General features: G+C 39.9%; 1 protein-coding gene across 2 annotated transcripts; it reads right to left on the bottom strand.

Moving 5' to 3' along the window:
- Nucleotides 1-18,104: 18,104 nt before the first annotated feature.
- On the bottom strand, nucleotides 18,105-65,591 carry LOC110490016 (cadherin-10). Of its 2 annotated transcripts, XM_021563092.3 has the most exons (12): nucleotides 65,269-65,591; nucleotides 56,393-56,744; nucleotides 35,385-35,679; nucleotides 33,216-33,335; nucleotides 32,411-32,578; nucleotides 31,606-31,793; nucleotides 28,673-28,932; nucleotides 27,367-27,503; nucleotides 26,886-27,007; nucleotides 26,685-26,793; nucleotides 21,287-21,535; nucleotides 18,105-19,224 (listed from the first exon to the last, which is right to left on the bottom strand). In XM_021563092.3, the coding sequence occupies exons 2-12, from the start codon at nucleotides 56,606-56,608 to the stop codon at nucleotides 18,731-18,733; spliced, it is 2,358 nt and encodes a 785-aa protein (XP_021418767.3). In that variant the 5' UTR covers nucleotides 56,609-56,744; nucleotides 65,269-65,591; the 3' UTR covers nucleotides 18,105-18,730. The 2 variants fall into 2 exon arrangements, with proteins under 2 accessions (XP_021418767.3, XP_090056057.1); XM_090199931.1 differs by lacking the exons at nucleotides 56,393-56,744; nucleotides 65,269-65,591 and adding an exon at nucleotides 50,287-50,427.
- Nucleotides 65,592-72,089: the final 6,498 nt, after the last annotated feature.

The following is a 72,089-nucleotide window of genomic DNA, read 5'->3' as shown; positions in this document are numbered from 1 at the left end:
AATGGTCCAATTTGGAAACGTTGAGGAGAATGAAGCTTAACAGAGATGGAATCAGAGCTGACCTCTGGAACACACTATGCTAGAACCGGCCAGGTGTAGTTACAGGGATTATCTGTAGAGGGCGCTGGTAACACTTTTTCATTAATAATATATGTAATATATGACACTGGTGTTTTGAAAAAGAACCTCAAAATTGAGTATGTGAAGATGAATTGTTTTGATTGAGTAAGGTGAAAGTCAGAAATATGTTTTTCATCCCTGTGTGAAGTTAAGATTCAACCACCGATTCAACCACCTTGTTTCCACCTATGCATGCATGATCTCAGTCACTCACTCACTCACTCACTCACTCACTCACTCACACTACACTACAGTCAGTATTTTGTGGACCACTGGCAATTCGTTTTCAGGACGCAGGATAGATGTTGACATTTTTGCTAAGGCTGTGAGCACTCGTACTCTGACATAAGTATTCTCTCAGGTCTTTTGTTTGGAAAGGGCTCTCTTTTATGTGCCCAGTGAATGGGGTGATCGCAAGGCCATGTCTGAAACAGGAACTATAATTCCAGTTTACAGTAGTAGGAACTGTGTCCAAGTAAGTAGTTATGCTACGGTTAGCTCTTGGACAGGTGAACTATTGACACTGAACACCTAGGAGTAATAAAGTTGTTGTGAAGATGGGGAAAGGTATGTGTTGTGGAATTATTCTAATCAAAGGAGAAACTTTTTTAGATTTCTTCAAAACAATTTAACTTAATTAATTACTGCAGTAATGGAGTTGGTCGGTAACCACCCTGGAGGTGATCGCTGAGAACTCAGAAGAGCATAACTAAGTTACAGCTCCTTATAGCAAAGACATCCTTCTGAATACATGACAAACAGAAGATGTGTGGAATGGGACAAAAGGTTAGAATTTGTATGAAAGAAATGAATAATTCACAGCAGATAGTATCTGCTGTGAAGACTGTTCTCATTGTAAGGAAACCAGGGTCTGGCCCCCAAAACGAGGTTCCTCTCAACCTGAGCTATCTCTCCTTGGTACCTTCCATTACACAAACACCAATTCAGTCTATGAACTGCAAGCTCAGTCAGACCAGAGCCATCTCCCTCACATCAATGGAATGTGGCTTGTTAGGTTTATCACCTAAGGCATCGTAAATCTGCTGCCAGCGTTAACAAAGACAGATGAGAGTTCTAAGAACCCTATTCTGTAGCCTCTAAGAAAAACAGACAGTGTGAATGGACTTATATAGGAATACATTTTAACATGGAAGTAATGTGATTAACATAGTGCTGTAATTCTACGACATTTGTCTGTTTTGACACAAAGATTAACTGTATTAGTTGTCCAGGCTTTGATTTTGTCCTATCTTGATTACTGTATGGTCAGCTGCAGCAAAGAAAGACTTAGCAAAGCTGCATCTGGCTCAAAACAATGCAGCACGCCTTGCCTTTATCTGCACAAACAGAACTAGCATCAATAACATGCATGATAGTCTTTCATGGTTGATATCTTAAGAAAAATGTGTGTGTTGAAAATGCCTAACCACGTGTATAATCTATTTGCATACACTTCAAACGGACATACATACCCCACCAGACAAGCTACTACTGTATGGGTTTCTTCACAGTAGCCAAACTGAAAACATATTTCATGCATTGCTCAGTTGTGTATATTTATTTTACCTTTATTTAACAAATCAAGTCAGTTAAGAACAAATTCTTATTTTCAATGACAGCCTAGGAGCAGTGGGTTAACTGCCTGTTCAGGGGCAGAACGACAGATTTGTACCTTGTCAGCTCAGGGGTTTGACCTTGCAACCTTCTGGTTACTAGTCCAATGCTCTAACCACTAAGCTACCCTAGAGTCTTGTCATTCTGAAATGCTCTGCCACCAGAGGTTACTCAGGCCAAAAGCAAGTTTAGCTTTTAGATTAAAAAATAACATATTGTATCACAGCGCCTCTCCTAATAAACTAAACTGGATTGATGGAATCAAATTCATGAATTTATTCATAATCCTGACGAAAGCATTCATTCAAATTGGATCAATGGTCATTGTCATTTTCTCCTACAGAGTCAAACCTAAAGACTTTAGTTGCGTGGATATGGTAGTCCTAATCTAACGACAAACCTGCTTGAAAAGTGCAATTATTTTGCCATTACTTTGCTGCCCTCTAAAGGGGATACAGTACTATGCTTCTACTTTCCGCCATAGTGTCTTTGTCTTTGAATGTGTGTTCCTAGCAATCTTTGCTGACGTTAAACATCTGTAAATGCAGTCATTCAAAGCCTATGCCTATTGAGCACATTAAGGTCCGCTCTGCAGGATTTATGCTGATTGGATGACCTTACTTACTGGCCCAATCGTGATTTCCCATTCTTCTCCAGGACCCTTTTACAAAACGAAAAACAGCCAATAAATTTGCTTGGGTAAATATTGAACAGCCTCACCACACGTTTTATTTCAATATTTCCCTGAATCTAATTCCACATTAAATAATAAGGATATGACATTATTGGTCAGGTCTTAGATATCTTTATTTGTTTCCATTGGTCAGGTACCCAGGTTAATGGTTCCATATCAACATGTTTGGAATTTAAAATTGTTAGCCGTTATTAGAAATACTCATAGATTATATTACTTTATATGGTTTACCAGCATTTTAAAAGCAATAGCATGTCCTTTCCAGAAGATGGTGACACATACTAGGTAATGCTTCCTTATAGGTCCATTTTTATAGCCACACTGTAAACTTTGTATATGTACTATAATAAATACCTAATATTACTATAAATACATTACTGAGATTAGTACAGTATAACTGCCTTACCTGGTCATAAGGAAAAAACAGTGTAGGCTGTCAGTGTGCTGTAAGGCCTATCTTCTCACTTAAAAACCTAAAGTAACATCACATTTAGGATGTTGATTTATCTGCAACAAAATGGCAATTATCAACATTGGTTATTGGATCAGCTAGTGATATCTGCAGCTGTGGGACTGGATATGGTGGCTGCATGGTAATTTCAGCACAGCAAGGTTTTGGCTATTTAAACAGCAATTACATAAATCATCCCTTAATGTCTCCCTTCTCAGTCATCTTCTCTTCCCTTTCTTTCCTTGTTCCCTCTCCTTATTTAACTATACCGTCAGCATGGCATCCTCCCTGTCAAAATAATGTCCTACCAGTATTTGTTGGGAATGGCATGATTGGCATGTAACTGCCTCCATAATCATCTGAAATGTGATGAATACATATTACTCCACCGTGGAGAGCAGCACACACTACAAAGACAGCATTGAAATCATTCAAAACAGCAATTACAATCTTCCCCCTAAGAAAATAGCCCGGATGGAGTTGAAATATGCAACAATTTGTTTGGTCATTAAGATGCCTATTCAGAAGTTTCCCCTGCCTGTAATTATAACAAACCAGGCAGTGTGCCTCACCATTGATGCACTCCCTCTGGATTTGGGAGTAATTTCCAGTTCCTGAGGGAAACCTATGTCTTCTATTTTAACATTCTCGTCACGTCCCTCTTTCCACTCGCACATCCCAGAACAGAGCTTTACTTGTTTACATGAAAGGATCAGGTTATTTCACTGTTAGTGATGTTTGCGGATGACATAACATATGTGCATCCCAAATGGCACCCTATTCCCTATATGGGTGCTAGTCAAAAGTAGTCCACTATATATATGAAAAATTGTGTCATTTGGGACAAATACAATAGTGTACTCTATTGGCTATATGATTCTTACAGTTACTTCAGATGGATTTATCTCAGTGCCAAATGCAGGGGATTTATAATATAATATATCCATGTTCATAATTGGGTTAATGTGTGGGAAATTATCGCTTTCAATTAGACTCTGAACGAGGACTTGAAATTTGGAGGGTTATCACAATGTTAGCAGAATCTGTTAAATTGCTTGGTAATTGTTTTAATTTAACATGCAAGAATTATAATGAGGTATGACTAGTTCTCAGTTTGAGCAAATGTTTGGCTCCAGACATCAATGGGATGTTGAGATGGATATGATGAGTTCATTGATGCCAGCATATGCCAGTTTATGGGCCTACAGTTTGTGATTTACAGTAGGCAACAAAGCACTACTACAGTTAAACATACTTATGTTCAAGAATGTACCATTTTGATAACAAGGCCTATAACTATAGTGCATTCGGAAGGTATTCAGACCCTTTGACCTTTCCCACATGTTATGTTTCCTCATCAATACCTCATAATGACAAAGCAAAAATTGTTTTTTATAATAAAAAAAAACATCATGAGTAAAAAACAGAAACTTTATTTACGTAATTATTCAGACCCTTTACTCAGTACTTTGATGTACCTTTGGCAATGATTACAGCCTCGAGTCTTCTTGGGTATGACTCTACAATCTTGGCACACCTGTATTTGGGGAGTTTCTTCTCTGCAGATCGTCTCAAGCTTTGTCAGGTTGGATGGGGAGTGTTGCTCCAAAGCTATTTTCAGGTCTCTCCTGAGATGTTCAAATCTGGGCTCTGGCTGGGTCACTCAAGAACATTCAGAGACTTGTTCCAAAGCCACTCCTGCTTTGTCTTGGCTGTGTGCTTAGGATTGTTGCCTGTTATAATGTTAACCTTCACCCCAGCCTTCACCCCAGCCCTCTGGAGCAGGTTTTCATCAAGGATCTCTGTGTACTTTGCTCCATTCATCTTTCACTTGACCCGGACTAGTCTCCCAGTCCCTGCCTCTGAAAAACATCACCACTGCATGATGCTGCCACCAGCATGCTTCACCGTAGAGATGAAGCCAGGTTTCCTCCAGACGTGACGCTTGGCATTCAGGCCAAAGAGTCCAATCTTGGTTTCATCAGACCAGAAAGTCTTGTTTCACATTGTCTTAAAGTCCTTTAGGTGCCTTTTGGCAAACTCCAAGGGGGTTGTCATGTGCCTTTTTACTGAGGAGTGGCTTCCGTCTGGCCAGTCTACCATAAATGCCTGATTGGTGGAGTGCTGCAGAGATGTTTGTCCTTCTGGAAGGTTTTCCCATCCCCTCCAGCTACTCTGGAGCTATGTTAGATTGACCATTGGGATCTTGGTCACCTCCCTCACCAAGGTCCTTTTCCCCCGATTGCTTAGTTTGGCCAGACGGCCAGCTCTATGAAGAGTCTTGGTGGTTCCAAACTTCTTCCATTTAAGAAAGATGAAGGCCGCTGTGTTCTTGGGGACCTTCAGTGCTGCAGACATTTGTTCCCCAGATCTGTGCCTCAACACAATCTTGTCTTGGAGCTTGACAGACAATTCCTTCCACCTCATTGCTTGGTTGTTGCTCTGACATGCACTATTAAACGTGGGACCTTTGTGTGTGCCTTTCCAAATCATGTCTAATCAATTGTATTTACCACAGGTGAACTCCAATCAAGTTATAGAAACATCTCAGGGATGATCAATGGAAACAGGATGCATCTGAGCTCAATTTCGATTCTCATAGCAAGGGGTCTGAATACTTATGTAAATAAGGTACTTCTGTTTTTATTTTTAATACATTTGCACAAAAAAGATGCTAAAAATCATTATGGGGTATTGTGTGGAAATGTATTAGGAAAGAACATAATTTTAGAATGAGGCTGTAACTTAACAAAATGTCACTCACCAACTGGATTCGGTCTTATGTAGCAAAATGTGAAATTGTGTTTTTTACATTGGATAAAAGTAGTGTCTACACCCATTCACCACGTTCACACCCTCTTAAGCTTTAGCCCCATCCATCTCGTTTCGCTCTCAGAGCGCACACTTGATGCTCTGGGCAATGATTTGTTTACCTCTGTATAAAATGAAAACAACCTAACCAGCTCTGCTGGCAACAACTTCATTATGCTTTTTTGCAGATGTTTACTGACACCGGCCATATTCAACGGGTGTTGTACACAAGTCACGTAACGTTAGCTAACGAGCCAGCCAGCTAACGTTAGCTAACGAGCCAGCCAGCTAACGTTAGCTAACGAGCCAGCCAGCTAACGTTAGCTAACGAGCCAGCCAGCTAACGTTAGCTAACAAGCCAGCCAGCTAACGTTAGCTAACGAGCCAGCCAGCTAACGTTAGCTAGTTAAACAACAATGAACAAAGTGACAATAATGTCTAACATTAGGAGCTAACAAGAAGAGCAAACAGCTCTGGGAAACAAATAATAAGGTCTGCTAGGGAGCCAGACAGCTAAGGTTAGCTAGCTAACAGTAAACTTTAGTTTAAGACATATACACTACCGGTCAAAAGTTTTAGAACACCTACTCATTGAAGAGTTTTTACTTTTTTTATTTTTTAAACTATTTTCTACATTGCAGAATAATATTGAAGACATCAAAAATGTGAAATAACGCATATGGAATCATGTTGTAACCAAAAAAGTGTAAAAATGTTTATATATTTGAGATTTGCCTTGATGACAGCTTTGCACACTCTTGGCATTCTCTCAACCAGCTTCATGGGGTAGTCACCATGGAATGCATTTAAATTAACCGGTGTGACTTGTTAAATGTGAATTTCTTGAATGTCTTTCCTTCTTATGCATTTGAGCCAAACAGTTGTGGTGTGACAAGGTTGGGGGTAAAAGACCAAGTCCATATTATGGCAAGAACAGCTCAAATAAGCAAAGAAAAACAACAGTCCATCATTATTTAAAACATGAAGGTCAGCCAACATGGACCATTTCAAGAACTTTGAATGTTTCTTCAAGTGCAGTTGCTAGTGCTACCGTCTGGGATTAATTTAGAATTCAAGGCAAACTTAACCAGCAAGGCTACCACAGCATTCTGCAGCGTTACACCATCCCATCTGGTATGGGCTGAGTGGGACTATAATTTGTTTTTCAACAGGACAATGACACAACACACCTCCAGGCTGTGTAAGGGCTATTTTACCAAGAAGGAGAGTGATGGAGTGCTGCATCAGCTGACCTGGCCTCTACAATCCCCCAACCTCAACCAAATTGAGATGGTTTGGGATGTTTCGGACTGCAAAGTGAAGGGAAAGCAGCCAACAAGTGCTTAGCATATGTGGGAACTCCTTCAAGACTTTTGGAAAAGCATTCCAGTTGAAGCTGGTTGAGAGAATGTCAAAAGTGTGCAAAGCTGTTTGTTAACACTTTTTAAGTTACTACATGATTCCATACGTGTTATTTCATAGTTTTGATGTCTTCACTATTATTCTACAATGTAGAAAATAGTAAAAACAAAGAAAAACCCTGGAATTAGTAGGTGTTCTAAAACTTTTGACCAGTTGTGTAGCTAGCTAGATAAACATTGATCCTAGCTAGGTAAACAATGTTTAAAATCACACATGTCACGTAAAGTTAGCTAACGAGCCAGCAAGCTAACATTAGTTAGTTGAACAACAATGAACAACGTTCCAACAACGCCACAGTGCTTTCAGCTAACCAATCATGTCCGATGTTAGCTAGCTAACATTTAGCTCTAACTAGAAAATCTAATGGCTCAGGGAAACAACTAATAATGTCATCTAGGGAGCCAGCCAGTTAACGTTAAATAGCTAGCTTTCTTTCAAAATGAATAACGTGTATTATCTGAAAATGTAGCTAGCTATCTTACCTGTGTACATCTTATGCATGATGGACGCGTCTCCATCTCTTTAGCTATCATACTTGAATTCCACTGATATCAAAACTTGATCCTCCAGAAAGTAGAGAGCAACAATTACGCAGCTCCACTACACAATACATAAAAAAGCAGCGTTTGACAGGATTACCAACACAGACTGACGAGCTCAAATAGACAGAAGCCTTGAATATGGCAGACCAATCCTAACTCCTCTCTCGGCATGTCCAGCCCACTCATTATCTCATCCAATCATGGCTAGTGAGAAGGTTGCCAACTTTTTCTGTGGTTTAACCAACAAGGCTCATAATTTAACCATTTTATTCGTATTTACAGATGGCATACAAGTTTGTTACTAAGGCACATGAAAGATAGCATGTTTGAGAAGGCTGTTCTGCCAAAAAAAACGCATTTTGATTTAAAAAAAAATAAGTTCAAACGGCTCTCCTGTGAAGTCGTGATTTGCGACATACGCCTGGTTTCCTGAATCGATACATTCATCTTCATGGTATTTTGAAATTTTATTTTGTAAATTTTTGCCTATCCCTGGGTACAGTAGTGGTTGATGCGTGATAACTTCTCCCCTGTATGTATGTATACTGTTTCTGATTTAGATATTTTTATTTTTACATATTACAAAGCACCATACAGCTGAACATACTGTAAATGCATGCAATTAATTACCCTTGAGAGCTAGGCCTTCAGTCTCGATGATAATAATATTACTATTAATAATAATAATAACTTTATTTGTATAGTACTTTTCAGTAAACAAAGTGCTTCAAATCCTAAAATAATGTATGTATTCTTAATCCAGTTGTGCAGTATATGGTTGTAATCCTATCTCTGTGTTTTTTTTTGGGGGGGGGGGGGATTAAGGAAACAAAGCGATATTAGAGTTTAACCTACTTACATTTGCAAGAACCTATAACTGGGCCTATGGTGCTCCATAGAGAGACAGATTAGAGTTCAAGTTGATGATGCTCATTATGTTCTCCATGATGTATCCTGGCACAGAATCAGTCTTCAGCTTTTTCACACCATAAAATCCAGAAGGTGACAGGTGGATCGCCGGGGCTGTTTTTCATCAAGACACTTTGAGTATCTTCATCCTGACTGTGCAAGCCTGGGTCTTAGAAAATTGGCTTAGCTGTGTCATGGGCTTGCTTTTATGAAGTGAAAAAGACTGAAGGCACTGTCAAATTTAGAGGGGGAGCTGTAGGCCTAGCCAATATATACAGTATGTGCTATTGTAGTCTGCTATATCCTAGTCTTAGCAGAGTTGCCAACAACCGGATGTATATGGTTTTCAGGGATTTAGCTAATTCAACCTACAGTAGATTCCTTTTCCGCTGAAAAACTCAGGTGTTTTTTTTTACTCCTGCTATGTTAGGTTAGCCATATCCCTAAAATGTGACAGTTTACAAATGGAAAGAATTGAGGACCAACATCCGAGCTGCAAATAGACGAGTCAAGTTGTCTATTCACAGAAAATTGAAAACCATAGGCAATGTAAAATGCTATTAGGAGAGAATGGACTATGCACCAATCTGATAGCTGATGCCTGTGCCCCATGCTTGCAACAATGTCCCCTTCTTTGTAAACCAAACATTAACTCTTGCAGTGATGGGTTCTTCTAAAAATCAACCATAGTCAGAAACATCCATTACTTAACATTTCTAATGACTAGACTCCCAGCCCCTTTAGGAAATGTATTTTCTTTATTAAAAGATGAGTATTGTGTCTTCTGGGGCCACCGGCTTCCATGATGACTCACTTGATTAATCGTTACCGTCCTCCGCCCAGACGCATCGCCGGACGCACCGCTTAGCTCCACTCAAGTGTGAGTTCAACCTCTAAACAGGGGACACAGAACTGCCTCCCAAATTACATCATATTCCCTATATAGTGCACTACTTTCTACCAGGGCCCTGGTCAAATGTAGTGCACTAAATAAGGAATAGGGTGTCATTTGGGACGCATACACTGTGACAGGGAGAGCCATTCCCACTCCTCCAGGACCCCACCATGTCTCAGGTGGTCTGGATTCCCTGCCCCAGCCTGTCACATCCCATCCACATGCCAATACTTCACCTGAATTATTGATCACTATGGCCTAGCGGTCCATGCCTGACTCAGAAAAATGATTCCCTTCTGCGATTTTCAAACCTGATCCATCATAAAAAATATAATGTATTATACAACTTGACATGCAACCCATTTCTTGCTTCTTCTCGTCTGCTTCACAGGGGGTACAATAACATCCCAAATAAAGAAAGTTTTGGATGTAGTTGCTTCAACGTGCTTGCAGGCAATTATTTACGCTGCATAGAGCAGTGTATGTTCAAACTATGAGAATAACACAGGGGAGGATCCCATGTGAGGAAGACAGTACTAAGTTATCTTCTATCATATCTGAGAGACCTTTTCTCAGAGTTGCTGATGTGACTATTTCAAGACATGAGAGATATCAAAGTCATAGAGAGTCAATCGATGGGGTGGTACAAAACCGATGTTGTGAAACTATACTCCTAACACACACACACACACACACACACACTAGTGGCACAAAATAATGCTAACATTAGAGACACAATTCTGAACCATTCTGAAGATGGTGACTTGACAAGACATCAGAAGCCACAATGGCCTCGGGCTAGAAAGCAATTTGTTACATCCAAATGCTTGTCACATCTGAGGAAGTTAAAGTGTGGGAAAAAAAGATCAGTGATTGTCATCTGCCGCTTTGCACTTAAAGTGCACTGTGAGCACTAGAGCATTTGCTTACCCTGGGAATCCTCACCATAATAAGGTATCTGCCATGTATTATTCCATATGACATGCAAACAGGATATGCATAACATAAGTACTCACAAGCTGCCACATGTGAGGGAGGGAGGTGGAACATGTAAGTTCTAGATGTGAGTTATTCCCCTCTGTGGTGTTTTAATTTGCGTCTGAAACAGCACCCTATCCCCTATGCAGTGGTTAAATCCCCTATGGGCCCTGTTAATAAAAAGTAGTGCATTATATGAAGAGTTTATATCCAATACGCTATATCCACAGTTTTTTCACATTTGTGTTTTTCATCAGAAATTATTGCTTATGGGTACCTTCATGTGTGTGTAAAATATTACTGTTCTCAGATTTTTATTTCATAGGTTTTAGCTGTATGATTTTTCTTTTAGCAAAACGCTATTATATCCATTGTTTGTATCCTGTATATTTGACTGATATGTGGTTCTACTGTATAAGATGAATGTATGAGTCGCTCTTGATAAGAGCATCTGCTAAATGACTAAAATGTCAAATGTAAATGTTTTACATGCAGATCTCATACTACTGTATTGAATAATATTGATGTCACAAATGTATCATTTGTACAGATCTTTATAAAACATGTAGTTGTTTATTACATTTTGGGCGGCAGGGTAGCCCAGTGGTTAGAGCGTTGGACTAGTAACCGGAAGGTTGCAAGTTCAAACCCCCGAGCTGACAAGGTACAAATCTGTCGTTCCTAGGCCGTCATTGAAAATAAGAATTTGTTCTTAACTGACTTGCCTAGTTAAATAAAGGAACAACCCCATGCCATGATTGGGATAGACTAAAGGTTGCTAGATCAAATCCCCGAGCTGACAAGGTAAAAATCTGTCTTTCTGGCCATGAACAAGTCAGTTCCACAGTAGAACTTCATTGAAATAAGAATTTGTTATTAACTAGTAAAATAAAGGTTACATTTAAAACATTTGATAGCGAAAAATACACCAATATCATTAATAATTTATTTAAACAATTAAGGCTAATTTACCAATAATTCTGAAATTATTTTGGAATTAAACTCTTCATATAGGGAATAGGGATCCGTTTGGGACACAGACTTAGCGACTCTAACGTTTCCCACAGTTCAGTGCACCACATGGGTTATTGCTCTCGAATGAGCAAGCCATGTGAACCCAACGCCTGATGCACCTCTGATTAAGACTGCATCAAGATTGTTTTGACCAACACACTTTTGGGAGGCAGATTCAATTATTACAACCTCTCCTTGAGGACATGCTTCTCTTTTTTACTGTGAAAGGTACATTTTAATAATAAGCTATGGTAATTCAAGGTGACAGCCTGTTGTGTATTTAGTCACTTATCATCCCTATTATCTAGCATAGACATGTCATCAAATAGTGTTGTGTCCTTCGGTGTACCACAATAGTAAAAATGAACATGGACAAATGCAAGCATTACCTACTCTAAGGCTGGAAATCAATCAAAGACACATTATAGACAAGGACATTGCACTTTACTTGAAGGTAGCTTAATTTACGTGCATTTTGATTGAATCCCTATTATTTAAAAATAAAATGTTTGTTCACGCTGTTTGCGAAACATATTTATGAAACCTTATGGCTTATTACAGTACATACAGTACCTTTAGAAAGTTATTGAATTGTGGTGGCATTTGGGTACGGCAAAAAATAAAGAAAAAATGTTTAGCACATTTTTCCTAGATTTTGTCAAATTTAAAGGCATCTTACACATTCGAAGTGAACTAATATGGTAGCTTAATGACCTTTTTACCATTATGATAACATTGTGTCACCAGTAGGAGCGGTAACACCAATGATAGCCACACCAATGATACATTTGAGGTAAATTTCGATTTTTGGAAATAGAATCCACATATTCTCAAAGCTAAGGTCATTAACCCATTGAAAATATATGATTAATCATTTTTCTCACAATGTAATTTCCCTTTATTAACATTGAGCAATACCAAGTGACACTTGGATTCAGAAACCCCAAATGATAAATGGAATCCTAAAATGTATGACAAACTAAAAGGGTGCAATTAGGCAAGAATTGTATTTAATATAGACCCCTCCCCCGGTAACAGTTTGCCACTGGAGGAAATGCTCAAGGTCCTTGTGTATCTTTGTAATGATTTTCAAGGTGATAACACCAATGACATAAAACTGAGATACACATTTTATATTTGTAAAGAAAAAGTAGGTATTTTAAAAGCCGCCTTTGTTTTTTATTGATCTATACTATATATGAAATACTCTTGTTTACTTTCTAGTGTTCAAAATAATAGATATCTCTAAATCCCCAAAACGTGTCACTGCAACTCTACTTGGTCACTACTGGGACAAGCCCATTTTAAACAATGCTTAACGTTTTGCACTATAAATTACTGGATTATGTTGTATCAATGATAAACAGTTGAATATAAGCAAAAACATGTATGATGTGTAACTATTTTTCATTTTAAAGTGTCTTTCATGGTTCCAAAGGTGAAGGACTGAAAATGCCTCCGCCATTCAAGAAACACCCCATAGGCCTCTATTACATCAGCATCCAAACGTCATAGACTGGTAAAGTGTGACTTCACTGTGCTGACTAGGCTAGCTGCTACACATACAACTTATAATCAGACTACCTCACTAAATATAATGGAAGATACATTGACCTTAGATATAGGTCTCTCCCACTTCACAGCACTGATATCACACCATAACTAATGCTGCATAGTACTGATGTGGTGCTTGGAATATTAATGCATACTTTTTGGCCACAAACGACATGGATGATTCATAGTGCGCCATATTACCGCCTTTGTGTCCAAAATGGCAACTTATTCCTTTTATAGTACACTACTTTTGACCAGATATAATACATTATATAGGGAATAGGGTGCCATTTGGGATGTAGGCCAAGTCTAAAGGTAATGGCCAGTGACAGTGGCACGTCTTTGCAGTCACCTTGGCGTGTCTCTCTGCCCGAATGCATTATTCAGAAAGGCATACTGTAGTATTGGTCGGGTCTCTCAGTAGTCCCCCTCTTTGTTCTGAATCTACAGCTCCAATTGTGCTTGTAATCAAATGTCTTGGGTGGCTCCAATAATGACACGATGTTGTTCTACAGATGTAGTATATTCCTGGATAAGGCATCAATTCAATTAAAAAGGAAAGGTAGAATGTTACTTGATTTTTACTCACTGTCAAAAGGGGTGTGATATTTACAGTGAGTCAGTTTGGATAAAATCATCTGGTAAATGACTGTGTACTATTACTGCCATAGACTCCCACATTGTCAATAGCAGTCAGTGTGTCTATCATAAATCAAGGCACCATCTTGCTGGAGGAATAGTAATACTATTACTGCTAATACTATTAGTTTTAGCATGAGATGAGAATGTTAGCTAACCATGGAGACTTCATGAGTAACCATGTTGTGTCGCCATAAGGAATGGCACTTCAAAGAGATAAAACATTATTATATTGTAAAGCTAATCATGACCAACCCCACATGTATACTTCAAAGTTTGGACTCTGGCTTGGACTACTGTGGCTTGGACTGCTGCTTGGACTGTGGCTTGTGCGGTAAGTAGATTATTTATTTAGTTAAACTCCTGATTTATGTTTGTAAATCTGAGTACTCTGCATTGTCTGTGTCCTCTTGGAAAAATTTTGCTTTCTAGAACCTAAAAGGGTTATTTGGCTGTCCCCATAGGGGAACAGTTTGAAGAACCCTTTTTGGTTCCATGTAAAACCCTTTCCACAGAGGGTTCTACATGGAACCCAAAAGGGTTCTACCATGAACCAAAAAGGGTTCTCCTATGGGGACAGCCAAATAACCCTTTTGGAACCCTTTTTTCAAAGAGTTTACCCACCATGAGGGAATAAGGTGCTATTTTGGGACACATCCATTTGTTATATTGGATATGATTCCACTCGTTTCAAAATATGCATAGAGCAACATTATCCATAATTGTGCTTGGACTAAACAAGTAGATAGTTAATGTTGTGAGTAACCTCAGAGGGAAGAGAGAGAAAGATAGCTGGAATGTAATAAATTGGATGGGGGGGAAATAGAGAACTAATTCATCAAGAGAAAATATGTCCACAAAGGGAGAGCTGTTGATTATCTTATAAAATACCTCCCTAGCAGAGCCCGACCTGTTTTAAGCCCCACATTCTTAGCAACAAAAAAAATTGCTCTGATAAATTATATATTTTAAAAACAATTGGGGGGGCTTGCCTATTTTGCATGTTATTTTGTCATTAATGCGTGTCACAATATACAAAAAAAAAAAAAATATATATATATATATATATATATACATATATATATATATATATATATATACATATATATATATATATATATATATATATATATATATATATATATATATATATATATATATATATATATATATATATATAATTGAGTTAATAAAGCATCATACAAACATGGTCTCTGTTGTTTTCTTGAATAAGGCAGCTCCAAAATGCAGGTGTTTCAGCCTAGCTCAGTGCTTTCTGTGGTGGTAGGGCAGGCCAGCAGAAAATAGGAGCATTGTGCCGTGATTGGCTCAGTGTTCTGTCACTCATGGGGACACTACGTCACAAGTGAAAGTCCTTAGTAAAAGTAGACATCGAACATTTAAGCCCTTTGGGTCCTGCCATAGAGTTACATTAGAAGAGCCCTTCCAAGAAAGCTCAAGATCATTGGCCACAGATAAAATGGCGTCAAATCCGTTGTATGTACAGTAGCTTTGATTGGAGATGTAAACATCTTACTTTCAAAATCTTAGCTAATAGTCATCATCATAAATGTGTCGTGTATTTACTATCATTAAATTGAAGACTCTCTGTAACTATTATTACGCGATCAACTGATTAATCATGTAATTGTAATTAACTAGGAAGTCGGAAAAATATTCAGATTACAAAGTTATCATTTCCTAAAATAACTTTTCAGATATTTTATCTGATCAATTAGTCTTTGAATTAATTAATTATTTACTTTACCTCACGTTAGTCTCATTCCAAACGTCGTAAATTGTTGGTTATCTGCACGTACCTAGTCTTCACTATGAGTCATCCATACATCAATTGTCTTAAATCATTTATTTATTACTATTACTTTATTAAGTAATTCACAGAAATGCACAAACAAACAAGGTAAATGTGGTTACAAGAAATGATAGGAGAATGTGCCCTAGTGGGCTAGACAAAAGGGGAAGTGGGGGTCGACTAAGAAGTCAATTCATAGTTAATAATTATAACAACTGAAATGTTAATCCTTTACACATGAACGCTCACTCATTCGGGAACAATTGCAATCAATATATATATTTACGCTCAGTGTGTCGTCTTGATCGCTGGTGAAAAGTTTGTTTCTTTTGAGGAATTGTCCGTCTCTCTCCCTCTCTCTCTCTCTCTGTCTTGGTTAGAGGGGATAGTTCAGAGTAACATTCATTCATTTGTTATAGAATGGATGTTTCGGCGGTTGTCGTTCTTCGCATTCAATGATACCGAATTCCTAGCTGCAGACTAGTAATTAATATCAAAGACTTGTTCTTATTCTGTCGGTATCGATAGTCGAAGAGTTTAACCACGTGGTACGGTTAAAAGATTCAGCAATGGTTTGCAACCTTTGTCCTCTCCTAATGGAGAAAAACATGGTCTGGTGATAATTTCTCAAAGTTGGGTTTTATTCGGAATTGCAGAAAAGGGCTGTCCCAGGACACCTGACCCTAACTGGGCTCAGGGGCGGTCCTCTGATTTAGTTAACTCCAAATCCCTTTTTGAATTTTCCTTCATTAAACAGTCCAAAATCACATTGTAAAATTGTGTAAACAGTATCATACTCACTCATTCATCTTATACAACAATTAGATGTAAACCTTATATCTGAGGCTATTATATAAACAGGGTTATGGTAATGTGGCCACACTGTCTCCCATGATCTTCCCCAAGTTGTAACAAACGGACCAGTTCGTAGCTGGATTCTTTACCGATCTTCTATACTTTCTCCGTAACATGACATTTGTTCGGACCTCGAGTTATGTGAGGTGGAAGAAGTTCCCCTGTTCTCTATGAAAATGTACTCTCTCTATACTGCGTGTCCATGAGGAGATCTTCAGGAATTTATGACGTCTCTCTGACCACAGCAGCCTAGTTGAAGGAGGAAAGGGGGAGGCAGGGAGAGGGGGATGGGGATGGGGCATGCCACACCCAAAAAGGGCAACATCATGGCAAATCTTTTTAAATCCTCGTCAAAGGAGAAATAATGAAGAGAAATTATAGATAAAACGCATCAGTGCTCATCGGCCATTGAACATAAACATTACACAACAAGTTGCAAATTCAACAATCAGTGGATTGGAAGGAATCATTTGTCACGGATTCCCCCCCCCCCCCCCGTTATGCTGCTCATTCTGTTCACCATTTCCAGAGGTCGACGTCACCGGCCTTCTAGGCTGCACTGAACTGTCATTACGCACACCTGGTTCCAATTCCTCACTGGTTGTGTTTGTATAAATATGCCCTTTGTTTCCCCAATTGGGTTGTCGATTATTGTTCCCATGTCCGTTGGTTGTGTGAGTGCCTATGCATTGTCTCAGCCTGTGCTGCGTGTTTTGTGCATTGTGTATTACGGGTCTTGCCCCGTGTCGTTCTACGAGGTTTACCCTCACTCTTTTGTTTAGGTACCTTTCAGTGTTTTGTATACATGTTTGTTTTGGGTGTATTAAAAACCCAGATTATGTATTCCTGCGCCTGTCTCCAAATCCTTTATACCAGCGTGACATCAGTGGATAACTGCAAGCATTGCAAAGCAACCACTAACGTTGGCCTGCTATTCAGTGTATAATAATTTTGTCTATTTACCCCCCTAATTTTGCCTACTGTTCTAACTTGGTGATGCACATGTAGCCTGTAACCTGTTTTAGAGAAATGTAAACATTGAATTTTGTAAGAGATTCTGCTATTATGCCTCCTTTATTTATCCTACGGTTATGACTTGGTGTGCAGGGAGTACACTGTAAGAACGGCCCATGTTCTGAATGCTGTCGCTGTACATTTCAAAAGTGCTGAACAAATAGTTATATTGACTATGTCCTTCGTCGCACGCTTATTAATGTCTTAATCGAAATTACGGACTGCCTCTTATCCGCTTGTCGTCCCATTATGCCATAGTTTGTACATCTTAATTGTCAGTAGAAACCACATTTGTTTAAGCAAGTCAGCCATATCAGCTATTTGAATGAACAGCTATTTGAATGAACTATGAATGAACTGTTTCGCTGCCAGACAAGTCTCTGCTGATAGCCAGGTGTAGCAGTTGTAAGGTGTTGGGACTCTCCTGTTGAGACTCTGCTGTTGGGACAGCTTTATGTAGGCCCTAACAGTTTGTGGGCACATTTGTCACTGTTATAGTGCAATTCATGTATTGTTTAGTGCTGTGTTGTGTAGTCGCTTTGATGGCATGCATCCTACATTTTTTTTATTTTTTTGCCACACCAAGATTTACATGCTAAAATCACCACTGGTTGTAGCTCACGTACAGTTTCCTGTAGTTCAGATGTGGCCATGTAAGATTTACAATATGCATCATCTACTGAACAGCAATGCTACCAAATTACACTGATATGATGTATCATTGTATATTTTATAGAGGCCAAAGCATGTCTATGGAAAAATAGGGAAAAAGTGAAGTGTTTTTGGGGAATTTTTATTAATAAAATAAGTATAAAAATATAAATATAAAACAATATGACTTGGCAATCAAACAACATGAATTCAGTGTGTAACAGTTACCCTACAACGTACACGTCCTTATTACATTGTACACCTATGATGAAATGTATCCACAGTTTGACGAATAAACCTTACCAACCGTTCACATGAACATTGTTTGTCAAACAAAGATAGTGAATAGGATATAGTATGTCCATCATGGAAAAACAGTTCATACATGTATCTATTTCAAATGTAATTTGCTGGAAAAGCATTTTTTAATATTTTTTACTTTTTTTCATGAATATGTTTTCCCATTAAACATTGATAGTATACAAGACTACTATCTCGTTCCTCAGTTACAAAACACATTGTCCACACCATTGTTCACAAAATTTCCTAAAATTCAAAGGCATCTTTACTGATTATACCAAAAACAGTAAAACTGTGAGAAATGTCACCACCAGTGTTGAGAGTAATGTTCAAGTCTTGAAATCTACTTGACCATTCATATGAATCAATGGATGGGTGGCAGGAAAGTGTGTGAGAGAGATTATAGAGACATGACGTTGATGATGAGCTGCTTTCGTATAGGCCTAATTATGATCTAGGTTTCTCTCGCCGTGTCCTTCCCTATATACATATCTGCTAGTTTTTTGAACGGGGGTCCCCAGTTGCTGAGGTAATCGTACTCCTGGTCCTCCTCTACACATCCTGACTCCAGGGAGCTGAGGGACTCGGCTAGCGAGCCGCTCCCCTCATAGGCGTAGGTGGCCAGGGAGTCGTAGGGCGGCGCGGTGGGGTCCGAGTCGTTCTCATGAAGCCTCCCATGAATGAATTCTCTGACGTCGGCGTTATCCTTTATAGGAGATGTCCTCTGGAAGGGAAATAGCATCTCTGGGATGATATCCCTGCGCAGCTTGTTAGCGTCCATCACCTCTGGGTTGCGCAGCGTGCCAATATCAAAGGCCTGGGTGTCCTCCTCTCCGCCCCCTTCATCGTTGTAGCTGACGACGTTGTCTCTCACATCCTCTTTGGAGATGATCAGAGGCTCCTTCTTCCTCTGCTGCCTCCTCAGGGCAGCGAACAGCACCACGATCACTATAGACAACAAAGAGAGAGAATAACTTGAGTATGAGATGGGAGAGGAGTGGGCTTCGATACATGTGTCATGCATTAAGGAGATTCAGAAATGCACAGAAGAGAGAAAGACGCATTTGCTATCAGTGATAAATCCGCTGCACTGCCGAGGGCACTCACCTCCTTTTATTAAAGATTCAGCAGAAAAGATTTTCTTTCTCTTTTCCGCTTAACTTCACATTCACTGTAGAAAAGCTGTAGCATTTGAAAGAGTGCCTCCTTTTTTCTCTCTCTCAAGTCAGACTACACTTACACACATGATTAAATGCATCTTACCATATTTTCATTTCTGAGCAGGACTTTTAATCAAAACTTACCAGCATGAGCAGAAATTTGCATCCAGAGAGTGGCGCTATGAGAGTGTGGGATTTTTATGGGGTCCAGCTCATTATTTTCATGAAAAAGGAGCAAAAATAGCAAAAATAATTCCAGCCAGTGTTACTCCCTCCTCCTCCTCTTCCTCCTCCTCCTCTTTCCACCTCTCAGCAGGTGCTGTAGTGCTCTACCTGCCTCCCACCTAGGTGTTAATTATAAAGCTCTCTCTGCAGGAGGGGCTCTTTACATGCCCTGTGACCAGAACTTTCTGACTGACCCATGCTGTGGTTTTGGGCGGTTTGGGGTGGCGAAGAGGAGGACAAGCAGGAGGGCAAACCGTTCTAGCTCAGTGCCTACTGCCTGCCTGCCTGTCTGTCGGAGGCACAGTAGAGGTGAATTAGACAGCCTGTCATAGGGGTTCAAGCGAGAACCATTGGATAATGAGCAGATGTCATGATATTTCGCTCAAAAGGCAAGCATGGGGTTCAACCTTCAGCACTTCCAATCTGAGTGAGCCAGAAGCCAGAGCTACAGTTGAGCTCTCTTCAGTGTGAGACAGACAAGTGAAGGGAGACTGTGAGGAGGAACAGGCATGCAGTGGAAGAAATGTCAATACTTAATTTGCTAGCTAGGAATCAGTTGCTTGGTGAGGATGCAAACAGGATTCTAGTTAAGTGGAGATCATAAAACAGGTGTTTGTGAAAGAAAGATAGCATACACATGAAGAGGTGAACACATCAATAGATGAGCTGGGTCTCTGCAGTATCGCGTGAGGAGGAAGATTAGCATACACACTCAGGCACATTAGAACCTGTGTAATATTGTGTATAACACAGGGCTAAGGGCTGTTCTTAGGCACGATGTGAAGTGAAGTACACAAAGAAAACTCAGTGGATATGTATGTTGCCGTTAGGTCACTGTCATGACTTTTAATGGGATAATTGAATTGATAAACATCTTAAATAGGCTCCTCCTATATGATGCTGCTTTGGTGGCACTGGGGTTATGCTTGGCCAAGTGCAGTACCAGGTTCAAAGTCAGTTTTTTGGCCATTACTTATTTATATACCCTTGAACATAAGCACTACATATTTTTGCTTTTTGCCGTGGAAAATGACATGCATACTTGCAGTTTTGCACTGTGTGCTTTTACAATACTGCATTAGCTCACAAAGGGGGCTGAAGTGGTGCTTTAGGAAGTCAGGAAATAGCATGTGACCTACTTTAGCACGGAAAAACACAAACATTTTTGTCAAGTGGATATATCCACTAATGATAGCTTTCATCCCGCTACGCCATTTTCATGAGGAAACACACTGTATTTACACAAGCAACCAGCAAAGTATGCCTCAGCGAGTGGTCCTACATTCAACTATCTTTAGTTGAAGAATGATGATGAAAGGAATACACACAAAGAAGAAGGAGTCACAGAAGTAGCACAGTGGATTTAAGTGCTGTCGAAGGACTTTGTGGCTACAGACCTGTTCAGCACAGTGCAGTATATTTATTTGTGAGTCCAACACAGCCCATAATAATTACCTCCACACACTACCGTGTGTTTAGACTTAAGAAGATTACTTGAGTGATCTGACTCTGATTTGGGTGTCTCCCAAATGGCACCATATTCCCTATACGTTTGAACAGAGCCTTATGGGCTCTACACAAAGCCGTTGACTGTCTGTACCAGTGTAATTGATAGTAATACTTACTCAAGAGGATAATGACACAGAGCAGGATAGCCACCAGGGCTCCAGTGCTCAGCCCGGCAGACAGCAGAGCCTCAGTGTTGCAGGACTGCATGTTCCCCCGGCTGTCGCAGGCACACACATTCACAGTCAAAGTGCTGGTGCTGCTCTGGATAGGGTAGTCATTGTCCGAGATCACCACGGGCAGTAGGTAGGTATTCATCTCACGGCGGCTGAATCCTGCCCTCCGAGTCAGGATCCTGGCTGTGTTATCTAAGGGGTGGATTGCAGAGGAAAGAAATAGAGGATTCGAGAAATTAAAGGTAGTTTGTAATGTTTTGAACAAATGGTCCCCCTAAAGCTTGTATCGTTGCAGCTCCATAGGTTACAAAAAAGTACATAATACATCTCACTGTAAGAAATTGCTGTAAATTTACAGCATCTAATGTACAGTTAGCTACTGTAATTATATATGACAATACAGTACTGTAAAGAGCAATGCATGTTGGGGGCTCAATGGCATTCTGCCACACTGCTGTAAAATGACATGCAGCCAAAACAGGCCTTTTGGGATATTTCAAATACAAGTGTGGGAAAAGACTGATTGGAGAGCAAATGGTTCCTGCGGAAAAGAGAAGACTAATCAGCCTGTAGGCTCACCAAATAAACGTAGCAAAAAAAAAATAGTCCCTTTTTCAGGACCCTGTCTTTCAAAAATCATTCGTAAAAATCCAAATAACTTCACAGACCTTCATTGTAAAGGGTTTAAACACTGTTTCCTATGCTTGTTCAATGAACCACAAACAATGAATGAACATGCACCTGTGGAACAGTTGTTAAGACACTTTTAGCTACAGACTGTAGGCAATTAAGATCACAGTTATGAAAACTTAGGACACTAAAGAGGCCTTTCTACTGACTCTGAAAAACACCAAAAGAAAGATGCCCAGGGTCCCTGCTCATCTGTGTGAACGTGCATTAGGCATGCTGCAAGGAGGCATGAGTAATGCAGATATGGCCAGGGAAATAAATTGCAATGTCTGTACTGTGAGATGCCTAAGACAGCGCTACATGGAGACAGTACGGACAGCTGATCGTTCTCGCAGTGGCAACCACGTGTAAAAACACCTGCACAGGATCGGTACATTCGATCATCACACCTGCGGGACAGGTACAGGATGGCAATAACTGCCTGAGTTACACCAGGAACGCACAATCCCTCCATCAATGCTCAGACTGTCCTCAGTAGGCTGAAAGAGGCTGAACTGAGGGCTTGTAGGCTTGTTGTAAGACATGTCCTCACCAGACATCACCGACAATAACATCACCTACAGGCACAAACCCCCCGTCGCTGGACCAGAAAGGACTGGCAAAAAGTGCTCTTCACTAACGAGTCGCGGTTTTGTCTCACCAGGGGTGATGGTCAGATTCACGGTTATAGTCGAAGGAATGAGCGTTACACCGAGGCCTGTACTCTGGAGCGGGATCAATTTGGGGCGGCAGGATAGCCTAGTGGTTAGAGCGTTGGACTAGTAACCGGAAGGTTGCAAGTTCAAATTCCCGAGCTGACAAGGTACAAATCTGTCGTTCTGCCCCTGAACAGGCAGTTAGCCCACTGTTCCTAGGCCGTCAATGAAAAAAAGAATTTGTTCTTAACTGACTTGCCTAGTTAAATAAAGGTAAAATAAAAAATTTAATTAAATTTGGAGGTGGAGGGTCCGTCATGGTCTGGGGCGGTGTGTCACAGCATCATCGGACTGAGCTTGTTGCAGGCAATCTCAACGCTGTACATTACTGGGAAGATATCCTCCTCCCTCATGTGGTACTCTTCCTGCAGGCTCATCCTGATATGACCCTCCAGCATGACAATGCCACCAGCCATGCTGCTCGTTCTGTTCGTGATTTCCTGCAAGACAGGAATGTCAGTGTTTTGCCATGGCCAGCAAAGAGCCCGGATCTCAATCCCATTGAGTACATCTGGGACCTGTTGGATCGGAGGGTGAGTTCTAGGGCCATTCTCCCCAGAAATATCCGGGAACTTGCAGTTGCCTTGGTGGAAGAGTGGGGTAACATCTCACAGCAAGAGCCGGCAAATCTGGTGCAGTCCACGAGGAGGAGATACACTGCAGTACTTAATGCAGCTGTTGGCCACACCAGATACTGACTGTTACTTTTGATTTTGATCCCCTTTGTTCAGGGACACATTATTCCATTTATGTTAGTCACATGTCTGTGGAACTTGTTCAGTTTATGTCTCAGTTGTTGAATCTTATTATGTTCATACAAGTACACGTTAAGTTTGCTAAAAAATAAACGTGGTTGACAGCGAGAGGACATTTCTTTTTTTGCTGAGTTTATGTTATGAACTTTTACATATGCCTATTGAGTGAACAGTATTGTCTCAGAAAGTAAAACAAGAGAGAGGCTTTTGACAAAAGGGCATCAGCAATCGCCGGTGAGTTAGCTGCGCATCATTGGGTGAGTCAGTGAAACTGGAAAGCTTTTTTAGGACTTAAATTTCCTTCTCATATTGTACAATACACTGTATGTGTCTCCACACACCTAGGCCTAGGCTATTGATTGAGTCAAGACAAGGTAGTTTTTATTGATCTCAGATGCTCAGTTTGTCAGTGTCTAAGTAGGCTGTAATTTCAGTTGTGAGGTAATAAAAACAATTCTGCTAAAATCTTCAATGATAGAAAATGATGTAAAATTCCATGAAATCCAGTCATAAAAGGCAAAAATAAATCCCGTTCCTAGGCTACAAACTTTTTCCCCAATGTGTGCAACTTCTGCAAGCACCTCTACCCTACTGCTCTATGCCAGTGCGCAAAATCTATAATAATGCTATTATAAAGGTGATTTTTTTTTTCATGCATTCTGGTACCTCAAAGCCCCCGAGGTCACCCCTGATATGTGTAGGGGACAGATCGGCGAGGCAGTAAATCTCAAACCTGTAATGGTTGCGTGTTTAACTAAGTCCTCTAGATCTGTTTTTCCCTGTAGTCACTGCCAGTTTAGAAGCCTTTGTTAAAGTCTCTACAAGTGCAAGTAATATAAAACACCAAATATGAATTGGTGTGCTGTAATATATATTGTAATTACGTATTCAATGTTAGCAATTGTTGTGATTGTATTACAATACAATTTAACAATAAAGTACTGTATTGCTGTTTGCTCTATATTTACAGAAGCATTGTGTAAATGATGGTGCATTGTGGGAAAAAATGTGTGGGAGGGGAAATCGCTGGCTTATAAACATATTTTGAGGCGTGCCTTGTAAGTGGCTATATTCACCCGTTAGTAAGAATGCTGTACCAACTGAACTGACATGTGGTAGTTGTGTCTGAGCATTTTAATGTGCATAGGAAACAGATCACAATGGTAACTAGTCTTAAAATGTTACTGATTTGCTAAGATATAGTGGCTTGCAAAAGCATTCACCCCCTTGACATTTGTCCTGTTTTGTTGCTTTTCAACCTGGAATTAAAAAAAACATTTGGGGGATGTTTGTATAATTTGACATACACCACATGCCTACCACTTTGAAGATGCAAAATATTTTTTCTTGCGAAACAAACAAGAAATAAGACAGAAAACTAAACTTGAGCGTGCATAACTATTCACCCCGCCAAAGTCATTACTTTGTAGAGCCAACTTTTGCAGCAATTACAACTGCAAGTCTCTTGGGGTATGTCTCTATAAGCTTGGCACATCTAGCCACTGGGATTTTTGCCCATTCTTCAAGGCAAAACTCCTCCAGCTCCTTCAAGTTGGATGGGTTCCGCTGGTGTACAGCAATCTTTAAGTCATACCACAGATTCTCAATTGGAATGAGGTCTGGGCTTTGACTAGGCCATTCCAAGACATTTAAATGTTTCCCCAACACTCGAGTGTTGCTTTAGCAGTATGCTTACGGTCATTGTCCTGCTGGAAGGTGAATCTCCAGCCCAGTCTCAAATCTCTGGAAAACTGAAACAGGTTTCCCTCTAGAATGTATTATTTATTTATATTACATTTAGCATCAACCATCATTCCTTCAATTTTGACCAGATTCCCAGTCCCAGGGCCTATGAAAAACATCCCCACATGATGCTGTCACCACCATGCTTCACTGTGAGGATGGGGTTCTCGGGGTGATGAAATGTGTTGGGTTTCTGCCAGACATAGCGTTTTCCTTGATGGCCAAAAAGGTCAATTTTAGTCTCATCTGACCAGAGTACCTTCTTCCATATGTTTCGGAGTCTCCCGCATACCTTTTTGCGAACACCAAATGGCCACTCTTCCGTAAAGCCCAGCTCTGTGGAGTTTACTTCTTAAAGTGGTCCTATGGACAGATATTCCAATCTCCGCTGTGGAGCTCTGTAGTTCCTTCAGGGTTATCTTTGGTCTCTTTGTTGCCTCTCTGATTAATGCCCTCCTTGCCTGGTCTGTTTTGGTGCCATATTTATTCCATTTTTTTATAATGGATTTAAAGTTTCTGATATTTTTTTATGACCAAACCCTGATATGTACTTCTCCATAACTTTGTCCCTGACCTGTTTAGAGAGCCCCTTGGTCTTCATGGGGCCGCTTGCTCGGTGGTGCCCCTTGCTTAGTTGTGTTGCAGACTCTGGGGCCTTTCAGAACAGGTGTATACATATTCAGATCATGTGATACATAGATTCCACACAGTTGGACTTTATTTAACAAATTATGTGACTTCTGAAGGTAATTGGTTGCACCAGATCTTATTTATGGGCAAAGGTGGTGAATACATATGCACACACCACTGTCCTTTGTTTTAAATGTTTTATTTTTATTTGTGCATTGTTGTTTGCTGTTTTCTTCTCTTTTCCTTTTTCTCTTTAGTTTATTTTCTTGATTGTTGGTGCATTGGGGGGTTCTTGGGGGTGAGGAGTGGAATTACATTTTTTTTTTTTTCCTGGGGGGGGGGGAACTGTGGGAGTGGTCTTGAATGGCTGAGGGACAGCTATCGGGGAACTGTGGGGTGGTTCATGTGAGCAGGAAATTGACCCTGGATGCTTCTGTGTGTCTCTCTGAATGGGAATCTGTTTGATGACTGGTATGATGTAGTTGTTGAGGGGCTTCACTGCAAGTATATTGTATGTTTCGGATATTTAACAAAACATTTTTTTTTAAGTCTATGTTTAAACTTGAAAATACAAGATACGTGAGTGAATTAAACTATTTCAAAATAAAATATATGTACTTCAGGCCATTGATATCCAAATGACAAATACACTGTAAGTCTTGACACATCTATATCAAATAACAGAAATGTGCTGCCAGTATTGCACTACAAAAATTACAATACATTTTTTTGCAGTGAACCGTATGAACAGATAATGGCCAGATACAAATCATTCACTACTTGTAAATGCTAATAGTCAATAAAGAATTACAGAAGGCTAACGTTTACCTTCATTGTCAACGATAGTGAAGTTTGGATTGGAGGAGCTTATGCTGAAGACAAACTTATGTCCAACAAGGGGCTCATCTGTGTCAACCGCACTTATCGTCTGAATCAGCTGTGGATAGTGAAACAAAAAGGCATTCGAAAACATATGTACTTTCTTCAGGCTTTTCCTCAACATTCTTAGTATTATGATGTCTACTTTACCTGTCCTGATTGGACATTTTCACAGACAAATGTCTCGTAATACATGGCAAATTCAGGTGCATTGTCGTTAACGTCCAGGACCTTGATGAACACTGGGACTCGAGTGGTTTGGCGAGGGTTACCTAAACAAGATGTTTGAAGTGTGTTAGCAGGCCCATACAGTAGACCCCTCAAATTGAAATCTGGACCTTGAAGCCAGTTCCGCTGCTTTTACAAATGTCTTCCCCTCTAATAAGGGACTGATTTAGACCTGGGACACCAGGTGGGTGGAACATATGCAGATTTGTACATTTTTTATTTAACTAGGCGTATGTGAACATGTGCAGCTTTTGCATCCCATTTATGTGTCTTTGTCTATTTTCAAAAGTGCATAAATGCCTCTAGCAACAACAATTTGTGTAATAACAAAGGCCACGGAATTTAGCAAACATGCACAATATTTTTTGCCAAAAAAGTAATAAAAAGAGGATGTTTATCTTACTTATTTCAGTTGCAACAACAGAGATGTTATGCCATTTTGACATCTCCCTGTCGAGGCCTTTCAGTGTTGTAATGGTGCCGTTAACAGAATCAATGTTGAACAGTCTCTCCAAATCGGTATGGCGGTCAATGGAGTATCTGCATAGAGTAATAGAAATACATCATGTTTGATTGTGTAAAACTGTCCCTCATTTTAATTTACCCATATTAATCGAGACATGATTCAAATCAAATTAATCATATGTACATGATGTTTTGCCCCAGACATAAAGCTGTAGTTCTTGTCTCCTGTGATAAATTCCATCAATATCATTCATTATGTTAGAGCATAATAACATAGGAGTCTATTAAAAAATACACTACAAATCACCTAATGTTGGCCCGCACAGTATATATCATTCCTCTCCTTCTATTTCCTTTGTCAGGAAATAATGAGTACTTATATACCGCTGTCTCATTTATCATTGTCAACTTATATATTCGACTGACATTCCTCATTGTGCTGCACGAGCAGAGACTGGCATGTCTCCATGTTGGAGAGAGAGACAGACGGACGGAAGGATAGATGGAACGGGCAGACAGACAGATGGGCAGGTAGATACACAGAGAGACAACAGACAGACAAATACACAGACAGACCGGCGCCATATGTGTGGAACAGCGCAGTGTGAATCGATAGAGCAAATTAGGCTCTTTGACTTTGTGCCGCTACCACACTGGGCTAGCTTACATAATTCTGTGGAAATTAACAGTGTCTGTATTCTCTTCACAGTGCGGTCAACAAGGAGGGACCCATCAATAATTTGCTTTTCTTCCAACCACCCTCTCTCCACACTGACACTCGGATACACTGATGGATTCGATTAGCAAAGCGAACCACATTTCCACATCCACAAATGTAATGGTTGTTATAGACTTATTACCACACCAGGAATTGTTTATTTCTATTGCTACCTTTTATTCTTTGTTTCTTACACCATAATAGTCCATTAGGTTATGAAACAATCAAATGACCTAAATTAAAACAGCTTTATTCATCGAGGGAACATCTATAAACAATCAGTAAGTCAACTAATCAACCAACTACATGTAGTCAATCAATCAATCAACCAATGAAACCCTGTGGATTATATGAATTTATAACAAAGATGCTGAGCCAGATCAGTTCAATGTATGGTCTGAGTCTTAACTGGCACCATATAACCTATATGGTGCACTCTTGACAAGCCACCTGATGGGCCTGGCCAAAAGAAGTGTACTGCATTAGGGAATAGGGTGCAATTTGACATGCAGACACAATTACTTACTTGACTGAGTTGTTGTCAGCATCGGGGTCCCTGGCAGACACCACACCAACAAAGCTGCCAGCGGCTGTGTCCTCGTGCACCTCAATGATATAAGGGTTCCTGCTAAACACTGGCGGCTCATCCACATCCTCTATCGTCACTCTCACCATGGCGTCATCTTTGAAAGGAGGGTTTGGACTGTACATGAACCTGGGGTCCAGATAGGTGTTAGTCACCTCCACTTTGAATGAGTACGTCCTTTGTTTCTCATAATCCAGTTGCTATGAAGAAAATGAAAAAGATAAACCATCAATAATTATTCAATAGAATTAATTCACTATCATAACTGAAAGTAAACTGAAAGTTGATGCTTAAGTTGATAAACTTGGTCGATTATTGGTTGAAATAAAAACTAGTGAATGAGTAAAGTAAAGCGGAGCTCCCCTACTTATCTCCTTACAGCTTTATACCTACTGTATCTATGAGTTTCTTTATACCTACTGTATCTATGAGTTTCTTTATACCTACTGTATCTATGAGTTTCTTTATACCTACTGTACCTATGAGTTTCTTTATACCTACTGTATCTATGAGTTTCTTTATACCTACTGTATCTATGAGTTTCTTTATACCTACTGTACCTATGAGTTTCTTTATACCTACTGTATCTATGAGTTTCTTTATACCTACTGTATCTATGAGTTTCTTTATACCTACTGTATCTATGAGTTTCTTTATACCTACTGTATCTATGAGTTTCTTTATACCTACGTTATCTATGAGTTTCTTTATACCTACTGTATCTATGAGTTTCTTTATACCTACTATATCTATGAGTTTCTTTATACCTACTGTATCTGAGTTTCTTTATACCTATTGTATCTATGAGTTTCTTTATACCTACTGTTATCTATGAGTTTCTTTATGCCTACTGTATCTATGAGTTTCTTTATACCTACTGTATCTGAGTTTCTTTATACCTACTGTATCTGAGTTTCTTTATACCTACTGTATCTATGAGTTTCTTTATACCTACTGTATCTGAGTTTCTTTATACCTATTGTATCTATGAGTTTCTTTATACCTACACTATCTGAGTTTCTTTATACCTACTGTATCTGAGTTTCTTTATACCTACTGTATCTGAGTTTCTTTGTACCTACTGTATCTATGAGTTTCTTTATACCAACTGTATCTGAGTTTCTTTATATCTACTGTATCTATGAGTTTCTTTATACCTACTATATCTATGAGTTTCTTTGAGTTTCTTTATGCCTACTGTAGCTATGAGTTTCTTTGAGTTTCTTTATACCTACTGTATCTATGAGTTTCTTTATACCTATTGTATCTATGAGTTTCTTTATACCTACTGTATCTATGAGTTTCTTTATACCTACTGTATCTATGAGTTTCTTTGAGTTTCTTTATACCTACTGTATCTATGAGTTTCTTTATACCTATTGTATCTATGAATTTCTTTATACCTACTATATCTATGAGTTTCTTTGAGTTTCTTTATACCTACTGTATCTATGAGTTTCTTTGAGTTTCTTTATACCTACTGTATCTATGAGTTTCTTTATACCTATTGTATCTATGAGTTTCTTTATACCTACTGTATCTATGAGTTTATTTATACCTACTGTATCTATGAGTTTCTTTGAGTTTCTTTATACCTACTGTATCTATGAGTTTCTTTATACCTATTGTATCTATGAGTTTCTTTATACCTACTGTATCTATGAGTTTCTTTATACCTACTGTATCTATGAGTTTTTTTTAGTTTCTTTATACCTACTGTATCTATGAGTTTCCTTATACCTACACTATCTGAGTTTCTTTATACCTACTGTATCTATGCGTTTCTTTATACCTACTGTATCTATGAGTTTCTTTATACCTACTGTATCTATGAGTTTCTTTATACCTACGTTATCTATGAGTTTCTTTATACCTACTGTATCTATGAGTTTCTTTATACCTACTATATCTATGAGTTTCTTTATATCTACTGTATCTATGAGTTTCTTTATACCTACTGTATCTATGAGTTTCTTTATACCTACTGTTATCTATGAGTTTCTTTATGCCTACTGTATCTATGAGTTTCTTTATACCTACTGTATCTGAGTTTCTTTATACCTACTGTATCTATGAGTTTCTTTATACCTATTGTATCTATGAGTTTCTTTATACCTACTGTATCTATGAGTTTCTTTATACCTACACTATCTGAGTTTCTTTATACCTACTGTTATCTATGAGTTTCTTTATGCCTACTGTATCTGAGTTTCTTTATACCTATTGTATCTATGAGTTTCTTTATACCTACTGTATCTATGAGTTTCTTTATGCCTACTGTATCTATGAGTTTCTTTATGCCTACTGTATCTGAGTTTCTTTATGCCTACTGTATCTATGAGTTTCTTTATACCTACTGTATCTATGAGTTTCTTTATGCCTACTGTATCTGAGTTTCTTTATGCCTACTGTATCTATGAGTTTCTTTATGCCTACTGTATCTATGAGTTTCTTTATACCTACTGTATTTATGATTTTATTTGCACACCTTTAGATATAAAGGACTGCTATCAGGGTGTCATTTTTAATCTGAGCCTATATATACAGTATGTACGCACCGTCTTCTTTTCACTTAGGCTCTCCAATTTGCATAATTGGCAGAGGCTCTGAAAAGTATGGCCCTGGCTAAGAAAAGAAAAGCTAAACCTGGATTTCAAAAGTCTCAAAGACTCTTTATACAAATTCCCAGAAGGAATAAGGGTCTCTTGACAGTGAACAGGATTAAGTACTTTCATGAAGATGATAATAATAGAAAATGGGTTTAGTTTAGAGAGAGGATAACTATATACACAAAGTGGTATCTTGTGATTTGAAGCAGTTGGGTCATAAGCAATTAAAACATGAGAACATTGTACTGGAAGTTTAGGGCCTACCTTTTTTACCCTGATAACGCCCTCCTGTGTGTTTTGGTCGGAGATGATCGTGAACATATCCTGTCCGTCTCGGTCGACGATGCTATACTGCATCTCAGCATTCCGCCCCACGTCCGCATCGTTAGCCTTGATCCGACCTATGGCTGCTCCTACTTCAGCCGACTCCAGAGTGCTCAGACGAAACGTATCTGGGGAGAAGAAGAAAATACGATAAAAATAATTGAATAGAAACAGAATAAGCACCGGATTTTTCTCCCCCAGATTCTTTGCACTCTGGGACGATTAGATTTGATGTGTATTTTTAAATGTTTGTTTATCTACGTCTCCTGGGGGAGAAGTATATATAAAAGGTACTCCACTTTCAGCTTCAATTAAGTAGCGCAGATTTTTTATAGAGTTTGTCCTGTGTGGAAATGTTCCGGTTTGTTTTGTCATTAGTTGTGGGACTCCTTCAGAAAGGATTATTATGTACAGATTGTTCCCTTTTCGACTCTGATGCCAGTCCTACCCGTAGGCTACGTACATAGCACAATATCTGCCTTTTAACTAACAAAGTTTCAGCATAATTGTAGTAAATGGGTTATTAGTTATGTCATAACCCATTACTCAAAACCAACTTTTGACAGAGGTCAAACCAACACTGACTTAAGAAAGAGCTCACAGGATATCGTCGATGCATGCCAGATTAACAATTGTCGTCTCAGTTAAAAAAAAATTGCACAGTGATAGCGAAAAGAGAGCACATACATACATGTACAGCACTTTTTGTCTCCACGAAAAACAGAATATCAACAGGGTCTCTTACGGTTAGCAAATCGCGGTGGGCTGTCATTCTCATCAGAGAGGGTAATGCTGACTGTGGTGGTCCCTGATAACCCACCCATCTGGCCAGCCATATCTTTAGCCTGGATCACAACCTGGTAGTTCTCCTTGGTCTCCCTGTCCATGTTAGGCAGGGCTGTTCTAATCGTGCCTGAATGAGAAAATAGACTATTATCAATATGACTGGTCAGGTTTAACTTGAGATTAAAATAATTTACAAGGACAATATCTACTTAATTTAGAGTAAATACATTTGAATTGCCAGTCCTCAATAGAATATGTGCAATATATCACACGAATGTTGTAGTTATCAAAAGAAGGTATCAAAAGCCGAACACTACTGTAAAGTGCTATCTATAACCTAAAATGATTATTTGGCTGTCCTCATAGGAGAACCCTTTTTGGTTCCAGGTAGAAACTTTTTGGTTCCATGCAGAACCCTTTCCTCAGAGGGTTGTACATGGAACCCTGACACTGAAAAGGGTTATCCTATGGGGACAGCCAATGATCCCTAAGAGTGTATATTAACACACCAAGCCATTGAGTTCACAGCAGCCATTGTATTCACCCACTATTAAAATATCCTTTCCAGGTGCCATCTGACTAACATAGAGATAGAGAGGAAAACCATGAATAAGTTCAACTCACTCATCATTCCCTAAACAAACACCCCATACTGAGTGCTGTTGGGTCTCTGTTTGCAGAGTAGAGGAGGAGATATAATATACACACATGATGGCTTCTTTCAAGTGTTTGCATGCCCATTGTGGGTGTTGTGATTAGATTACCATTGTCTGAATCCACTGAGAAATATGGTTGACCCTGTAGAATACTGTACACAAGCTTGGCACTGTTCCCGTATGTTTGATCATCAGCATCTGTCGCGGTGACTTGAATAACTGATGTGCCTGTGGAGGAGAAGATAGAGAACTTACAATACATAGCAAAGTATAGATAATGCACAAATTATATAATTTGGTTGGTGCTTCTATTTGTCCTATTTCACACATGTACAAGTGTGTATTAGTATATAATTGGAAATGTGTTTCCTGCATATCCCAACTCTCCCTGAGATACCCTCGGAGAGTGGTGCACGGCCATGGTCTGCCATTATTAACGGCGACCCTGGAACAATTAGTGTTAAGTGCCTTGCTCAAGGGTACATCAACATATTTTTCCCAGTTATTGGCCCAACAGTCTACTCGCTAATGCACATCCATACATTCACGAAGATGTACATAGCTATACAGAGCAATTACTAGGAATGATCTAGCATGCATATAATAAAGTAATTATAAGCACAATAGCATTTTACAAAATAATTTGAAATGCAATCCAGCTCAAAGGGAGGTAGAAGTTGTGTGAGGCCTTGTAATTTATGTTGCACAGTACCTAGTTAACCTTGCCTAGGGAAATATGAACAACACACAGCTCTTGTCATTATAAATATAGCTAAAAATAATAAATTCCCCCCCAAAAGATTCCACGGAATGCATAATAGTCATCTATGAAAGGGACGTAAATTGAGCTGAAATGATTCAAGCTCTGCTAAGGGTGAACAATAGAGTACAGTTTTACATTTTTGGGGGGCAAAAATGTCATTATTGTTCTAATACTAAGCCTCTAGGGGCTGGTTTCCCAGATACAGTCCTAGACAAAAACTCATGTTCAACTGATATTCTCCATTGAAAGTGCCACTTAGTCCAAGACTAGTCTTAATCTATGTCTGGGAAACTGGCCCCTAGAGTGTGGGTTCATAGCCCTTTGTTGTACTTACATTGTCTAGCCACTGCTCAGATTATGGTGGCATGCCAAGTGACATCCTATTCCCTATGTAGTGCACTATAGGGAATAGGGTGCCATTTGGAACACATTTGTCCTTGGCATTCTGAAGACCTCTGTAACGTCCTGGCTAAGTCTGACTATCTTCAAGCATACTAATGACTGCAGAAACAGCTGTCTGCAATGAGAATATGAAAGGGGGCTACCTGCTGACTCTTCACAGATGCCTGCTCTGACAAACCAGTTTGCACCCTCTAAACACATGGGATGCATCCCTATGGGCCCTGGTCAAAAGAAGTGCACTAGGGAAAGAGTGCCATTTGGGATACAACCATGCGCAGTTTGTTCATCTGTTTGGTGAAGCATTGGGGACCGTGACCGATGATTTGGTAATGGCTATGCACTTCACACACAAGAAATCCCATGATAAATGCATCACCCTAACATTACAGAGGGTATGTATGAATAACAAATTAATGAAATAATGATTGGAAGAAATGGATGGATTAATGAATGTATTAACAGACAAATAGAAACTGGAAGCATCAACCTTTGAGGGAAGTCTGCCTGTTAGCACAAGTGGTTTACAGTGCTTTTACTGTACAACGTTTACTTATACAGTACACCTTTTCACAGTGCCCAACCCAGAGCTTGTTGAGTCTGATCTTCAATAAATAGTGGTTGGTTACCTCACAGAAAGACATGTATTCAATGCATATTACCAATGCTGGATGTTTTAACCGCAACATCCTCTCTCTGGAGTCAGTCAGCAATTCAATCATTATGTGAACACAATAGAGAACCATTATTTTTTATATTGGCAAGTAAGTTTTAATTCAATGGTGATTACACTTTCTATTCATTTGTAGGCTCATGATTGGAAATTGATTCCAGTTCTCCTGTTTGCATTTTTAAAGCTTTGTTGGTATTCATGCCTACTGGTTAATCTATATTATCTGAATTAATTTGAGTGTGATGAAGCAAAACCTTCACTTTAATGAAAGCTTCAATTTCAACCTTCCACTATTATTATATTGTCGTGTGAATGACATGATTTGATTGATATGCAGTTCATTGTTTATCTCTGCCTCTGTGAACTATATAGGTTTAAGAAATAATTGTCATTCACATTTCTCCACAGAAATAAAGCATCACAAGAGGACCAACTTACTCACCTACGTCAGACATCTCTGGGACACTGGCGAAATAAAGGTCTTTAGAGAACTTTGGCTCATTGTCGTTGATGTCGTGGATCTTGATGTTAAATTCAGTATCAGCCTCCAGTGTCTCATTTGTCCTCTTGTCCACCACCTTAGCGTGGAGTGTGTATATGGCCCTCTCCTCCCTGTCCAACCTCTTAGTGGCGTGAATGTCACCTGAGTTCTCGTCTATTAAAAACAAGCTTCCCACCCCTTCTCCAGTGAGAATGTACTTCACGTTACCATCGCCTCTGTCCATATTCGAGTGCAGCTGTGGATAGAGAGAAAAGCTGTGTAAGAGTTTTATTTGAGATGGAGCATTCAGTGTTAGTCAGGAAATGTGAAATGTACATGAAAATAAAATAACAAATACCGTTGGCAGGTTTACGTAAAGAACAGATTCAACTTCAAATGTGCCATTAAAACTTTACATCTGCCTTCCATTAGTCTCTCAGGACAGATAGTCATACTTTATATCTTGCGATCATGAGCTTGAGATCTTAAGCTCACAATGTTGTCCTTGGATACATTCAATCCACAGATATTTGATTTCAGCTATTTATTTACTATTGGCTACCAATCACCATCCCTCAGAATTGTTTAATTCATCTGTATATTTGAGAAATGGAAAAACAAGAATAGTAGCTCACAGACTGCTCTAATGAAAATGGTTATTGTTTGTATCTTGTATGGTTCTTGCATGGACCTTACATTCCACCCGTTAAATGACACAAAAATAAAAACATAAACGGTTTCTCAGCGACTGCTCTAAACATGTTTCATGTTTGGCACAGAACTCTCATCTAGAATATTGTATTCCAGCTGTTTCTTAGGAACATGAGTGTCTGCTTAAAGTGTGTCCTTCAAATTGATTGCAATACTTCTTATCCTGATTGTGACTGCCCCCTGAAGTGGTCATTTCTAAAGCAGGATGTCCCTGTCTGATCAAAATAGTTATATTCTGTGGGCAATTTCAAACAGACAATTTCAAACGGACAACCCTTGAGGTGTCATGTATTTCATGTTACAACACAGACACCAATACTGTAACAAGTACTACCCCTTACAAACAAGTCCTACAGGAATCATACGGGGGAAGAAAAAAAACAGGAATCATGCAGGACGATTCCTTCCTTTCCTGTGGCCAGGTAAAAAACAAAACAAACGTAGGGGAAAAATTTCCTACAGCAAAAGGCAAAACCTTGATTGGAATGATTTTTGCAACAACTTTTCCTTGAAGCATCAACAGTCACAAAGCACAGACCAAGCTTATTTTCATAATTCCATAATTCAAGACTTTGGTTGAAGACCAAAAATAGACAGAAGCTCAATCTGATACCATATGCCAAGTAGCATAAAATCATGTCACTTTGACTCTAAATCCATTTAGCTCCCTAATGTCTTCCGTCTGCGACGTTGCCTTCAGGGCAGATCCAAAAATAAAGATTTCTAAGGAGATTGGATGACTTGTTTCATATTTTATGGGCTATTTGTTTAGCTGAATGGTTACTTCATTCTTAAAGATACTGGCCTTTGCACTTGCATGTTACCATACTGTGTAGGCCTACAGCATGGATGACCCCCTCCTCCCCCTCTGAGTGAGTTTTCATGAGGTTTCATCCTTCTCAAATCAAATAAAAGTTTATTTGTCATGTGCGCCGAAGACAACAGGAGAAATGCTTACTTACAGGCTCTAACCAATTGTGCGAAAAAGGTAATCAAATCAAATCAAATTTTATTTGTCACATACACATGGTTAGCAGATGTTAATGCGAGTGTAGCGAAATGCTTGTGCTTCTAGTTCCGACAATGCAGTAATAACCAACAAGTAATCTAACTAACAATTCCAAAACTACTGTCTTGTACACAGTGTGAGGGGATAAAGAATATGTACATAAGGATATATGAATGAGTGATGGTACAGAGCAGCATAGGCAGATACAGTAGATGGTATCGAGTACAGTATATACATATGAGATGAGTATGTAAACAAAGTGGCATAGTTAAAGTGGCTAGTGATACATAAGGATACAGTTGATGATATAGAGTACAGTATATACGTATGCATATGAGATGAATAATGTAGGGTAAGTAACATTATATAAGGTAGCATTGTTTAAAGTGGCTAGTGATATATTTACATCATTTCCCATCAATTCCCATTATTAAAGTGGCTGGAGTTGAGTCAGTGTCAGTGTGTTGGCAGCAGCCACTCAATGTTAGTGGTGGCTGTTCAACAGTCCGATGGCCTTGAGATAGAAGCTGTTTTTCAGTCTCTCGGTCCCAGCTTTGATGCACCTGTACTGACCTCGCCTTCTGGATGATAGCGGGGTGAACAGGCAGTGGCTCGGGTGGTTGATGTCCTTGATGATCTTTATGGCCTTCCTGTGACATCGGGTGGTGTAGGTGTCCTGGAGGGCAGGTAGTTTGCCCCCGGTGATGCGTTGTGCAGACCTCACTACCCTCTGGAGAGCCTTACGGTTGAGGGCGGAGCAGTTGCCGTACCAGGCGGTGATAGAGCCCGCCAGGATGCTCTCGATTGTGCATCTGTAGAAGTTTGTGAGTGCTTTTGGTGACAAGCCAAATTTCTTCAGCCTCCTGAGTTTGAAGAGGCGCTGCTGCGCCTTCTTCACAATGCTGTCTGTGTGAGTGGACCAATTCAGTTTGTCTGTGATGTGTATGCCGAGGAACTTAAAACTTGCTACCCTCTCCACTACTGTTCCATCGATGTGGATAGGGGGGTGTTCCCTCTGCTGTTTCCTGAAGTCCACAATCATCTCCTTAGTTTTGTTGACGTTGAGTGTGAGGTTATTTTCCTGACACCACACTCCGAGGGCCCTCACCTCCTCCCTGTAGGCCGTCTCGTCGTTGTTGGTAATCAAGCCTACCACTGTTGTGTCGTCCGCAAACTTGATGATTGAGTTGGAGGCGTGCGTGGCCACGCAGTCGTGGGTGAACAGGGAGTACAGGAGAGGGCTCAGAACGCACCCTTGTGGGGCGCCAGTGTTGAGGATCAGCGGGGAGGAGATGTTGTTGCCTACCCTCACCACCTGGGGGGCGGCCCGTCAGGAAGTCCAGTACCCAGTTGCACAGGGCGGGGTCGAGACCCAGGGTCTCGAGCTTGATGACGAGCTTGGAGGGTACTATTGTGTTGAATGCCGAGCTGTAGTCAATGAACAGCATTCTCACATAGGTATTCCTCTTGTCCAGATGGGTTAGGGCAGTGTCCAGTGTGGTTGCGAGTGCATCGTCTGTGGACCTATTTGGGCGGTAAGCAAATTGGAGTGGGTCTAGGGTGTCAGGTAGGGTGGAGGTGATATGGTCCTTGACTAGTCTCTCAAAGCACTTCACGATGACGGAAGTGAGTGCTACGGGCTATAGTCGTTAAGCTCAGCTACCTTAGCTTTCTTGGCAACAGGGACAATGGTGGCCCTCTTGAAGCATGTGGGAAAAGCAGACTGGGATAAGGATTGATTGAATATGTCCGTAAACACACCAGCCAGCTGGTCTGCGCATGCTCTGAGGACGCGGCTGGGGATGCCATCTGGGCCTGCAGCCTTGCGAGGGTTAACACGTTTAAATGTTTTACTCACTTCGGCTGCAGTGAAGGAGAGTTGGCAGGTTTTGCTAGCGGCCCGTGTCAGTGGCACTGTATTGTCCTCAAAGAGGGCAAAAAAAGTGATTTAGTCTGTCTGGGAGCAAGAAATCCTGGTCCGCGACGGGGCTTTTTTTATTTTTGTAATCCGTGATTGACTGTAGACCCTGCCACATACCTCTTGTGTCTGAGCCGTTGAATTGCGACTCTACTTTGTCTCTATACTGACACTTAGCTTGTTTGATTGCCTTATGGAGGGAATAGCTACACTGTTTGTATTCGGTCATGTTTCCGGTCCCCTTGTCCTGGTTAAAAGCAGTGGTTTGAGCTTTCAGTTTCACGCGAATGCTGTCATCAATCCACGGTGTCTGGTTTGGGAATGTTTTAATCGTTGCTATGGGTACGACATCGTCAATGCACTTTCTAATGAACTCGCTCACCTTATCAGTGTATTCGTCAATGTTGTTGTTTGACACAATGCGGAACGTATCCCAATCCATGTGATCGAAGCAGTCTTGAAGCGTGGAATCAGATTGGTCGGACCAGCGTTGAACAGACCTGAGCGCGGGAGCTTCTTGCATAGTCACTTTACAAATGATCTAGACTAACCTACATCCCCGCATATTGACTCGGTACCGGTGTCCCATGTATATAGCCTAGTTATTGTTATGTAATTTTCTTGTGTTAGTTTAGTTTATTTAGTAAATATTTTCTTAATCTATTTCTTGAACTGCATTGTTGGGTAAGGGCTTGTAATTAAGAATTTCACGGTAAGGTGTTGTATTCGGCGCATTTGACAAATAAAATGTGATTTGATTTGATCACAAAAATATAGGCCTAAATAACCTGATGCTTCCTTGATAATATCCAACACCTCCGTCACCAATTATGTCAAGAGACACCTAATACACAGCACCTATAGGCAGTGGTGTAAAGTACTTAAGTGAAAACACTTTATAGTACTCGATAAGTAGTTTTTTAGGGTATCTGTACTTTACAATAATATTTATATTTTTGAGAAATGTTCCTTTCACTTCACTACATTCCGAAAGAAAATATTGTACCTTTTACTCCCTACATTCCCTGACAACCAAAAGTACTAGTTACATTTTGAATGTCACACCCTGACCTTAGAGAGCCTTTTTTATTCTCTATTTGGTTAGGTCAGGATGTGACTTGGGTGGGAAAATCTGTTTCTATTTCTTTGTTGGCCTAGTATGGTTCCCAATCAGAGGCAGCTGTTTATCATTGTCTCTGATTGGGGATCATACTTAGGTAGGCCTTTTTCCACCTTCAGTTGTGGGATCTTGTTTTTGTACAGTTATTGTGTAGCCTGCAGAACATTACGTTTGTTTATCTTTTGTTGTTTTTTTGGTGTTCATCGAAATAGAGAAAGATGTACGCTTACCACGCTGCACCTTGGTCTCATTCCAACATCAGACGTAACATTGAATGCTTAGCAGGACAGGAAAATGGTTAAATGCACGCATTTATCAAGACAACACATGGTCATCCCTAGTGCCTCTGTCCTGGCGGACTCAAATGCATATTTTGTAAATAATGTCTGAGTGTTGGAGTGTGGCCCTAGCAATCCATATATTTTAAAAACAAGAAAATGGTTCTGTCTGCTCTGCTTAATATAAGGAATTTTAAATGATTGATTATTTTACTTTTACATACTTTAGCAATTACATTTACTTTTGATACTTAAGTATATTTAAAACCAAAAACTTTAAGACTTTTACTCAAGTAGTATTTTACTGGCTGACTTTCACCTTTACTTGAGTAACTTTCTATTAAGGTATCTATACTGCCTATAGGGAGGATAAAGCCCCTCTGGGAAAGACACCAAGGTTGCGTCCCAATAATCTCTCCTTCCTTCTGAATTGTGCACTCTTTCACTACGACTCCCCACACATTTAAAAACATTGGATTGGTGTAGGCATGGGCTAGAAGGTGTTTCCATGTACCAGTAATAACCTTTCAAATCTATGAAGGGAAATTAACAAGTACACACTTCAGGGGGAAAGGAGAGATAATTGGAATGCAACCAAAGCTGTAAAGAGCCATACTACTTGCATGCACCTTTTCCACGTGCCTGTATGGTGTCCATATTAAGAAAGAAGCATGTGTACATAGATTTGTGACTCTGTCCTATTATTGACAACGTGCACCTGCATGTGTCTCTATACCCTACTACTTCAGCAGGGCATCCACTTAAATCTCATCTGACAATATCCACCAAATATTGATTTTGATGTTCAATGTAAACCATAATCAATCATGTTTGTATAATGCAAGTAGCCTACAAGACCCGGAGACATGAAAATGCAATCATTTCACGGAAAGAAATAGGGGCATCTAAGTGCCTCTTTCTGTACTATTCATCTTCTTGAAAGAAAGTAGCATTACCTCAAGCAAGTATGATGAGTGACTGGCTTGAAGCTCATTACTGCACTGTTGATAATAGTGTCAGAGGCGTATATTTAGCTCTATATCTCTTGGGCCCTCACATCCTAAATGACAAGCAGTGAGGGACACAGCATCAACATCATACATGAATATTAATATCAGCATACTCAGGAAGAAACTAATTACTGTGCCTTGAAAAAGTATTCATCCCCCTTGGTGTTTTTAATATTTTGTTGCATTACAACCTGTAATTTAAATATATTTTCATTTGGATTTCATGTAATGGACATACACAAAATCATCCAAATTGGTGAAGTGAAATGAAAAACAGAACATATTTCAAAAAATTATACAAAAAAAATTGATAAGTGGTGTGTGCATGTGTAGTCACATCCTTTGCTATGAAGCACCTAAATAAGAGCTCGTGCAACCAATTACCTTCAGAAGTCACATAATTAGTTAAATAAAGTCCACCTGTGTGCAATCTAAGTGTTACATGATCTCAATATATATACACCTGTTCTGAAATTCCCCAGAGTCTGCAACACAACTAAGCAAAGGGCACCACCAAGGAGCTCTCCAAACAGGTCAGGGACAAAGTTGTGGAGAATTACAGATCAGATTTGAGTTATAAAAAGATATCAGAAACTTTGAACATCCCACCGAGCACCATTAGATCCATTATAAGAAATGGAAAGAATATGGCACCACAACAAATGTGCCAAGAGAGGGCCTTCCATCAAAACTCATGGCACAGGCAAGGAGGGCATTAACCAGAGAGGCAACAAAGAGACAAAAGATAACCCTGAAGGAGCTGCGTAGCTCCACAGCGCAGATTGGAGTATCTGTCCATAGGACCACTTTAAGCCGTACACTCCAGAGAGCTGGGCTTCACGGAACAGTGGCCAGAAAAAAAGCCATTGCTTAAAGAAAAAAATAAGCAAACACATTTGGTGTTTGCAAAATGGCATGTGGGAGGCTCCCCAAAAATATGGAAGAAGGTACTCTGGTCAGATGAGACTAAAATGTACCTTTTTGGCCATTAAGGAAAACGCTATGTCTGACGCAAACCCAACACCTCGTATCACCCCAAGAACACCATCTCCACAGTGAAGCATGGTGGTGGCAGCATCATGCTATGGGGTTGTTTTTAATCGGCAGGGACTGGGAAACAGGTCAGAATTGAAGGAATGATGGATGGCACTAAAGACAGGGAAATTCTTGAGGGAAACCTTTTTCAATCTTCCAGAGATGGAGGTTCACCTTCCATCAGGACAATGACCCTAAGCATACTGCTAAAGCAACACTCAAGAGGTTTAAGAGGAAACATTTAAATGTCTTGGAATGGCCTAGTCAAAGCCCAGACCTCAATCCAATTGAGAATCTGTGGTATGACTTAAAGATTGCTGTACCCAGCGAAACCCATCCAACTTGAAGGAGCTGGAGCAGTATCGCCTTGAAGAATGGGAAAAAATCCCAGTGGCTAGATGTGCCAAGCTTATAGAGACATACCCCAAGAGACTTGCAGCTGTAATTGCTGCAAAAGGTGGCTCTACAAAGTACTGACTTTGGGGCGGTGAATAGTTAGGCACGCTCAAATGTTCCGTTTTTTGTGTTATTTCTTGTTTTACAATAAAAAACATGTTGCATCTTCAAAGTGGTAGGCATGTTGTGTAAATCAAATTCAAACTCCCCAAAAAACATTTTAATTCCAGGTTGTACGGCAATGAAATAGGAAAAATGCCAAGGGGGGTGAATACTTTCGCAAGCCACTGTATTTTCTGCAATCTGAAAACTGGGCTCAACAACAGTGCAACTTGGGGAAGAAAGTGAGAAGGATGCACACCGTGACCCGACTATGGTTATGTCTCGAATGGCACCCTATTCCATATTTGATGCTTGGCCCTGGTCAATAGTAATGCACTATATAGGGAATAAGGTGCCATTTGGGATGCTGACTATGAATACAGCTGGGTCGTTCCCTAAATATATTGTAAGTAGAAATTGTGCACCAATATTGAATTTTAATGGCATGAAATATTCATGAATTGCCCTTTAATATAGACCACGTGAAGAATTCAACACCTCTTGTTGTAATATGAATAAAGACTTGCTTCAGTGCCAAAAATCATAATTTTCCTTCAGTACACATCTGTAACTTCTAGGAAGATTTGAAGCCACTTAAAACCTTTTACTGCAGCGGGCTAAATCAGAGTCACACAGAGTGTTTCTTGGTAGTTTTAAACAAATCAACTTTAAAACAAAGGTATACACCTCACACACATGGTTATGGATTTTAAAAAAGAAGACACCTCTACCATGTCAGATATAGAAATGAAATGTATTCCCTTCTGAGTTTTCATCCCAATATGACACTTGATGTACATCACAGAAGGGATGTGGGGATGGGATAAAACAATAAATAATAATAATAATAATTATTATAATTATGAAATAAAGAACAATTTTAATAACATTCCACCCATGAGGCCTCTAGAGGGTGATTTGGTCCTTTTCACCATCATGTAGTTATTTTGTTGCTTGTGACAAAGTAATTTCTGAAGATTATTTAATTCATGCAGTCATTCATTTACATCTGTCCCTCATTTTAAGGTCAACCCTGTTACTTGAATGAACTCTCGTTTTATGTTGAAACTATCCAAATTATATATATTTTTAAATACATATATTGTACATCTAATAATCAAATCATAGTGTAAAAGCAGATGAGTTGGTTCTTCTCTTTTTGGCAAGTATCCGTCAACCCTGTTACCAATAGATAGACAATTCAATTAAATTGTAAAGCTTGCATTCAACTGCCACTCCCTATTGCACACAGCACCCTTGCATTCATCCTGTCATAATGGGATTTATGGCTATTTTAAGATGAAAATGTCAACCCTGTTACTGTCAACCCTGTCACTTCATAGGCACTTACTATAGTCATTTTCGTTAACCTCTAAATATGGAAAAAACTGTTGAACATGAGCACTTTATGACATAATGTGAGGTGAAATAAATGTTTTTCTTGACAAAGTTACATTTTTCAAAAGGTACAGAATTGTTGGAACGACCCAGCTACAGTCTGTGAATAGTATTACTCATGATGTTCATTGCTGAACATTTAAGAATATGATGAAGTCAATATAATAATTTCGACATAAAATGTACTGGGATGTAGGATCTTAATTTTATCACTTTTTGTTGCTGGGAATTCTTTTATTATTTAGACTTTAAAATGTGAGACTTGATTTGCACCTAACAAAAAATGTATCAACAACAACAAACAATAAACAAATCTGAAACTATAATCTACATAGTAAATGATACTTCCTGTTCCTGCAAGATTGTTTTCTTGATTTATCAAACTGGCTCAAATTAACATCCTACATCTGTAGCTGCTCCTAAAATGCATTCATATTACTAATTTATACCCTGTGTCGTTTCCGTTCACACTGAACATTCCTCTGATGATTCCTGCAGTATGGCTGTGTCCCAAATGGTACCCTGTTTCCTATAGGCCCTGGTCAAAAGCACTGCACTATAGAGGGAATAGGGTACCATTTGGGACATAGCCTATGCTTTTCAGACTCAGTCGTTAATCCCATAAAGAGATAACTGACAGGAAGAAAACAAAGAGGAGACCATCAAAGGGAGGTGAAGAGGGAACTCCATACTGTGGAGCCATACTGTCAGGTCTGCCAGCTAATTGGAGTTTGACAATCCTCAGACAACACAGGCCTAAGGGATGTACTGTACATTGGCTTGCAATTATTGAATTAAAAAAGGCAGAAAATACACAACACGCTCCAACGGTAAACACTAAAAGGTAATTATTGGAGGTCCGCTTATGGACAACTTCACAAGCCGTATGGATTTTTGGCATGCTGGCACACTAGTATGGGGTAAACAATATAATCAAATAAAATTGTATTTGTCACATGCGCCGAAATGCTTACTTACAAGGTCTTAAACCAACAATGCAGTTTTAAGAAAATAAAGTAACACAATAAAATAACAATAATGAAGCAATATACAGGGGGTACCGGTACCAAGTCAATGGGTACAGGTTAGTTGAGGGTACAGGTTAGTTGAGACCCCTGTGCTGTATGGATTCATGCAGTATTATTGAGTCAATTCATGCATCAGTACGGAGTCGATTCATGCAGTATTTGTAGGTAATATAGAGGTGATTCATGCAGTATTACACAATCCATTCATGAAACAGTATGGTGTCAATTCATGCAGTGATTCATGCAGTATTATGAATTCATGTAGTGGTATAGATTCGATCCATGAGTAAAATAAGTAACATAAACGTATATGACTTGCTATATGATATGTACTACTTATGACCTAATGCCTAATGCCCCGCATGTTGCGTCCAACAACAACATTGACGAATACGCTGATTCGGTGAGCGAGTTCATTAGAAAGTACATTGACGATGTTATACCCACAGCAACGATTAAATCATTCCTAAACCAGAAACTGTGGATTGATGGCAGCATTCGCGCAAAAAATGAAAGCATGGCAGTCAAACAAGCTAAGCGACAGTATAGAGACAAAGTAGAGTTGCAATCCAACGGCTCAGACTCAAGAGGTATGTGGCAGGGTCTACAGTCAATCACGAACTACAAAAAGAAAAGCAGCCCTTCGCCTACCAGGATGTCTTGCTCCCAGACAGACTAAATACAGTGCCACTGACACGGCCTGCTACCAAAACCTGCGGACTCTCCTTCACTGCAGCCAACGTGAGTAAAACATTTAAACGTGTTAACCCTCGCAAAGCTGCAGGCCCAGACGGCATCTCCAACCGCATCCTCAAAGCATGCGCAGACCAGCTGGCTGGTGTGTTTACGGACATATTCAATCAATCCTTATCCCAGTCTGCTGTTCCCACATGCTTCGAGAGGGCCACCATTGTTCCTGTTCCCAAGAAAGCTAAGGTAAATGAGCTAAACGACTACCGCCCCGTAGCACTCACTTCTGTTATCATGAAGTGCTTTGAGATACTAGTCAAGGACCTTATCACCTCCACCCTGCCTGACACCCTAGACCCACTTCAATTTGCTTACCGCCCCAATAGGTCCACAGACGATGCAATCGCAACAACTCTGCACACTGCCCTACCCATCTGGACAAGAGGAATACCTATGTAAGAATGCTGTTTATCGACTACAACTCAGCATGTAACACCATAGTACCCTCCAATCTCGTCATCAAGCTCGAGACCCTGGGTCTCGATCCCGCCCTGTGCAACTGGGTACTGGACTTCCTGACGGGCCTCCAGCCACTTTAATAATGGAAATTGATGGGATTTGATATAAAAATGTATCACTAGCCACTTTAAACAATGCCACTTAATATAATTTTTACATACCCTACTTTACTCATCTCATATGTATATACTGTACTCTATACCATTTTACTGCATCTTGGCTATGCCGTTTTGTACCATCACTCATTCATATATCTTTATGTACATATTCTTTATACCTTTACACTTGTGTGTATAAGGTAGTAGTTGTGGAATTGTTAGGTTAGATTACTCGTTGGTTATTACTGCATTGTCGGAACTTGAAGCACAAGCATTTTGCTACACTCGCATTAACATCTGCTAACCATGTGTATGTGACAAATACAATTTGATTTGATTTGTATATAGAAAGACTGTAGTTTCTATGATATTGTCCTTCAGAAATGATTATTGATTAATGAGTTTGGTACCAACATAGAATAGTTATAATTCAATAGCAATGCATTCTTTAGGATTCAAGGTGAGCACAAGTAACAAGGTAACATACAGTATTATAAGTAAGGCTTGGTGGTTCTCTTTTCTAAAGTTCTTGTTGCACAAAATGAGCCTTTGACAGAGGAGCATGTTGATGACTTAAATCCCCTTGCACAAGCACAGAGGAATAGCCAGTAAAGTAGCAAAATCATTGGCAATTCTTGTCAGGTCTGTAGTGAGCATTGCTTAGTGCTGCAGAGGGGAGATAGGAAAAAAGAGCCCCGAAAGGATACAGAATAATTATGCTCTCTCTCTCTCTCTCTCTCTCTCTCTCTCTCTCTCTCTCTCTCTCTCCCTTTCTCTCTCCACTAATGTTGCTTTGAACATCTGTGATAATAAATACTGTAAGTATTGATAATAAACAGGTTCATAATACAGTCACTTGCTTATATTAGAAAGGACAACATTCCAATGCACTATTTTTCCATGGATTGTTTACTCATCCAAACATCATCCACCTCAACATACAGTTCCAGTCAAAAGTTTGGGTTTTTCTTTATTTGTACTATGTTCTACATTGGAGAATAATAGTGATGACATGAAAACTATGAAATAACACATGGAATCATGTAGTAACCAAAAAAGTATGAAGCAAATCAAAATACATGTTATATTTGAGATTCTTCAGTGTAGCCACCCTTTGCCTTGATGACAACTTTGCACACGCTTGGCATTCTCTAAACCAGCTTTATGAGGTAGTCACCTGGAATGCATTTAAATTAATATGTGGGCCTTCTTAAAAGTTAAGGAGGCATGTATAAGTAAAAAAGGCACATTTTATCATGTTTTTCATTAAAAAAAGGTTTGTGATACAAATATAAAAACATATTAAACATCCTTTCTCTCAATGAAGTTACAATGTCAGAATTGCCAGAACAATCTGAGATACCCCAAATATTTTCCACTCCAGCTGGAGTGCTGGAAAGCCCTTAGTCATTAATCTATGCTGAACAAAAATATAAACGCATGAGCTGAAATAAAAGCATTTTTCATGAGCTGAAATAAAAGATCCCAGAAATGTCCCATACACACAAAGTTAATTTCTTTCAAATGTTATGCTCAAAATTGCTTACCTGTTAGTGAGCATTTCTCATTTGCCAAGATAATCCATCCACATGACAGGTGTGGCATATCAAGAAACTGATTAAACCGCATGATCTTTACACAGGTACACCTTGTGCCAGGGACAATAAAATGTCACTCTAAAATGTGCAGTTTTGTAACACAACACAATGACACAGATGTCTCAAGTTTTAAGGGAGTGTACAATTGTCATGCTGACTGCAGGAATATCCACAAGAGAATTGAATGTTGATTTTTCTACCGTAAGCCACCTCTAACATTGTTTTAGAGAATTTAGCAGTTTGTCCAACCGGCCTCACAACCTCAGAACACGTGCAACCACGCCAGCCCAGGACCTCCACATCCAGCTTCTTCCCTTGTGGGATGGTCTGAGACAAGCCACCCAGACAGCTGATGAAACCGTGGGTTTGCACAACCGTAGAATTCCTAAACAAACTGTACGAAACCATCTCAGGGAAGCTCATCTGTGTGCTCGTCGTACTCACAAGGGTCTTCACCTGATTGCAGTTCGGCATTGTAACCGACTTCAGTGGGTAAATGATCATCTTCGATAGCCACTGACACACTGGATAAGTGTTCTCTTCAAGTATGAATCCCGGTTTCAACTGTACCGTCGTGTGATTGGTTTGCTGATGTCAGCGTTGTAAACAAGTGCCCATGGTGGCAGTGGGGTTATGGTATGGGCAGGCATAAGCTACAGACAATAAACACAATTGCATTTTATCGATGGCAATTTGAATGCACAGAGATACCGTGTCAAGATCCTGATGCCCATTGTCGTGTTATTCATCCGCAGCTTTCACCTCATGTTTTAGCATGCACAGCCCCATGTCGCAAGGATCTGTACACAATTCCTGGACGCTGAAAATGTCTCAGTTCGTTCATAGGCTGCATACTCACTAGACATGTCACCCATTGAGCATGTTTGGAATGCTCTTGACCGACCTGTACGACAGCGTGTTCCAGTTCCCGGCAAAATCCAGCAACTTCGCACATCCATTGAAGAGGAGTTGGACAACATACCACAGGTCACAATCAACAGCCTGATCAACTCTATGCGAAGGAGAGGTCAAGTTGCATGAGGTAAATGGTGGTCACACCAGATACGGACTGGTTTTCTGGTCCACGTCCCTATTGTTTATTTTAAGGTCTGTGACCAACAAATGCATATCTGTATTCCCAGTCATGTGAAATCCATAGATTATGGCCTAATGAATGTATTTCAGTTGACTGATTTACCGATAGGAACTGGAACTCAGTAAAATCTTTGAAATTGTTGCATGTTGCGTTTATATTTTTGTTTAGTGTATAATCTTGGACATAAACTCAAGTTGTTGTACTCGGGGATTATACACATTCAGTTGTGTTATTTCAGATTCTTCATTTTTTACTAGGAAGAGTAGAAACTGGATTCAGGAAGAATCTGTAGTGGGAACTGAAGACCGGCAGCATTTGATTACAGACACAAAGCATCACACACTACCACAAGGTTAAAGGGGTTTTCTTCACATGCATAGCTTGGATGGAACTGAAAGTGATGTGGGCCACTGCACCCCTACAGAAATAAACTCCAGACACAAAAGCTGTCTGATTACATTGCAAGTGTTCACACTTCATACTGAAAAAGTAGGCCTCCCTTGACGAGGGCTTGGCTTGTTAATAACCTCTCTAGGGTACGTGGGACGCTAGCGTCCCATCTGGCCAACATCCAGTGAGGTTGCAGAGCACCATATTCAATTACAGAAATGCTAATTATAAAAATTCAGAAAACAACAAATATTTTACATAGGTTTATAAATGAACTTCTTGTTAAACCAACCACAGTGTCATATTTACAAAATGTTTTACGGCGAAAGCATACCTAGCCCAGAACATACCTAGCCCAGAACATACCTAGCCCAGATAATAGCCCAGTTGACAAATTATTAAAAACAATAACCAGCCAAGCAGAAGCGTTACAAAACTCAGAAATAGAGATAACATTAATCCCTTACCTTTGATGATCTTCATATGGTGGCAATCAGAAGACAATAATTTACTCAATAAATGTTCCTTTTGTTCGATGAATTCTCTTTATATCCAAAAACGTTTTCTTCAGTAATCCACAGGCTCAAACTCAGTCAAAACAATCAGACAAAAAATCCAAATTGTATCTGTAAAGTTCATAGAAACATGTCAAACGATGTTTGTATTCAATCCTTAGGTTGTTTTTAGCCTAAATGATCTATAATATTTCAACCGGACAATAACGTTGTCAATATAAAAGGTAAACAAGAAATGCACATGCGCCTGAAAAAGCTCTGCGACACGTTAGGGTCCACTCATTTAGACTGGTCTTACTCCCTCATTTATAAGAATACAAGCCTGAAACGATTTCTAAAGACTGCTGACATCTAGTGGAAGGCATAGGAACTACAAATGGAGTCCTAAGTCAATGGATACTGTAATGGCATTGAAAACTACAAAACCAAAACAAAAACTACTTCCTGAATGGATTTTTCTCAGGTTTTCACCTGCTAAATCCGTTCTGTTATACTCACAGACTCTATTTTAACAGTTTACCAGTTATATGCATATCATATCTTCTTGGCCCGAGTAGCAGGCCGTTAAATCTGGGCATGCTTTTCATCCAAAATCCCGAATGCTGCCCCCTACCCTAGAGAGGTTAAATACTCTCACTCATTGGCAGTCTGCTAGTGGCAGTCTGAAATAGCTCGCTGAAGATCAGGTGATAGTGAATGAACAACTCCAAGAGGCACATGCAGTGGAGTTTTCTGACAAATACACACCTGGACCAATTTTCATTAAGTTTTGCAGAGTAGGAGTGCTGATTTAGGATCAGGGCATCCATGTTCATGTAATCATTAATAACTGATCATAGATTAGCACTACCCTGGGACATTCAAACTGTAAAGTTCACCTAAAAGAGAAGCCATTTCAGCATCATGAACAGTTTAAATCACTACAGCACAATATTTTATATGATGTACATCTATGATGAGCCCTAAACGTCTGAGATGTGTATTGAGACTGTCTACACCATGATAAGATACCAGATTGATCCAGTGTGTCGGTAAACCTGCTCCTAAAATGTACCAATATTGTTCTGGTAAATCACAATAGTACAATGACAGCTGAAGAAACGAGTTCTCAACAAACCGAAACAATAACATCATTATTTATCTTCCCACATTTAAAGATTTTATTTTGTTTTATTATTTTGATTAGACAAACTCAACTGAGAGGAACACTGGTGTCTCTTCATTATGGAGACAATGCAGTCTAACTTACTAGCCTATCTATAGCTATATACAGTATTTAGCTGGTAGCCTATTTATATTACACATTGGAACTCAGACTCCACAGGTTTTTCCGTCTAATTACTCATAGGCTTACCAGTGTTCACAGAAGTGGGGTCGCTCTCATGAGTGCCGCTGGGTCTTAGTTTTCTGGGAGAGAAGGAGCAGGAGAAAGTGGGCTGACACTCTCACTGGAACTGTCACTATTCTTGAGGGGAGTAAGAAGAAGAGGAGCAAGGCCACTGTCATTGCCAGTCCCGGGCAGTGATGTCTCTGTCAGGAATGGGAGGTTGCTAGTGGTAGCTGCTACATAAGTAGGCCTACTAGCTTCTACCTGCAATGGTGTTTTGACAGTCGAGGACGAGGTGGTAGATTTGCTGATTTGGATATCTTCTGTAATTGGCACTAGCTTGATCAGATAAAGTATTTTTGCTGCATTTTCATGCACCACTTGGTCTTGCCTTTTGTTTGTCCATCTTTAAAATCTCTTTGGGATAGGGGGCAGCATTTTCCCTTTTGGATAAATAGCGTGCCCAATTTCAACTTCCTGCTACTCATGCCAAGAATATAAGATATGCATATTAGTAGTAGATTTGGATAGAAAACACTCTGAAGTTTCTAAAACTGTTTGAATCATGTCTGTGAGTATAACAGAACTTATGTAGCAGGCAAAACCGCATTCAGATTTTTTTTTTATTGAGGTCACTGTCTATTCAATGATTATTCCGTGGGAAACCAGATTTCTAAGGCACTTGTTTGCAGTACCTACCGCTTCCACTGGATGTCACCAGTCTTTCGAAATTGGTTGAGGTTATTCCTTTGTGTAATGAAGAAGTACTGCCATCTTGAATTTGTGTCATTGGAAGTGTATATTTTGAGAAGGCGCATGACTAGAAAAGTAGCGTGAGTTTGTTGTCTTCCTGTATTGAACACAGATTGTCCCGTCTACAATTTGATCGATTAATAACGTTTAAAAATACCTAACGTTGTATTACAAAAGTAATTTGAAATGTTTTGGCAAAGTTTACAGGTAACTTTTGAGATATTTTGTAGTGACGTTGCGCAAATTGGAAGCTGTTTTTTTCTGGATCAAACGCCCCAAATAAATTGACATTTTGGATATACAGTGCCTTGCGAAAGTATTCGGCCCCCTTGAACTTTGCGACCTTTTGCCACATTTCAGGCTTCAAACATAAAGATATAAAACTGTATTTTTTTGTGAAGAATCAACAACAAGTGGGACACAATCATGAAGTGGAACGACATTTATTGGATATTTCAAACTTTTTTAACAAATCAAAAACTGAAAAATTGGGCGTGCAAAATTTTTCAACCCCTTTACTTTCAGTGCAGCAAACTCTCTCCAGAAGTTCAGTGAGGATCTCTGAATGATCCAATGTTGACCTAAATGACTAATGATGAAAAATACAATCATCCTGTGTGTAATCAAGTCTCCGTATGAATGCACCTGCACTGTGATAGTCTCAGAGGTCCGTTAAAAGCGCAGAGAGCATCATGAAGAACAAGGAACACACCAGGCAGGTCCGAGATACTGTTGTGAAGAAGTTTAAAGCCGTATTTGGATACAAAAAGATTTCCCAAGCTTTAAACATTCAAAGGAGCACTGTGCAAGCGATAATATTGAAATGGAAGTAGTATCAGACCACTGCAAATCTACCAAGACCTGGCCGTCCCTCTAAACTTTCAGCTCATACAAGGAGAAGACTGATCAGAGATGCAGCCAAGAGGCCCATGATCACTCTGGATGAACTGCAGAGATCTACAGCTGAAGTGGGAGACTCTGTCCATAGGACAACAATCAGTCGTATATTGCACAAATCTGGCCTTTATGGAAGAGTGGCAAGAAGAAAGCCATTTCTTAAAGATATCCATAAAAAGTGTTGTTTAAAGTTTGCCACAAGCCACCTGGGAGAAACACCAAACATGTGGAAGAAGGTGCTCTGGTCAGATGAAACCAAAATTGAACTTTTTGGCAACAATGCAAAACGTTATGTTTGGCGTAAAAGCAACACAGCTCATCACCCTGAACACACCATCCCCACTGTCAAACATGGTGATGGCAGCATCATGGTTTGGGCCTGCTTTTCTTCAGCAGGGACAGGCAAGATGGTTAAAATTGATGGGAAGATGGATGGAGCCAAATACAGGACCATTCTGGAAGAAAACCTGATGGAGTCTGCAAAAGACCTGAGACTGGGACGGAGATTTGTCTTCCAACAAGACAATGATCCAAAACATGAAGCAAAATCTACAATGGAATGGTTCAAAAATAAACATATCCAAGTGTTAGAATGGCCAAGTCAAAGTCCAGACCTGAATCCAATCGAGAATCTGTGGAAAGAACTGAAAACTGCTGTTCACAAATGCTCTCCATCCAACCTCACTGAGCTCGAGCTGTTTTGCAAGGAGGAATGGGAAAAAAATTCAGTCTCTCGATGTGCAAAACTGATAGAGACATACCCCAAGCGACTTACAGCTGTAATCGCAGCAAAAGGTGGCGCTACAAAGTATTAACTTAAGGGGGCTGAATAATTTTTCAGTTTTTGATTTGTTACATTTTTTTGAAATATCCAATAAATGTCGTTCCACTTCATGATTGTGTCCCACTTGTTATTGATTCTTCACAAACAAATACAGTTTTATATCTTTATGTTTGAAGCCTGAAATGTGGCAAAAGGTCGCAAAGTTCAAGGGGGCCGAATAGTTTCGCAAGGCACTGTATATCGACAGAATTAATCGAAAAAAAGGATCATTTGTGATGTTTATGGGACATATTGGAGTGCCAACAAAAGAAGCTCTTCAAAGGTAAGGCATGATTTATATTTTATTTCTGTGTTTAGTGTGGTGCCTGCAGGGTTGAAATGTGCTATGCTCTCTTTGTTTACTGTTGTGCTATCATCAGATAATAGCATCTTATGCTTTCGCAGAAAAACCTTTTTGAAATCTGACATGTTGGCTGGATTCACAACAAGTGTAGCTTTAATTTGGTATCTTACATGTGTGATTTAATGCATTTTCCCTGGCAATTGGTCAAGTGGGACGCGACTGTCCCGCCTTTCCCAGAGAGGTTTTAACAATGAACTCACTCTCCGACCTTATTCACAGAACTTTTTTTTTAAACTTGATAGCCAATTATGTGAGGAGGCTAAGGCGGTCTGCCGTTGGCGCAGCTGAGAAATTGGCTAATTGGATGCATTAAACTATATTGTACCCATGTATATTGGACAAAACAAACAGTTTGCTTGCTACATATGGACATTTAAAAGGAGGGTTACTGTCAAAGTTATTTTATACAAAATTATATTACAATTTAGACAGTGTTGGTGGGACCCCCCTCCTTGTAGGGGGCTGAGGGGGTTTCCGCTACACCAGTGGAGAGGAGGAAGATACTGTAGTTGTATGTGGGTTTAGGGAGAGGGTTGGTGGATGGATGGGGGACTTGATTGGATGTGAAATAAATAAATCCTCCCACAGTGCACTGAAATATGGCTTGGTCCTGGGCCTTTAAGTGCCTGTCTATTGGCCCTGGCTTTTCACCACATTTTCATCACAGAATCCAACTCCAGAGTGAAGCTGATGGAATTAGAGGTCGTGATCACTATTCACTTCCCCAGTAAAGCCAGCATGTGGGCTTTGTTTTTTCACCAACTTTATTCATTGAGACCTCATGTCATTCTGACAGTTTAATTGTGAATGATTTTGGACACTGAGTGAGTCAAGAGCCAGCACATGTGATTGTTGTCATGCAAAGAAACTTGCCAGTGTGCCAGCCAAAGATCATCAGAGTCAGGAAGAAAGACAAAATTATGTGAAGTGAAATTTCATTGGCCTGACTTGATTGATTCATTATTTTTCTCTCCATTACCCACTTTCCCTTCTTCCCTCTTCTCTCCATCTTTGTCTTCTTGTTGTTCCCCTGTCTCCAACCCGTCAGGATGATGCTATCTGCCAAACTGGTAGTCATATCCTCATACTCCACCCTGTACCGTGACACTTGTTTACTCCTGAGGATGAGGCAGGTGATGAAAGCCAGCTTCCTCTGAGAAAATTGGCTGTCGACAGTCACCTCGTTCCCCTCCCTCAGGATGATAACTGTAACGTTGTCTCTAACACTGCGACTAGCTGTCTCTGTGTTAGCACTAACACTGGTGGCTTGACACGTCACTCCTTTGATCTAAAGTGGGGGGTTATAGCTCTGAGAAATATTTCCACTTTTATGCGTTCTTATCTGGTCCCTGACTGGCTAACACAAGCCTCTGTCAGTTGAAGAGCTGTGTCTTCATGACAGTGGAGGCTCTTAGGCCCTTGGCGATGTGAGGGACTGGGTCAGTTATTTTGTTTAGCCGTTATGTCTGCCTCATGACTTGATTTGGTTAAGTTGTCTGTCGAATATGGAACATCTATTCCTCCTCCATGTGTCATGTTAAATCGCTAATTTGAGTGACGATTCCTAATTTGTTTACTCATTTATATCCAACTTTGTTGTTTTTGAATTGTTCTGTGAATGAGGGAAGATGGCTGGAATTAGTTGCCTGTTGCTTGGATATAGATGCCCATTCCCTTCACCTATGATCATTGGCCTAACAAGCTAGTACTTACATTAAGGGAGTTCTCATTTGGTGCACTCCTCTCTATTTATGGATACATTTTCTGAAACTATTGAAAGTTATGTCAAGTACAACAGGAACAGTCCTTTTGATTGAGTGCACTTTGACATAATCGACCACCTCAAGGCAGCATACAAAGAATGTCCCATAAAAATGGTGCACGAAACCCTTACCTTGCCAACATACTGGTTGTCATTCCCTGTGTACTCCTCCAGAAGAAAGAATTGATTCCACATCCATCCTCGTTTGGAGCGCTGGAGTATCCTTCCATCATCCTTCTCTTGCGATGTTCCCAAGAGATTCACAGTATTTCCAGGTGCCACAGGCAGGGCATTGATTGGCTGCAGGATGGAGAGCATCAGTAGACCCAGGAAGTGATTGGTTATCATGGTATCCAATCACACGGGAAATAGTTATGTATGACTAATGAGTTATGGTAATGGGCTTCTGGTAGGATGCACGCTGGAATGAAATGTAACCAAATCAGGCATTGTAGTCTTCTTCCCTTTGATCCCTTATTGATCCCTGTGAAGAAGAAGAACATGGATAAATTAGAGAGATAACACAAGCAGGATATTGACTTGAGGCAGTCATATTGGGTTTCAATATCCCCCCAATGGTCATATTGTCTGATTGTGTCTAATACAGATGTAGGATCTTAATTTGATCACCCATTGCAGGATAACTTTTGCATGAAATAAAACATGTGTAGTGCATTTGAGGTTTTATCAAGACTTCTGAAGTTTGTAATTTCCAATTTGAAATGACAGACTTCCAAACATGTACATTAATTATTATAATCCCAATAATAATTCACATTAGTTGTTGCAGGATAATTTTCCTGCTCTAGCAAACTGGCTCATATTAAGATATTTTATCTGTATCAAGAGATAATTGGTTTCAACGCTCTTTAGTGTTGCCAGTGTTGTACATTGCTACTGCTTAATCTTCCTAGAGAAAAAAAACAAGCAACATAAACATGTCACCCCCCCCAACCCTTGGGTCACTTGAGATTGCGTGTGACTAACACATTTTTGTTAATTACTATAGCTCCTGCCTTGGCCCAATCAGTGTAATTTTGTAAATGCCAGATCTCTATAGCAATGATGAGCATTCACCCAAACTTCGTCAAAATCGGGCCGGTGCCATCTGAAATATTGCGTGTGACTAATGTACGAACGGTCAGACAGATGGAGACAGATCCTCAGTTCCCTGCCCAATTTCATCGTGGGGGACAATTATGAATTATATGGAATTAGAAACTTCCTTAAATGCATTCATTAATTATCTTGGGCTATATAAAATCCATTTTGCATTTGTCCAGCATTACGAAATTTAAGTTCAGCTAAAGGCAATGCTCCCGCATTGGCACAGACTGCTTTCAAGGTAAACACTGCATATGTTGGCCCAATCAGAAATTACCTTTAAATGTCTATAGTGTAATCTGTAATGCTTCAGCGATACAGATTGAATAGAGCTTTTAGTAAAGGAATTATAGCTCCAATCGGCATCTCAAAGAGTCATACATTTTACCTAGGATTAGCTTAAACTAGCTTAAACTTGCTGGTAGCCAAACTTGTAGCAGATTTGATCAATTTGATTTGTAGATTTGATTGGTACTAGAGTAATACAGTCCGGTAAATAATGCAGTCCAGAATAATATTTACCCGCAAGGCGTGCAGGTCAAATTATTTGCCATAAACTGTGACGCCCTGATCTGTTCCACCTGTCCTGTGCTTGTCTCCACCTCCTCCAGGTGTCGCCCATCTTCCCCACTTATCCTCTGGGTATTTATACCTGTGTTTTCTGTATGTCTGGGCCAGTTCGTCTTTTTTGTTCAAGTCAACCAGCAATTGTCTCTGTTCCTATTTTTTCCACAGTCTCCCTTTTTCACAAAGTCTGCACTTGGGTCTTACCTTGATTCCTGATATAAACATAAGTACCAATGCTTGGTAAATAGTGCATAAACAATTGTAAAGGATGAATTACAAGAGTAATTTGTTTTTGGTTACAGTCAAGGATATGTTTTGTATTATTCTACAAAGGCCTACTGCAACACGTTGCCTAGCCTATTTTAATTTCCCTTACAATAAAACATTAAAATGTAATACATTGATCGATTGTTTTTGCAGATTTGATTAGTAATAGAGTAGTAGTAAGTAATACAGTTTAGTAACAGCTATTTTCTGTTTTCATCATTAGTTTTATTTTGCTAGCCAGTTGTGAAATGAAACAATAGGTATTGACAAAGTGAATTATAAAACCGCCAGGCTAGAATGAAATTGAAGGAAGTTAGCTAGCTTGCTAGATACTTAGCTAGCTAGCTAGCTAACTCAACCACAGTTTTCCTAGCCTGGTTCAAGTTCAACTTAAGCTAGCCATCTTCGTGTTAATTGATACATGGTGACTGACCACTGACAAAGCTATATCTACTGGGCTTGCTGGCAGCCAAACCTTGGCTTCTAAAGGTAGCCATTGTATTATTGACTCCATGGCACGCGCTATGTAGACAGTGGGTTGTTTAGCAACAAAACCGATGAGTGTGCAACCATGTAGCAAAGAGGCTGGGTTGGCTTAGAATCAAAGGATTGTTGACAACATGTAAACTATATTTCCTCTCCAAATCTTTATTGAAATAATAAATACATTTGCACAATGAGCACTTGTTCTCTTTCAAGCACATTGTTAATTTTAGCCATACTGTATAATCATAGACGTGACAAGAGTCAAAACACCTCAAAACAAGAAAGACATGGTATCATAACAAGAGACAATGAGCCACCTGCAAATCCCCACATGGCAGCTTCTTGTCATTGTTGTTAGCTGTCTGGCCACCCAGAATCATGAAAAATACAGACCTCTGCCCCCTCGAAGCGCACACATCGTCTTTGTGACGTTATCAGCTAACCAGTCTGTAGTGCCTAGATGAAGCAGAATCCCCACCAGGGCCAGCCTTGATAGGTAATTTGCGGATGCATGCATAATTTATGGACTTTGGAAAGTTAATCCTAATAAATCTTGTCCTCCTTTTATAAAAAGAGACCATTTAGTGTGAAGCTGGTGGAAAGGCCATAGTACCAGCGCCATCCTGACAAGCATTCATTGTGTAACTCACGAGGGGCCTTGAACAAGCAAGGACCATATTAGATCATTTCTCTGCTTTTGTTCAACAATCAATAAAAAAAATGAAAAAACAAAGGACCTTGTTTGTAGCCAAATTAGTAAGGTTCCATTGATGAAATTGAAGCACCGCCACATGTAAATGCATGTTATCCCATGAATGCAAATCAAATAATTCAGCTAATGAGATCTCAAAATAAAACATTATTCATTCCATCAGTCTTAAAGAGCACTGTGGAATGTAATTCATGTCATTAAGGCTAATGCCTACACTGAATCAAACCGTGACTCTCAAACATGCAGGTTATGACTTATATCCAAATGTTAAAAGGTTAGGACAGCGACAGAGAGAGACAGTTGTGATTGGGAATACTGGTATGGTCTCAGCTGTCATCCAAGGTCAAGCCTTCAAAACATAAAGTGTAACTAAACCATTAAAGTTCATTTTCAGTCTGCCAGACCTCGGTCTAGCAGTTTCCCAGATGTTTAACCTTGTTAAAGTACAAGAACAATCACTAATTTAATAAAAATGTGCACTACGTGAGGACAAAGTAATGATTTTCACAAAACATACAGTAAGCTTAACAACATGTACTGGATGAACCAAGAAAATGTGATATCAACTGTAGGTGTCGCTGTCCCTACCAACAGATAGAAGATACAGAATGAAGCCACGCTGATTGGGGGAAGTCGTGGGGTGCCAGTAAGCCATAAGCTGATGATGATGTGCTGTTATCACTTCACTACGTGTCCAGGCTTTGCCATGAGTATGACAGGCGGCATGGCAGGCGCAGAACCCCGGAAATCGGGAAACATTGGCTGGCAATTAATTTGGTCTGATTCCTGTGATTGCATTTTCTAATTATCATTCAAGGCTGTCCTTGAGTTTTAATAGCATTCTGGATATTAATCTTTGATGCACCATGTCTATTAAGCATTAGGCCAGTGTGTCTTTTTAAAATTCCTCCACACCCTGAGCAGAGCGTACTGACTCGATTTCTTGACCAGATGCTATAACTCCTCTCACTGAATCATCTTGGTTTGATTAGTCAATTAAATGCCTACAGTATATTAAAAATGTTGTTTATGATTATATTAGGTGGTAGGAAGCTTGATAGGCTTGGCATGCAAACAGACAGAGATGCATGAAACAACAAATCATTAAATATGCTCTTAAAATTTAAGTCTTTAAATAGAGCGTTTGGCAATTTATGGTTGTCCATTCTGGCAAAAGCTAGTGGAATAAACACTATTTCTATGAAGGCTTATATGGTTATCAACCATTTATCTGTCCTTTGAATATGACTTTTAAGAACACACACAGTGTTGAATAAGTTGGGAGTGTTTAGACTCCTAACAGAAACGGTCAGTGGAATTGCTCTCGCCCTTTATACTGTAGAAGTATTCTGGGTGCATTTCTCTTGAGATTCAAAACCTATCTGCAACAGCAGCCTTAATATGGAATAAATAACCACCCTGAGACCAGCTAAGACCATTCTATTTAGCAATACACTGCAGATTGCTCCCTAAGCATCCCTTATAATGGAGTGTATGTATATATATATAAATATATATATATATATATATATATATATATATATATATACACACACACAGTGGGGCAAACAAGTATTTGATACACTGCCGATTTTGCAGGTTTTCCTACTTACAAAGCATGTAGAGGTCTATAATTTTTATCATAGGTACACTTCAACTGTGAGAGACGGAATCTAAAACAAAAATCCAGAAAATCACATTGTATGATTTTTAAGTAATTAATTTGCATTTTATTGCATGACATAAGTTTTTGATCACCTACCAACCAGTAAGAATTCCGGCTCCCACAGACCTGTTAGTTTTTCTTTAAGAAGCCCTCCTGTTCTCCACTCAATACCTGTATTAACTGCACCTGTTTGAACTCGTTACCTGTATAAAAGACACCTGTCCACACACTCAATCAAACAGACTCCAACCTCTCCACAATGGCCAAGACCAGAGAGCTGTGGAAGGACATCATTGATACAATTGTAGACCTGCACAAGGCTGGGATGGGCTACAGGACAATAGGCAAGCAGCTTAGTGAGAAGTTCAATATGACGGTCAATCACCCTCGGTCTGGGGCTCCATGCAAGATCTCACCTTGTGGGGCATCAATGATCATGAGGAAGGGGAGGGATCAGCCCAGAACTACACGGCAGGACCTGGTCAATGACCTGAAGAGAGCTGGGACCACAGTCTCAAAGAAAACCATTAGTAACACACTACGCCGTCATGGATTAAAATCCTGCAGCGCACGCAATGTCCCCCTGCTCAAGCCAGCGCATGTCCAGGCCCGTCTGAAGTTTGCCAATGACCATCTGGATGATCCAGCGGAGGAATGGGAGAAGATCATGTGGTCTGATGAGACAAAAATAGAGCTTTTTGGTCTATACTCCACTCGCCGTGTTTGGAGGAAGAAGAAGGATGAGTACAACCCCAAGAACACCATCCCAACCGTGAGGCATGGAGGTGGAAACATCATTCTTTGGGGATGCTTTTCTGCAAAGGGGATAGGACGACTGCACCTTATTGAGGGGAGGATGGATGGGGCCATGTATCGCGTGATCTTGGCCAACAACCTCCTTCCCTCAGTAAGAGCATTGAAGATAGGTCGTGGCTGGGTATTCCAGCATGACAACGACCCAAAACACTCAGCCAGGGTAACTAAGGAGTGGCTCCGTAAGAAGCATCTCAAGGTCCTGGAGTGGCCTAGCCAGTCTCCAGACCTGAACCCAATAGAACATTTTTGGAGGGAGCTGAAAGTCCATATTGCCCAGCGACAGCCCCGAAACCTGAAGGATCTGGAGAAGGTCTGTATGGATTAGTGGGCCAAAATCCCTGCTGCAGTGTGTGCAACCCTGGTCAAGAACTACAGGAAACGCATGATCTCTGTAATTGCAAACAAAGGTTCCTTTACCAAATATTAAGTTCTGCTTTTCTGATGTATCAAATACTTATGTCATGCATTAAAATGCAAATTAATTACTTAAAAATCATACAATGTGATTTTCTGGATTTTTGTTTTAGATTCTGTCTCTCTACATGCTTTGTAAGTAGGACAACCTGCAAAATTGGCAGTGTATCAAATACTTGTTCTCCCGACTGTATATATATATATATATATATATATATATATATATATATATATATATATATAGGCCACTGATGCCCACATACTCTTCTACAATAATCAAACTTCAGTCGCACACACAAATCTTGCTCTGCAATCAGCAAACTTTTACAGACAACCAGTGGTCCACGTCCCACAGTTTGAGAATGTCTTATTTATGTTACATTCTACCAAAATATGACCAAATCCATCATGGGCTATATTTGGTTCATGTGATGTCCCTGTGGATAGACCTATCTTAACAAGACGGAGCGATGGTTTGAATACGTATTTGCCAAAAACAATTCTTCTTTTAACAAAACTGTGCACTTGAGATTAAGGCAGTTGTGGTGCAATGGGGTCAAGGACTATAAATGCCTGTTTTGTGATTGACAGACTGAGTGGCTTTAGCTACTGATTGCACACTGACAGACTACACAATTGACAGACCACCACAGAGCCTAAGTGCTACTACAGTAGGGGTGGTGATGCAGCTGTGAAAAAGCGGCAGACCTGAAAAACGTGTCCACTTGGTGGAGCCCTAGACCTTTCCAACATCGCAAGCATCCTGGCTGCCTGCTGCAGTCTCTGGCAAGGCTTGACAACTCTTTACAGAACCTGCTGCAATTTTGAAATGCAGTTTTGAAATGCTGTCTTCACTTTGTACCTTGAAAACTGGTCCAAAAGGAGGTCGAACTATACAATGTGTGAGGCCATGAACAGACAAAATCCTTTCAATTGCATAAATTGTCACTTAGAGTTAGTGGTGTGATTTTGATGCACTAAAACTGAACGGAAAGCTTACAATTTCATTCACAATTTATTTTGCTGTCCATGTCAGTTCATTGATTATATTTTGTATTATGTGTTTTAGATGAGCCCTACTACACAAAATTAACTTTGTTGCCTGATCCAAGCATTTTATAACAATGACAACCCTTCTGATCAGCATGTGATTTTTTTTCCAGATTTTCCTATATATATCCAACATGATCATTTAGAGTTCGCTCTGTCATGTTTCAATTTGAGCCTGTTGAAAGCTTTGGTTGAGTATTTGGGAGAGAGAGAGAGAGAGAGAACCATGCAGTGTCTGTGTGGGAGGGATACAGGGTTTTGCTATTATTCATTCGAACGCTGAAAGGCCAGTACATATCGGACAATAATAATTCATAAAAATGTTAGTGGTTAATTTGTGTTAAACAATAATGGCATTACCCAAATGACCCAGTACAAACTGCACCCTTATAAATCACGTGTGACTATAAGGCAGTCTCTACCAAGCCCCATAGCACACAACAGCAGATAGGGAGAGGATGAGAGAGAGAAAGAGACAGAGGGATGCAGAGATGGAGAGAAAGATAGAGACATGGGGATGGAGAGAGAGAGAGGGACAGAGAGATTAGTTCTGTGCTGTAGGGTATATAGAACATAAACATCCTAACATACTCATTGCCCCTATTATTGCAGTGCTCAAAACCCCACAATGAACTCTTTCACCCTTCCATGCATCTGAGCTGAGATAGGAGCAGTAGTGTAGTGCCTCACCATCAAACCTGTTCACATTTAACTACATGTACGGTTTTGCCATTGCTACCACACACACACAAATCACTCTTGTAGCTGACATAAAAGTCTGAATATGATTTAGCTTATTGGAAGCATGTGAGGCCGGTCATGAAACATTTCATCAGAGTGATACACTGGAGGAATCTGTAAATCTGTCCTATGAGCTAGCGCAATGCTAGTCCTATTTTGTTTAGGAAGTCTCTAAATTTACAGGTAACTGCCGAAAATAATGAAACTTGAGTAAATGAGGGATACGTATAATTCAAAGTATATTGAAGTAGGTGCTTTCACACGTGTGGTTCCAGAGTTAATTAAGTAATTAACATCCCATCATGCTTAGGGTCATGTATAAAAATTCCCAGTTGCCCATTGTTTTGGCTACCATGGTTAGAAGAAGAGATCTCAATAGGTGTCTCAAAGGAGCATGGGGGTTTAAAGTGTGTGTGTGTATGTGCGCACACACACGTCAGTCAGTCACCAGAACTCAACCCAATTAAACACTTATGGGAGATTCTGGACAGTGTTTTCCATCAACAAAACACCAAATGATTATTGTGGAAGAATGTTGTCGCATACCTCTCCAATAGAGTTCCAGAAACTTCTAGAATCTATGCCAAAGCGAGAAGCATTGAAGCTGTTCTGGTGGCTTGTGGTGGCCCAACGCCCTATTAAGACACGTTATGTTGCTGTTTCTTTTATTTTGGCAGTTACCTGTATGTAGCTGCTGCCCTTCAACATCCGTAATTCCACTGTACGAGCACTGTGCCAGTCCTAGTTTGTTTTCATAAAAAGTCTCTGCATTCATGAGCACTGTTCATCCTATTTTGTTTAAGAAAGTATCTGAATGCATTTACAGATTTTGATAGGAAATGTAAAACCTGTAGTGTATTTGAGGTTTAAAAAATGCTTCTAAAGTAATTTCCACTTTGTAATTTTCACTTTGAAATTTCAGGCTTGATTTTCTGTTCCAAAAAAATGTATCAACTCATGTATGAACCCCTACAAAAATGTGCATTAATCATAATCGAAATAATAATTCACATTTCCTGTCAAATTAAAATCCTACGTGTAGCTACTGCCCTTCATCAGGCACTTTTTATTTTGAAGTTTCCTAAGACTGCAGAGATGGAGATGAGAGATTTGATATAACACCAGAGATTTGATATAAAAAATCCTACAACACAGAGAATAGAAAACAAAAAAACTGAACCTTACCTTTGTTATTCACAGCTAGTAGTATTGTCCATCTGTGTTTCTGAGTGTCATGGTACTGTCTCCCCACTCCTCGCGTAGCAGTGCTTAGCGGTGGCACTTATTCTATCTCCTCTTGGCTGCACTTACATCCAAGACTGAACAGTACTGCAAGCGCTAGTGTGTGTGTCAGTGTTTGTGTGAGCCTACTGCCTGCTTCCTCTGTCTCTCTCTATGCTCTTCTCCCTCTACCTCCCTCTCTTGCTCCACCTCCTGCCTCACATTTGATCTTCTTCCCCCACCCTCTTTCTATCCTCTCTCTTCCTGCCTCTCTCTCTTTTTTCTCTTTCCCTCTCTCCTTCTCTTTGTCCATCTATCGCTCTCTCTCTCTGACTCCCTCCCTCACCCTCTTTCTCTCACGCTGCACCACTTCTCGCTGTGGATGTCAGGGAGGCTGAGGCAAAGGGGACTCTGCTTCTGATTGGCTGCCATTCTCAAGTTTGCGATGAAGAAAGAGAGGGCAAGGGAGAGAAAAAAAATGAAAGAAATGAAAAGGAAGCAGAGGGGAAAAGGATAAGGGAGAAAAGAGAGTGCCCTTACTCACAGTGAGAAGCAGCAGTTGACTAAAGCAGCAGTGGAATTGAGGATGGGGGAGTTAAAGTTTATGCCTTTCGAGGGGGTCCACTATTGAATCACACATTCATATATGGCAACACAGATAGACAAAACATTTATCAAAAGGAAGTTTGTTTTGAACTGTCTGTCCTATATCTTAGTGATATAAGAAAGAAACTAAACTGCCTTCAGATGAGGCTTGTGGGCATCCTAGAGAAAAACAACCAACACATACTTGGTCAGTCTCACTTTTCAATGGAGGGGTCATATTAGTGTATAGCCCAAACGGTTCAGATGCTAAAGAGGTTTTCGTGAGAAGACAGATTTTTGCAACATTCCACCGCAGATGTGGAAGGCCGTCATCGGCGGATGGGGTAGATTGAGACGCAGCCCATGCAAAAAAAAAAAAAAACTCTCGCTTTAACAAACAGCATTTGATGGGGATTTTTCATTATACTAATTAGATATCTGCTCAGGTGAGGACATCAAGCTTCACTCCGTTGATCTACATGTGTGAGTGGGATTTTTGGAGTAGCGGACACTTTTTGGTAACATGACATCCTCGCCGGTCACACTCCCATTCACAAGGGGACAATAGCAAAGATTAAATTTTTTTACATTTTTATTTGGTGAAAACAAGGTAGATTTGCCATCCCTTGCTACTAGTAATGAGCAGCTTGGCTAAAAACATAGCAAGTTAGCTAGCCTTTTTAGCTTCTATGTGAAATAATCAGATTTATAATGAAAAAAATATGCTGTGGCAAATATTCTTATTCTTTACAGGTGTAACTAAAATATTATCCCAGTTTGATATGCTGCTTGTAGTATATTTACGGTAGGACTCCTGGAAGGCACAGAATGAACTCCATATGACTGCAGGGAGAAAAGCAGCTCTGTAGAGAGGAGGCACCCGAGTCTAACCTAGGTTGTCCTGATCAGTCCAGCTCCTCTGTGATGTTTGATGTCTCAAGCTATCAGCCCTATCTAATATCCTTTCAATGACAGTAGAATGAAGGAGAGAAAGGCCATAACTTGTCAGGGGGGGGGGGGGGGGTTCTACAACTTCATCTCCATTGCTCTCTCGTCTGCCTGGGTGGGTGACTTGGCCAACCGGACTGCAGTGAAATTGAGCGCGTGCGCTCAGGCAGTTAGTCCAGGCAGGCAGCACTCCGTCATGTCTTTTCATTATGTGCTTCATCTTGGATGCATATCAATATAGCTCTTCCACAATCCCCTGCCTTTTGAAAGTGATATAGCATTTTAATTCAGTTGAGGGAAATGGAGAGAGTTAATATATCACAAGGGTGTTTGATTCTGAGTACAGAGAAAAAGAGAGTAAGAGAGAATGAGCGAGAATGAGAGTGAGAGAGAGAGAGCGTGATAAAGCATCAAATGCCAATACACATACGTGTACCCTGAGCTGATAAACAATGTGATGGAGTACCTTTGAAATGCATGGTATGCCACTCAGGGTCTGCAATCTCAATGAATAATTTAAGGTAAGCAGCAGCTGTACCACTAGCCACCCTCATCCCACCGCAAGTTTTATCTCCCACTATCAGTGTGAATAGATGATTAACTTGAAGTCCCAAATTGCACCCTATTCCCTGCATAGTGCATTACTTTTTACCAAGGCCCATAGGGGGAATTTAAGACGCAGGCAAATTCTTACTGCAACAAATAAATAAATAAAAAAGCAAACAAGCTAAACTAATTAACACAGGCACAGGCACTGAGGTACCCTTTCTCTGATGTGAAGCCAAGTCCACATCCTTCATAATTTACAATGTAGTTGTGTTGTTTATGCGGCCATGAGAGAGAGATAGTGTACGTGTGTACCATGACTGCGTGTGTATGCGTGTGGATGTGTACACACATGTGTATGTGTGGGTGTATGGGTGGGTGCCACCATGCCCCTGTGTCCTACACTAACAAGTCAGGGTAAAAACCAGGCTATTTTGTACATATGTGCATATCATTGGTTTTAATCTACTTGTTATTTACACCCCTGGGAGGTTACTTATGTTGTTATTATCGAGCCCAAACAACACAGTGCAATCAGAGAAAAACAGCCAAATTGTGTGTCTGACTCAGGTTTACACCATTTACAGCATGACTATGTGTGCCAAAACTCTCTCACACAGACCTTCACCGAATCATGCCCTTGCTCTCCCCGAGGTGCAAGACTTATACGTAACTCTTAAGTACGTTGCTGGATAGCTTAGTAAAAGTACACCGCTGAAAATTTGTTGCATTAAAAAAAATGCATATTCCAGGGGCAAAGAAACAATTTTCTCCCAGTAAGAGCGTTTCAGGGATGCTATCCCAATTGTCTGACTGCATACCAAATGGCACCCTATTCCCTATATAGTGCACTACTTTTGCCCACACAAGTTAAGCTTTCAGCGAAATCCTATATGGTAGTCTGGTCCCAGACTGTATGAGCTTTAGCCAACTGTTTTATAATTTTCATGCTATTCATGTTTGTCATGGTATGACAATGAACAAACATTGACAGGTTGTTGGCTTAAGCACAAACAGACTGGACCACTAAGCTAATCCTATGGGGCATTATGTATTACATATTCAAATATTGTAGAGAGTTGCCTCTTTTCCTATTTTCATTATGCTTATTTCAACTTGCTTTGGTATGGACTTTTATACTGACCTATAACAATGTATTTATACCAAAAATGTAAGCAACTCATTGCCATGTCACCATGTTATGTCACCAGGACACAGATATTTTGACCCAATTGATAGGAAGGAAAATGTGATTATAGTTATTAGTACACTGTAAAACCCCAAAATCCATCCAGTAAAGTGAACTCAAAGTCAGTAAAAAGTCATTATTTCTTGAAATGCTTATGTGGTACTGACTCAAAGCAAAATGAGAAGTCACATCAACTCTATTTTCAACATCTATTTTTTTTTTGAAGTCAGGATAACCAATTATAACTTTTTCCAAGCATGCTCTACGGCAGGTATTTCTTGGGGATAAAAAAATATATATATCTGTGTTTTTACATATACATTGACTGATTAATCTTATGCTACACATTGATAAATAACATACAATTTTTCACAACTAATCAAATCATTTAGTTAGATTTGTTGCCTTTGCTGAACTGGTTGTTCCAGTTCAAATGAGTCTCCTCACACGGTTACTAACCCTAGTAGTCATTATGAATGCAGGTTGTGGATGAATAAAAATGTCAACTGTTATCCTAACTCTGGCTGGATTCTAATAGGAGTTACACATCATTTTGCAAGCCAGGATAATATCACTTCAGGGTTGGGTTGCAAAATGAACGTACATTTTCCAGGTTTTACAGAAATCCCAGTTGGAATATTCCTGGACATTCTTTAAACAGGAACTCTAATAAATCGTGTAATTTTTGGAAAGTTAATAGAATTTTGCAACCCTACTTACAGGAGTGATATTATGGCTTGTAGAGTAACAGGACACTGTAATAAGTTAAAGCTAAAAAATAAAGCCTTATGATATATGTAACAGATTGCGTTCAAGCATTTCATTATTAAGCTATCATTTAGCTTGGATCTCTTTCAGTGAAGGCCACAGAATTGCTAATGAATGACTTCAAGCACGATGTCTGTCATTAACGAATACAATCATGGGTTGTAACTCTACAATTCACTCGAAAGGGCAAGGTAGACTTGGAAATTATATTAGTACAAAAATGTCAAGCTAATACAACTAAAATCTGGATCCCCCAGTGACACTTGGTTTGAGTAATGACTAAAAAATCACAAGTAACCATACTCAGATATATTAAGAGCAACGGGTTTCCTCTAACAGGTTTAAGTAATGACAGCATATTGGAGTTTACAGTGTAGGTACAGAGATGAGAGGTCTCCAGAAGGAGAAGTGGGCTGCTTCAGAATTAACACAACCACATAATGAAACAATCATTTCATGACGTTTGACTCGAGCAACCGTGGCAGAAACTCTTCTCTCTCATTAGAATTGTGATCTGCCGAGAACTCATTAAATGTGTTACCGTCGACATCATCAAACAGAGGAAGGTTTAGGTGATACTTGTAGCTGTCTGTTCCTGAGACCAAACATGTCTCTCAGTACACACACACACACGCACGCACGCACACACACACACACACACACACACACACACACACACACACACACACACACACACACACACACACACACACACACACACACACACACACACACACACACACACACTGAAAATGGACCCTGATATACTGTAACAAACTGTTAATGAAAGGTTATCTGAAGTCATCTCTTCCTAAGATATGTGGGGTAGTGATGTATATTTAATTATACAACGGGTGGGTCTAATCCTGAATGCTGATTGGTTAAAACTGCATTCCATCCTGTGTCTATTCCACAAGTTACCACCGGTTGAGGCTATGATGTTGAAATGCCTTACTCTGTTCCATCTGATTGCACAATCCACTGTCTTATCAGCCCAGCCAGGCAATTTATGAACTTGATCTCCAACATAAAAAGCATTTAGACATGATCTCCCATTTCTTTTAGACTAGAATTTGATTTTAATTTGTATTAAACTTGCTGTCTGTCTCACCAACATTTGCAACATTGTATCAATATTGAAATTCAGTCTACTGCTGTCCCGTAGTAATGAACGTGTCGGGAGATGGGAGGAGACAAAGGTAGGCAGCATTTCTCAGCCAGTTGAAATCAAGAATGCGCTGGCATCATTTTATTTTATATACAAAGAAATGTCAATAGAAACAGGTCAAATTAATTTAAATACAGCTAGTTTGCTGTCTTTCCAGCTTCAGTGTGCAGTGATTGTGTTAGCTTTGTTGTTGGCTAGCTCCTCTAAACAACAGTGCACTGGCGAGAGAGCACATTTTCTAAAAATTGTGCCTCATTATTTCATTAATATAGATTACAAATAAATGGCATTAGAAAACAGCATAAACAAATACGGCTACTTTGCTATTATTTCCTCTGCATTTTTTTTGACGTGACTATAAGTTAGTCGTAGTTGGCTAGCTAGCAAGCAAGGGATAAGAATGTTGCCAGACAGTATGGCAATGGAACGTTTAGAACAAACAACTGGATCGCGTTCATAGATACAAAACAAAAAGACTGAATGACTAAAAGACTGGTCAAAAAGACTGGTCGCGTATCTGGCAACTGAACCGATAGATCGAACCACCAGCCGGCTTGGGTAGCAAACCTAGATTTGTTTCGGGACTATGTCTTGTGGAAGGATGAATTAATATAAACATCAAAATCATGTTTTTAATGAAAATATGTCAATAATTGTTTGAATATGTTGGCAACCCATTGTATAGAAGTGATAATTGGAGAATATACAGTGCATTCGGAAAGTATTCAGACCCCTTGACTTTTTCCACATTTTGTTACGTTACAGCCTCATTCTAAAATTGATGAAATTATTTTTTCCCCCTCATCAATATACATTTTCCCCCATAACGACATATTCCATCATTCTTAAATTAAAGAAGTTTGGAACCACCAAGATTCTTCCTATAGTTTGCCGCCCGGCCAAACTGAGCACTCGTGGTAGAAGGGCCAGATGGTCACACTGATAGAGCTCCAGAGTTCCTCTGTGGAGATGGGAGAACTTTCCAGAAGGACAACCATCTCTGCAGCGCTCCACCAATCAGGCCTTGGTAGAGTGGTCAGACGGAAGCCACTCCTAGGTAAAAGGCACATGACAGCCCGCTTGCAGTTTGCCAAAAGGCACCTAAATGACTCTGGTCTGATGAAAGCAAGATTGAACTATTTTACCTGATTGCCAAGCGTCACATCCAGAAGAAACCTGTCAACATCCCTACAGTGAAGCATGGTAGTGGCAGCATCATGCTGTTGGGATGTATTTCAGCGGCAGGACCTGGGAGACTAGTCGGGATCAAGGGAAAGATGAACAGACTAAAGCACAGAGAGATCCTTGATGAAAACCTGCTCCAGAGTGCTAAAGACCTCAGACTGTGGCGAAGGTTCACCTTCCAACAGGACAATGACCCTAAGCACACAACCAAGACAACGCAGGAGTGACTTCGGGACAAGTCTCTGAATGTTGTTGAGTGGCCAAGCCAGAGCCCGGACTTGAACCTGATCGAACATCTCTGGAGAGACCTGAAATTACCTGTGCAGCGACACTCCCCATTCAACCTGACAGAGCTTGTGAGGATCTGCAGAAAAGAATGGGAAAAACTCTCCAAAT

This window comes from Oncorhynchus mykiss, chromosome 15, assembly GCF_057628025.1.
Source record: "Oncorhynchus mykiss isolate SJ-2025 chromosome 15, ASM5762802v1, whole genome shotgun sequence".
In the NCBI taxonomy this organism is placed as follows: domain Eukaryota; kingdom Metazoa; phylum Chordata; class Actinopteri; order Salmoniformes; family Salmonidae; genus Oncorhynchus; species Oncorhynchus mykiss.
The sequence above is the reverse complement of the archived record's forward strand: the minus strand, read 5'-3'. Positions and strand labels throughout refer to the sequence as shown.

What these genes read in the sequence shown, in the direction of transcription:
- LOC110490016 (XM_021563092.3), bottom strand. Translation starts at nt 56,608, where the DNA reads ATGATAACCAATCACTTCCTGGGTCTACTGATGCTCTCCATCCTGCAG. An exon ending in CCCACCGCGATTTGCTAACC is followed by an intron (nt 31,794 to 32,410) that starts GTAAGAGACCCT and finishes TCTTCTCCCCAG; the next exon opens with ATACGTTTCGTCTGAGCACT. An exon ending in CTGTGTCATTATCCTCTTGA is followed by an intron (nt 19,225 to 21,286) that starts GTAAGTATTACT and finishes TGTTGTCTATAG; the next exon opens with TGATCGTGGTGCTGTTCGCT.